This window comes from Microtus pennsylvanicus, chromosome 4 (assembly GCF_037038515.1).
Source record: "Microtus pennsylvanicus isolate mMicPen1 chromosome 4, mMicPen1.hap1, whole genome shotgun sequence".
Classification (NCBI taxonomy): Eukaryota; Metazoa; Chordata; class Mammalia; order Rodentia; family Cricetidae; genus Microtus; species Microtus pennsylvanicus.
This window is the reverse complement of record NC_134582.1, coordinates 31,983,476-32,055,564: the sequence shown is the minus strand read 5'-3', so window position 1 is coordinate 32,055,564 and position 72,089 is coordinate 31,983,476. Positions and strand designations below refer to the sequence as shown.

The 72,089-nt window shown below is 38.9% G+C and overlaps 1 protein-coding gene across 2 annotated transcripts; it reads left to right on the top strand.

The window, feature by feature from the left end:
- Positions 1 to 42,506: 42,506 nt before the first annotated feature.
- Positions 42,507 to 70,459, top strand: Srfbp1 (serum response factor binding protein 1). Of its 2 annotated transcripts, XM_075968675.1 has the most exons (9): positions 42,515 to 42,595; positions 43,504 to 43,590; positions 49,456 to 49,544; positions 50,370 to 50,442; positions 58,151 to 58,222; positions 61,834 to 61,915; positions 62,553 to 63,270; positions 64,398 to 64,435; positions 64,971 to 65,275. In XM_075968675.1, the coding sequence occupies exons 4-9, from the start codon at positions 50,437 to 50,439 to the stop codon at positions 65,153 to 65,155; spliced, it is 1,101 nt and encodes a 366-aa protein (XP_075824790.1). In that variant the 5' UTR covers positions 42,515 to 42,595; positions 43,504 to 43,590; positions 49,456 to 49,544; positions 50,370 to 50,436; the 3' UTR covers positions 65,156 to 65,275. The 2 variants fall into 2 exon arrangements, with proteins under 2 accessions (XP_075824789.1, XP_075824790.1); XM_075968674.1 differs by lacking the exon at positions 43,504 to 43,590 and having other exon boundaries at positions 42,507 to 42,595; positions 64,971 to 70,459.
- Positions 70,460 to 72,089: the final 1,630 nt, after the last annotated feature.

Here is a 72,089-nt window from a genome sequence, read left to right as displayed (position 1 = left end):
AAAACCTACATACATGTAACTTTATATGAACCTAGCAGATGATACTTAGGAGTGTGTGTGTGTGTGTGTGTGTGTGTGTGTGTGTGTGTGTGTGTGTGTGTATGTGTGAATGTATATGGTTAACGTTAATGCAACCTTGATGTGGGAGTGATTTCTTATTAATAAAGAAACTGCCTAGGCCCATTTGATAGGCCAACCCTTAGGTGGGTGGAGTAAACAGAACAGAATGCTGGGAGAAAGAAGCTGAGTCAGTCAGTCGCCATGATTCTCCCACTCCAGACAGAAGCAGGTTAAGATCTTTCCTGGTAAGCCACCTCGTGGGCTATACAGATTATTAAAAATGGGTTAGATCAATATGTAAGAGCTAGCCAATAAGAGGTTAAAACTAATGGGCCAAGCAATGTTTAAAAGAATACAGTTTCCGTATAATTATTTTGGGTAAAGCTAGCCGTGCAGGAGCCGGGTGGCGGGAAGCGGCCCGCTGCTCACCCTACAATAGAGTGGCATCCAACCGGCCGCCCTTATTACAACAGAGTGGCGCCCATGACCCTGAGATTAAGAGTCTCATGCTCTACTGACTGAGCTAGCCGGGCCCAACGTGGGGCGCCACTCTGTTGTAATAGGGGCGACGGGCTGCTTCCTGCCACCCAGCTAGCTTTACACGAAATAATTACTTCTACATACTGGGAAACAATAACAGTCCTGCTCTCATTGCTGGTGGCGTTTGGGGACTATTTTGAAAAGTAATTTATGTAAGAAGTAGGATACCAAAATCTCAGTGGTTTCTGCAAAATAAATTTATTTATGTTGGTAGCATAATTGCTTAGATTGAACGTTACTAAAGGTTGGTAGATTGAGGAGGAATGTGTGTGGACAACGTGATAACTGAGCCAAAGTGGATTCTCACAGATTTGTGTCTCAGCATCCTAGTGCTCTTTCCTTTAGTCTCTCCTGTCTACCTGCGCACACACATAATCACATTCTTGCCTCCTTTAGCATTAAAGCAAATCATAAACATCAACTTGCACACCCTTGATGTGAGCCTGTGAACGGTAAGAGCAATTGTTTGAGTAGATGAGTCTTATTCCATTATGACACCAGGAATGGCCCAGAGAACTTAAAAGGGGAAAAATATGGCAAGAGTAATCAATAGATTCTAAGGCCTTTAAAAAGTCATTATTGACTACCGGGAAGATTTCAACTGTATTCAAGAAGCAGAAAGCAATGAATGCACATGCTCATATCTCTCCTTCTAATGCAGTCCAAGATCCAAAGCCACCACAGTGCCACCACGAGAGACTTACCAATCAGTCAGCCTAGCCTACTGTAAGAACTCCATACAAATGAGAGGACCCTGTCTCAAAAAAAAAAAAAACAAAGTAATGGTTGTTTAGGAAGAGTGTACAAGATTGTCCTCTGCCCTACACACACACACACACACACAGAGAGAGAGAGAGAGAGAGAGAGAGAGAGAGAGAGAGAGAGAGAGAGAGAATACAGAGAATACACCTCTGGCCTTCGGGTCATAAGATGTAAATGGCGAGGGTAAATAAAAGGCTCTCAACCATGTTAACAGTACAAAGAATGGTCTCACAGATTTGGAGTTATATGATAACTTTTTTAATTTGCAAGTTTGTCATTATTGGCAAGATGCATGGCTATATTATGACTTTGCTTAAGAACTGGCAGTAATTTCACTTCTAAAACTGCCTGGTAAATATCAAACAAAATAACAGTAAATTATTGTTAAACTCACACCAGATTCTCAAAACCAAAAATCAACCACATCCTTTCTTCATCACATACTCCTTCACTGGCATTAGTTGTTGTCTTTGGTTTATCTATCTGGTTTTGAGTTTATAATCCTATATAGCAAATTTTAGCACAAAATAGAAAAGTACTTCAGACTCATAATGCATTAAGCAACTTTCAGTTAAGAAGATTCATATTAGACTTGACTTATGATGAATGAGGAGATCGTGGGGTCATAAATCAGCCGCCTTGTCTCCGAACCCTCTGTTAGGCATCAGGAGAGAGAGAGGACTGTGAATCCCACAGTTCCCTGTGAAGGATAAGCAAATATTTTCTCAGGGCGCCCCTCTGCTGAGAACCTGCCATACGCTCATGATGCTCTCAGGCATTCACAGAACAGCTCATTTTACGGCTCCACTTGACAAACACAACTTAAAGCAAGAATGAGTTTGCTCTGTGCTCACTTGTCTAATTCCCATTACTGCTAATTACACACACAGCAGGAACAGCATAGCTCTCCCGACTATGGCTTCGTTGTGAGAGAAAAAATATGAAAGTCAGTATGCTATCAAAGTAGTGAACAATTTTTTACACTTGTTAGAGATTATACACCGTCAGATATTTTATTTTTTCGACCCTTAGTTCTGATTCACTTGTATCAGAACCCCTATTTGAACCTTCAGAAAATAAAATCATTCTTTGTGTGTTGCGTGACGAGATTTAGAAGCAATTTGTCTTCATGGAGAGTCCTCAACATGCTACTTTTTGAATTATAAAGTAGAAAAAATGTCTGAAGACTGAGATGAACCAGTGGAAGGAATGAAATGCATAATAATTAGACCGTTTCTCTTTTATTTATTCATCTTTGCGATTGAGTTATAGTAAACTGGAGTCTTTTCTATTTTGATCTTGCCAATTAGACAAGGAGATGCTTGTAATGAGCTGTGAGGAGAGCCACTGCACAGATCATTACCATATGCAATACAGAAATGTATCTCTTAGTGTAATTTATCCCGGAATATTAATGATGCAGATGAAAATTAAAATCTAGCCAGTGTTTCACATTTTTATCCTGGGTTATGTATTTTAGACGATTAAGATTTCTAGACCACCAGAACGTATATTACTTCACTAACACAAGTAACTGTGATATTGACAATGGCGAAGAGGTTTACATGGATACAAAAACCAAACTAGGCACATATTTTTCCAAGATTTGCCTGTGTTTTTAGAAGGACATATTTTCTTATGGAATAGTTAATGTTAAAATGAAATTATTTACACACCTCAATAAAGATATCAAAATAAGCTAAAACCCATCACTTAAAGATGTTTGGTTGTTTCTTACATTATTTGTGTCTCCAATTGAGAAAGCATATAGTTTTATATTTTTCCAAGTCCCTGTTCACCTGGGTCTCTGAAGACTGCTCAATGTTGAACACCTCTTTCCACATTGTCGTTCCAGAGGTTTTCAGTGCAGGGGGCTTCAGAGTTAGAGTTGCTCCGCTTTTAAATTTATCATCTTAAGAGTCTGAGACATTTTTATGGAAATGAAATTCTATATCTGCCAAATGTTTGCTGTAAAGTAAATTTTTACAAAGGAATGTTCTCAGTCTGGTGAAGCGTGGTCATTACACTCGCACAAAAAGTAAATGGATGCCTACGGAAGAGAATGTAGACACAGGAATATGGTTGTGCATAGTAACACGGCCAATCCTCAGTTATACATGATTCATCTGCATCACCTTCAAAATGGCAAAACAACACAGACAAAACATAGGCCTTATTTAGCTGGCTAAGTCTTTTGACTGCTGTCGGTCCATGATTGCAAAACTCTCCCTTGCAAAGCAGGCTTATTCCAAATACCAACCTGACCCCAAAACTTCAGGGCACTGTAGTGGTTATATTGTCTTTTTCTACGCTTCAGAAGATGTACTGTAAGTGCCAGAGAATGCAGCTCTAACAATATGAGCCTCCAACATGCCCTGTCCAAATGAGGTGTAAAAGCTATTTAGGTGAAATCCAGAGTAACTTTATCCTTGTAGAGGATACAGAAAAATATCCCTGAAATGAGAACATAAAACTTCTTTCCATTTCCAACTACTTACTCTTACCATTTGTGGAAGGTCGGTGCCAAGTGTATTTTGTAGGCTGTTTTAGGATTGACCGAGAGTCTTCTTCTATGATTGTTCCCATCCCATAATTGAGAATGAATTGGTGGAGAAACTTCTACACCTGGAGATATGAACGGATGATGGTAGAGCGAACTGACTGGTTCCATACATATCAATGAGTAAACACAGTGAGACTTGCAAGAATAAACAATTTTTAAAAGCTGTTTTATTAGAGCTTTTATGGGTGCATTCTTTCTGAGCTGTACAAATACAACGTGATTTCTAAATGGCCTGGAGTTGGTACAACCAGCTGCCTCATCTGTGCAGTACTGGAACTTTTTAAATGAATTAGCTGAATATTTAGGAACCAATCAAGCTTTGGACACAGAAGAAACAAATAACTGTAAATATGGGTAAGGATGCCTTGCTAAAGGGATTCATAAGGTACTTGGCTCTAGCCTAGTCTCTGCCTCACAAGGCAAACCAAGTTCCAGGGTCTCTCTCCTTAAGGTAGCCAGTAGACTGTTGGCCAGGTAGCAGTGATTACAACATTTGCAGTTATTTTTCTGAAAATTTCTCTTCTGTCTCCTTAACAACCCTAGAATGTTAACAATACTGTGAAACAAGGAAAATAAATAAAAAGAAAAATATTATTTTAATGTAATTTCTAGACGCAGCTAACAGGATATTTAAATAATCCTACTTACTAGGGAAAAACTTATTTTACCTGCATTTCTTTTTTATAATGTATTTTATTTTACTTTAAAAATAAACAAGCCATCTTGTTTTTCATTTTACATACCAATTCAAATTCCCACTCCCTTCCCTTCTCCCATTCCCTTCACCCTACACACTACCCTACCCCCATCCACTCCTCAGAGAGGGTAAGGCACATTGCTTTGGGGAAGGTCCAAGGCCCTCCTTCCATTCCCACAGAAGTACTTCTCACTGAGATTCCTCTAAGATACAGCAGCTCCTTCTGCTGAGACATCCCTGACTCCAATCCTTTCCTCTGCAAACACATAATTCACATTCATGACAAAGTCATCTGTACATGCCCTGATTCCTTTTTTTCTTGTTTTTTTTCTTTTATTCATCTCCTTCCCCATCTACCTTCTCCTGTGACCCTCATGTTTTCAATATACTCATGAGATCTTGTCTTTTTCTTCTTCCTATATAGATCCACGTATATCTCTCTTAGGGTCCTCTTTGTTATCTAGGTTCTCTGGGGTCATGGACTATAGGTTAGTTTTTTTTTCTTTGTTTCGTGTCTAGGAGCCATTTATGATATATATAAATTTATGATATATATATAAAGATTTATATATTTATTTTTCTGGGTCTGGGTTACTTCAGTCAATATGGCTTTTGGTATATCCATCCATTTGCATGCAAATTTAAAGATGTATTTTTTACTGCTGTGTAGTACTCCATTGTGTAAATGTACCACATTTTGTTTCTCAGTTCTTCAGTTGAGGGGCATCTAGGTTGTTTCCAGGTTCTGGCTATTACAAATAATGCTGCTATAAACATAGTTGAGCGCATGTCCTTGTGCTATGATTGAGCATCCTTTTGTTATATACCCAACAGTGGTATTGCTAGGTCTCGAGGTAGATGATTTCCTAATTTTCTGAGAAATTGTCATATTGATATCCAAAGTGGCTGTACCTGTTTGCAGTCCCACCAGTAATTCAGGAGTGTTTCCTTTACCCCACATCCTCTCCAGCATAAGCTATCATCAGTGTTTTTGATCTGAGTCATTCTGAAAGGCATAAGATGGAATCTCAGAGTTGTTTTGAATTGCATTTCTCTGATGGATAAAGACGGTGAGCATTTCCTTAAGTGTCTTTCAGCCACTTGAGATTCATCTGTTGAGAGTCTTTGTTGTATCTTCTGTTGAAGCAGTTGCAATGATTCACAAGGCCACAAGGGGCAGTTCAAAAACTTTTCAAAGTAATCAAAGAAGACATCCATGCCTGCTCTCTGTTCATAATCAGCTTCTTCCATCCTCTTTACCAGCATTTCAATTCAGATCTAATGTTGAAAAAAAAAAAAAGATTAGATGCCGGGCGGTGGTGGCGCACGCCTTTAATCCCAGCACTCGAGAGGCAGAGGCGGGTGGATCTCTGTGAGTTTGAGGCCAGCCTGGTCTACAAGAGCTAGTTCCAGGACAGGCACAAAAGCTACAGAGAAACCCTGTATCGAAAAACAAAACCAAAAAAAAAGATTAGATTATTCCCTTAAAAGTCCTGTAAGCCCACGCTTGATGTAGCTACTGCTTGATGTGCTTCTTTGCAACAAGGGTCCTCATTGTGTAGTAAACTAATGAATTACTTACTGATTCTACTTTTCCTCTTTCTTAGCTCAGATTCCAGCTCCCTTGGAATGTTTTCATTGAACGTTCAGAATACTAAGTTTCATACTCTTCTAGAATCCATGTTTTGCCTTTACCATTGGTGACTAATTGCTAGTAGCATCATTGCCTGTCTCCTTTCCTGACACAAGGAAGAGAGCATCAAGAGGGCAAAAAGTAAAATTTTATTTCTGTCACCATTTGTTTGCTTTCCCCATATGCTTAGCACTCAGAAACATAATAATCATTTCTCTTCTTGCCCCCTGTGTGAATTCTTTTCAACCTATGGACGTGGTTGTGATATGTCACAGATGGGTAGTTATCCTTTCTGCCATCATGCATTTTCTCGCTGACACAAGCTTGCAAAAATATATACAAGGAATGTCTTTTGTTTGTTTTTCAGTTGAATAAAAAAATCATTGAGAATGGTGAAAACTGACATCTAAAAATGGATCTTTGGCTGATAGATTTTTTTGCCCTGACCTCAAAGAGGCTAAGAGAAATAACAAATTATGCTCACTTTCTACCCTTTCATCAGAATGGTCTCAAAAATTAAACTTTTCTATTGATTCTACACAAAGACACTTTGTTTACTGTGTTCATATTATAGTTTCTCATTTTATATCTCAAATTGCTCTCAACATCTATTAACTTATTTGTATATACATATGTTACATTACTTCAAAAGAAAATCTGTCACTATGCTCAAGGGTTAGGGGTTTTTTTGGCAACATGAAATATTTGCTAGGTTGTGAGTCTCCTCCTATGTCAAATTTATCCAACAAGCTTTTCCTGCGGGTTGACAATGTGCCAGCTGCTTCTGAATTTCCACAGTTATTTCAGAGTTTCTACATGAAAATACAGCAGTGCACTTGGATGTAATTCAAAGATTTGCCTACGTCTTTATAATGAATGCACTATTTTTACTTAATCTCTATGTCCGTATTGGCCAGAGGTTGAGTAAATTTTTAGGAGATCACACACTCTTGATTCAGGGGATGTCCTTGTTGACCAGGTTTAGAAAATCTAGTGTAATTGGACCATCACAGATCAGCTTTCCTTTTGCTCAAGAACCAAAATGTAGGCAGTCACATTTTTTTTTTTTAAATTCTTTAGTCAACAACCTTATAAAGAAGGTGGCATATTTCCTAATATGGTAACTGGATATTTTGTTACCTTGAGTCAAAAACTAATTTATAAGAAGTTCAAGCTTATAGATAATTTTATTTATAACATTTATTTGACTGTTATCCACTTTTGTGGAATAGAAACTATAGCAGGTAAAACTTCATAACTATCTTCAATTAGAAATGTAGAAAAATTCTATTAGTTCATATGAAAAAAAAAAACAACGCTCTGATCTAGATCGACACATAGTAAAGAGCAAACCACCTTACAAAGTGAGGGATTTTCTCAATCCTCTCCACTTAATAAAAGGCTTTGTGAGGGATAAGGAAACTTGATCCATTTTGTTTGCATTGAGTAGTCAGTACTAAAACAGATCTGTGTACGACAGAGAGAGGATGAGCAGAACAATGCCTCGTGTTTGCTTATAGCAGCTGTCTTTCTGCACCTTCCATCCTTCATCCTCTCTCTCTCTACTATCAGATCACCCAAATAAGTATTTTCTAATGAATATATATGAGCTGTAACCAAGATATTTTAAATTTTGATGTGTCCATTTTTATAGTCATCTAAAATTTTACACACAGGCAGAGTCTGTCTGTCTGCCTCATGCCCGAGCGTGGCTCACTAGCATCTGCTGCATTTGTCTTTTCTATCATGTTGAGACTCAATAGTTCACATTAATTGTGGAGGCTAATGACAAAAGCACAGATGTGGACCTAATTACACAAATAACGTTTTTGAGGCAAATGAAGGTTAGACAAGTATCTCTGAGAACTCTCAAAGCAATGGTTATGATGCTGGTTCCGTGAAGAACGTGGAGGGCAGTGTGCATTGTTCCTGAGCATATGGTAGAGTATGCATGCCAAACTTCTAAGGGCCTGGGTTGAAACAGTTGGGTTCGTCTTTTCATTTTGAGCAATGATCCAGATTCAGCAAACATCATCTGTCACAACGAGGCAATTTTTAAATAAAAATTTATATTCTCTTTTAGTTTGGCTTTCATTTTATTTATGAGATTATTTCCGAGCTCATAGAAGTGATGGGAATTAGAGGGAACTTCACCCTATCTCCAGCTACCATTGGATAGAAACACAATATCAATATACTACTATATACACTGCTATTTTAAACCAAGAAACGAAAAAATGAGTCGTTTTTTATAACTCTTCCACATTCAGAGACTTTATAAAATGGGTAGTTTACCAACAAGCGCAAAGCTCTTAACCATTTTATAATACTGATTAAAGAGAAGTGTTACTTGTTTTTTAATTACTAGAAGTTTCATATTTCTGAATATTGTCCTTATTTTGATAGCATTTCTTCCTGTATTTACTAATTGCATTTCATTCTTCCCACGGAAAACCACTTCTGTACCCCACGTGGTCCAAATAAAGCAGTCTACTGCTGCTTGCTTATGCAAAGTGGAGCCTTGTGACCCTGATCAAAGAAATCAGACTCTTGCAGAAAAGTGAACATTTACTGGAGAGACCAAAGAGTACAGAAAAATGGAACCAAAATATTGCCCCAAAAATGACTCTTATATTATCACTACCAGAGTCCCTGGAGCAAAAGTGGGTTTCTATTTTGATTGAATCCTTGTTTAGTTCATCCTTTTATATTTTAAGTAATACACTAGTGTCATTATCTTCCCACTTCCGTTAACCAAATTCAGTTTCTGTTTATTACTACAAAGAATTTCCAGTGCACTGCCACACACAAAATAGCCCAGACTCACAAACATCTAAATATCAAAAGTTACTCAAAGACATAGTGAGAATATGGAGTATGTCTTTTTTATAAAGCTTCTCTGATCACTTTTCATGGAACCTATGAATACCAAAACCTCTATAAATGAATGAATGAATGAGCAATCAATTCTATTATAATATTGGTGCTTATCATTATTTATTGCTAAGTTTGTTATCATTGAAAAATGTGGGCTGGGGAAATTGCTCAACAGCTATCTGCACAAGCACGAGGATCCGTGTTCAAATCTCTATCACCCACGTAAAATTTCAGTGCTGTGTCTGCTTGAAACTCCAACGAGGGAAGTCAGAAAGATATCTCCCAGGAACCCATTGGCAAACTACTTGACCAATGATGAGCTCTAGTTTCAGAAAGAGATACTATGTTGAAAAACTAAATAGGAGAAGCAACTGAGAAAAACATCGCAACCTCAACCTCTGGTCTCCACATATACCTGAACTACAAACACACAAATGCATATAGTGCCCCCTCATATACAAGAAAAATGTAAATAACGGGGAAGATACAATTGAATCTCTCCAAATAAGGTAGTACTTTATATAGGAACTTTTTTTTTACTGTGGTACTTAGATTAGTTTAATTACAATTCAGGTATATTTATAAGCATGTTTGTGCTATTTGTTGAGGATTTATTACTAATGTTCTCTTCCAATAATTGCAGAAGTTGAAGGAAAAGAGGAACATCATTATAATCACAGCAGCTATTTAAATAATAGATGATTTTTACGAGTACATTTTAAAGGAACTCCATTAGACATTTTATTTCCCTTGATACATATAAATTTTCTTTATTTTGTGACTAAAATATTGATGTCAAATTGTGACTAAATATGATGTCAAATATTACTTAACAGAAAATTTTCAGTGCTAGCATGTCACTTGAGATTTAGGACATATTTTAACTGGAGGTATTGGATAGATATCTGTGGGAGCCCACATGTGACTCAGTTTCTATCTGGAGTCATTTCTGACTTAAAGAAGTCATTCGAGTTCAAGCTTGCCTGCTCTGCTTTTTCCAGTAACCTTGAGGGCTATGAGCAACGTCTGTGTTAGCTCATAGAAAGAGTGTTTTTGTCCAGTTGAAAGAGCACATTTTTCTATTAAGATTTAGGCTGGTGTATGCCAGCCAAAGACACTCCTCATTAATGATTAGAAGCTGCTTTGCTGTAGAAGACAATGCACTCCACTTTCTTTTTCCCAGCATCCAGTTTAGTTTTCCCTGCCTAGCTCTACTCTTTTGTCCTGTCACAGTACAAGGCAGTTTCTTTATTCACTAACCAATGAAAGCAACACATGTACAGAAAAATTTCCCACATCAAGTACGGGTTACTTCCAGAAGCATGAACAAAGGCATCAATGAAAAGGACCATCACAGCCTGGGGAATCATTATTCACAAAAACTGTAAACTTGAAGCTGCCTTAACAACTTGCAGACAGATTGACAGATTTCTGTCTCCTCCCCTGGAAAGTTACCTCTTCTACAACTTTTAGAATGGAGGGGTCTTGTGAGTCTTGTTAGTTTTAGGGACTTCCTGACATTAGTGAATTTTTCACTTTTTGAATCTTAATGAGCCCACCTTCCCAGACAGAAATAGTTATATGGAAGGATTTTGCTATGCAACACAGAGAGACACGCATGCACAACGTGTACACATGTATGCATATGCTCCTGTACATAAATAAATTTTAATGAAATTTTATTGCCTATATTCACTATTCTGAACTACATTTCACTGAAATCAAGAATATGCTTTTTCAGCTATTAAAAGCACATGCTGCTCTTCAAAGAGCCACAGCTCACTTCTCAGTAATAATGCTGGATGCCTCACAGCTGCCTGTAACTCCAGTTACAGGGGATACAATGACCTCCTCCAGCTTCCAAGGACACTGAATTGCTGTGCTCAATCCCGCAAACATGCACACACATATACACAAGATCAAAAATAAAGCTAACATGTTTTTAAAGATCCCAGATGTTCAGGAAATATGGCCAACATTTGACAAAAGGGGCCGCATGCAATTAAGCTTCTGTATTGCAAATGAATCAATCAAGTGAAGAAACAGATGACAGAATGAGAGAAAAATCTTGCAAATTGTATCTGACAGATTAATGTCTAGAATATAAGAAACTAAACAATACGCAATTAAGCAGAAAGTAAGAGTGTTTACTGTGTGAGTAAAAGGATCTGAATTCAAAATGCAGCAATAATATAAAAATGTCACATGTAACCCCAGTCCTATACAGTACATGAGGAGAGTAGGGACACTGTCACTGTGGTTTTCTGGCTACAAAACTTATTGAAATATCAAGTATCAAGAAAATAAGGCAGATAGTGATTTATCAGGATACCCTATGTCCTGTTGTTTTCATGTACATGAAGGGTCATATACATCCACATCCAGGTAGACATACACCACATAGATAGGACACGGAGAGAAAGAGAGGGGAAGATCAAAAATTTATCCAATAAATGGACTAATGAAATGAAGAGATAGCTTTCAAATAATTAGTACAAACTGCCAGTAAACACAAAGAAAACAAGCTTAACTTCACTAGTCAACATATAAATGCAAATCAAAATTAAATTGAGATTTCACTCTAGCCCGATTAGCATTTAAGTTATTAAGAAAAAGAATGATAATAAGGATACAACCTGAGAGCTACCCTGCTCAAGGGATAGCCATAGCCTCTGGTCCCCTACTGTTTCCCCTGTCCTCCACCACTCCATCCCCTCTTTCCTCCCTTCTCACCCTCTCCTCAGAAGTCGACTCAAGGTTCCCACACTAGCAGCTGACTTTCTTTATGCGCCTGTTGCTAGAAAATAAAAGGAAAAATGATATATGTAAAAGAAACACCACTAAAGCTTAAATCACACATTAAATCCCACACACTAACAGTGGAAAACTTCAACACCCCACTCTCACTCCTGGACAAGTCTGCCAGACTGAAATTTTATAGCGAAATAAGGGAACTAACAGATGTCAAAACTCAGTTGGACTCAACAGACATCTATAGAACATTCCATCCAAACATAAAAGAAATCCGAGAAACATCAATCTTTACAAAGCCACAAATAACATAAAATATTTTGGAATAACTCTAACCAAACAAGTGGAAGACTTGCATGATAAGAACTTTAAATCTTTGAAGGAAGAAAGAAATTGAAGAAGATACCAGAAAATGGAATGATCTCTCATGTTCTTGGGTAGATAGAATTAACATAGTGAAAATGCAATCTTACCAAAAGTAATCTACAGATTCAATGCAATGCCCATCAAAATCCCAGCAAAATTCTTCACAGACCTTGAAAGAAGACTGTTCAACTTCATATGAAAAAGCAAAAAAAAAAAAAAAAAAACAGGATAGCCAAAACAATCCTGTACAATAAAAGAACTTCTGGAGGCATCGCAATCCCTGACTTCAAACTCTACTACAAAGCTACAATACTGAAAACAGCCTGGTATTGGCATAAAAACAGGCAAGAGAACCTATTAAATCTAATTGAAAACATGGTATCAATCCACTCAACTACAAACACCTAATTTTTGACAAAGAAGCAAAAAATATAAAATAGAAAAAAAGAATATTCAACAAATGGTGCTGACATCACTGGATATCAACATGTAGAAGAATTAAAAGAGTCATATCTATCACCATGCACAACACTCAAGTCCAAATGGATCAAAGACCTCACTGAACCCCATAGAAGAGAAAGTGGGAAGTACACTTGAACACATTGGCACAGAAGATCACTTCCTAAATATAACCCCAGCAGCACAGACACTGAGCGAAACAATAATAAATGAGATCTCCTAAAACTGAGAAGCTCAAAGCAAAGGACACAGTCAACAAGACAAAACAACAACCTACAGAGTGAGAAAAGATCTTCACTGACCCCACATCGGACAGAGGACTAATCTCTAAAATATACAAAGAACTCAAAAAATTGTTAATCAAAATAACAAATAACCCAATAAAAATGGAGTACAGACCTAAACAGAGAACTCTCAACAGATGAATCTAAAATGGAAATGCTCAGCATCCTTAGCCATCATAGAAATGAAAATCAAAACAACTCTGAGATTCCATCTTACACCTGTCAGAATGGCTAAGATCAAAAATACTGATGATGGGGAACACTCTTCAAATGTTTGTGGGAGTGAAAACTTGTACAGCACTTTGGAAATCAGTATGGCGATTTCTCAGAAAATTAGGAAACAACCTACCTCAAGACCCACCAATACTGCTGTTGGGTAAATACCCAAAGGATATCCTATCATACCTCAAAGACATGTGGTCAACTATGCTCATAACAGGATTATATGTAATAGCCAGAACCTGGAAACAACCTAAATGCCCCTCGACTGAAGAATAGATGAAGAAAATATGGTACATTTACGCAATAGAGTACTACACAATGGGAAAAAAACAATGACAACTTGAAATTTGCAGGCAAATGGATGGACCTAGAAAACATATTGAGTGAGGTAACCCAGATGCAGAAAGACAAATATTATATATACTCACTCATAAATGGCTTTTAGACATAAAGCACAGAAAACCAGCCTGCAATTCACAACCCCAGAGAAACTTGACAACAAAGAGTAAACTAAGAGAGACATACATTAATATAATCTCCATGGGAAGTAGAAAAAGGCAAGATCTCCCGAGTCAATCGGGAGCACCGGGATCATGGTAGAGTGTATAAGAGGAAGGGGAGGAAAGGAGGAAAACAGGGAAAAAATATAGCTAAATAAAAAAGTAGAAAAATGAACTAAAGAATAATATATTGTTATCTCATCTATAGATCCTGGCGTTATATAGGTTGTAGAGTCAAATTGTCTAGGGAAGGTTACGACCTATGTGTCATAACCCCTTTGGGAGTCAAACAACCCTTTCACAGGGGTCACTTAAGACCATCAGAAAACACAGATATTTACATTGCAATCCATAAGAGTAACAAAATTACAAAGTTATGAAGCGGCAATGAAAATAATTTTATAGTTGAAGGTCACCACAGCATAAGGAACTGTATTAAAGCATCACAGTATTAGGAAGGTTGAGGACCACTGGTCTAGGGAGACAAAGAGGATTATAAGAAGGGAAGGGAAAGAAAAAAAGAGGGCAGCAGGATATGAGAAAGAAATATGCTCAAAATAGATATATACATGTACCAAAGATTTAAAACAAATTAAACTAAACTAAAAACCTCAAGAAAACAATTTACCAGGAATGTTTTAAGTATATGCTGTGTTGTGCTGTAGCAAACACAGTAAACAGACATCACTATAGGAATACCATTCACACTGATGTTTATCCCTGGGTGCCTGGATATTATTTTATAACTTGAAGGCAATGTTTCATGATGTAATCCTGAAGGGCACTGGCTGCTGTCTCACCACAAAGCATATATCCAAAAACTCAGAGCTAAAAATGTGATTGGGTTTTGACAGTAGTTTTAAAATATAAGGAAAAGAAAAGCTTGGAAATTGAATGCACACATTTTTCTTTATCAAAGCAGTTAATTTCACAGATCCCTCTTGAACAGTAAAGTTTATAAACTCCTACTCCCAAAAGGCAGAGCTTACAGAGAAAGAAATACAAACAGCGAGTGTAGAAAGAAAAGTGTAAGACTTTTGCTTCTTATACTGTATATACTGTCATTTAATTTTACCATTTTATGGCACGTTAAGTTTATGAATTAAGTAGGTGTATGCTAAAAACTAAGCATCATTTTCTCTAATACGTAGAGTAATCTTAGAACAAATAAAATTTGAGGAAATCAGACTGAATTGTAGGCAGAAGTTTCTGTACCACGAGCTACCCCCAAATAATCACACAAAGACTTAATATTGATTATAAAGGCTCAGCCAATAGCTCAGGCTTGTTACTGTGCCTTTTCTCAGTACACATGTCTACCTTGCTTCTCTCTGTATCTGCTCTTTAGTAAACTAATCACAGCAACATATATTCACACAGTAAAAAGGAATATTCCACACTGAATGAGCTATGCAAAAAGAGTAATTCAAGAAGTAATAAGTAAGACCTAGTAAGTCACCACTGTGTGGCACAGACAGGTACCACTGAAAATAACACAGACTGTCACCTAAAGAAATTCATGATGTCAACATGAAAATAAAAGGTTCATTTCACTTCTGAAAAACAACCAAAGGAGCAAGTTGTAGAAATTATATCCTATTTATTTATTTATTTATTAAAAATGTCTGCCTCCTCCCCGCCACCGCCTCCCATTTCCCTCCCTCTCCCCTAGTCAACTCCCCCTCCCTCATCAGCCCCAAGAGCAGTCATGGTTCCCTGCCCTGTGGGAAGTCCAAGGACCTCCCACTTTCTTCCAGGTTTAGTAAGGTGAGCATCCAAACAGCCTAGGCTACCACAAAGCCAGTATGTGCAGTAGGATTAAAACCCAGTGCCATTGTTCTTGACTTCTCAGCAGTCCTCATTGTCCGCTATGTTCAGCTAGTCCGGTTTTATCCCATGCTTTTTCAGACCCAGTTCAGCTGGCCTTGGTATATTTTGCTTTTCCTGGTTGGACTGCAGCGCTGAGTAGTTCACTTGAAATAACTTCATACAGAAGAAGTTAGTAGAGAAACAACCACAAACCCTCCTATTGAAACATTTGCTGAATCTCATAGATGCTGGAACTCTATGTTTTTATTTTTATTTACTTCAAGACATTACAATTTTATCCCTTTTGATTTTTGTTCAACACATTAGCTGTCCATGAGTGTTAATTTCCATGTATTAATATGACATGTAACATATCTTTTATTAGTGAGTTCCAATTTTCTTTTATAGATGATGCATGCGATGGCTCTGATTAACGTTTAATGTGTTGAGATTTGTTTTGCAGACAAACATGCCAATATATTCCTTGTGCAAATGAGAAGACACTGTGTTCTGTAACCATCAGATAGTTTGTAAATATTTGTTAGGTTTATGACCTAATTCCAGGTTCTTTGTTGATTTTTTTCTGTGTGAACTGTCCACTAATAAATAGTGGAATGTTAATTGCTTGACAGCATATTAGAATCTCTGCCTTATCTTGAATATAGAAATGTTTGATTAATGTATTTCAGTGTTACAGTAAGGTGTATATAAATACTTACTTTATACATCTATTTATATTAAATATTTATTTAATCAACTGGTGATTGAATTGACCTTATTGGTCTCATATTATACTTTCTAACTTAATGTCTGTTTCAAATCAGTGCCATTGCCTTTGGCTTTAGAGTCCTGTTCCCGTGTTTTATATTCTATCACTTCTCTTGGTTTTTCCATCATTTCTCCTTAAGTGTATCTGTGACTTTGTCAATAGTGCGCCCCCCTGAGGATTTAAGTAGAACAGTTCATCCCGGCAGGGAAACATCAGCAGAGATGATGGTGTCTGGAGTGGTCCGGCATAAACTTTTCACATCTTGCCAGACCAGATGGGATAGGAAGCAGGACTAGCCTACAAAGCTCAGGACCTAATTCCAGAGTCTCAACACCTTAGTCACAGCTCCACTTCCCAGAGTATCAGCAACCTCCCAAAACAGTGTCACCAGGGAACAAATAGTCAAACACGTGGGCCTGTGAGAGACCTGGCACATTCAAACCCTAACAAGAGGGGACTGTGAGGCAGGAGGCAGGAAGAGGGACAAGAGAGGTAATATACGCAACAGGGCAAGCAGAAAGGAAGCTGCTGGAGGTGGGGGACAAGAAAGGTGTGGAAACCCGGACAGGGAAGACAGTGAACTGCCCAAAAGCAGAAAAATTGATAAATAAGTATGAAATTTCCATAATAAAACCTGCTACTTTATAGGTTACAAATTAATTTTAACAAATTAAATCTGTAAAAATGGGCTGTCATCGCTGTTATCTCTTGCTTCAGTATAAATTTACTAAGACTCCCAGTCAATCATTATAGATGCAAATATGTGTCGATAAATATTCTAATTTTTTTGGTTTTTTTTAAATGTTTAACTGAGTTGTTTGTTGTTTTCTTAACTTGGTTGTTTTTTGTTGCTGTTTTCTTAAGTTATTACACGAAAGAAATCTAAAGATACAAAATTATACTTTAGAAAGTTTTGCCATAAAACTTGTGACACATAATAGCTACCAGGCAAGTTAAAGAACTGAGCCATAAGCCTTCCAGCTGTCTGATGAGAAATCAAGCTGGGTCCAGTGAAACTAAAATGCATTCAGAAAACAGTTCTTGTTAGAGATGGGGACCACACACATCGCAGTGAAAAATTGTAGTTGAGCGCCTCACGACTGCCACCTTGAGGACGGAAAGAGAACTAGGTACAAAAGCCTTAGCAGCCTTGTAGAAGTAGAATTTGAATTAGTACTCACTCTTACCATTTCTATATTCTATTTACAAGGGTTTGTTCTTTCTCACATTGTTCTCTTAGATTGCCTTTTCCTCCCTATTATTCTTGTTTTTTTTCTCCTCAGGAAGTTCAAATGGCTTCTTTCCATGACGATCGAGATAGTACTCCTCCATGTTCTCTTCAGTTTCATATTTGTTCTATTTTACCTTCAGTAACTTGCCAAAGCCTCACACACTTATTCCTGTCAACCAGCTCTCAGGTGCTTAGTTGCATACAGAACTATCTATGAGACACAATAGTCGCCTGTGTCGTGATTTAGGAGCTCAGTAAATTTGCTTCTTATTCTTCCCACCCACATTACCGCAGTTTGCTCTTCTGCTCTCTACGCAGCACCCTGCATCGAGTGTGATGCTCTGGGTTGTCAATTTCACAAAAACGGGCGGTGGGAACCTCAGTTGAGTAATCGCCTCCATGAGACTAGGAATGTCTTTACGGCAATTTCTTCTTTATCCTGTTACTTCACCGAATATATTTTTAAACACACAAAATAAAATGAGATTGCAAAGAAAAGCAATCATGTTGAAACACAGCTGTGCTGGAGGGAAGCTGAATTGACAATGCACACATTTCAAAATACCGATTTCAGAAAAAAAGCAAGGTGAGAACTCGTCAACTAACACTTTAAATAAACTGCAATAAACTTTCTATGTGTGTATTTTTTTTTCTCAGTTCTTCTTAAGTCTGCAAATTTGGATGATATACTCTAATTACTGAACCAGGTTTGTTGATGTGCGAGAAAAAAAGAAAATGTTTTTAAAATGATTAGAGATACACAAATACATTAAATAATGAAACTAAATCCAGAAGAAGCATGTCTTGATTGGTAACTGATGCAGGAGAGCCAATGCCCTGGAAACAGTGCCATCTCTGGGCAGGTGGTCCTGGGCTGTATTATTAATCTAAGAGCAAACCAGGAAGCAGCAATTCTCCCTGTTCTCTGCTTCAGTTTCTCCTCCCAGCACCTGCCCTGGGTGCCCTCAAAGGCAGACTGTAACCTGTAATCTGCATCAAACCCTTTTTTCCCAGGATGCTTTACGTCATGGTGTTTATCAAAGCAACGGAAACCAAACTAGAGCAGTAAGTACATAATGTCTTTCTTATCTACCCCTAGCAGAAATACACATCTTTATATCAGCCTTGTCACATTCTGTGACGAGTACCTCAGGGACCTACATCCAACAGAGAAGTCGCAGTGCTCTGCCACACGCATGTTGATTCTCTCTGCCTAATGCTGTGCCACCTCACGTGACTTCGCAAATTTCAACTCACATGATGAAAAAGTGATATGCTCAGAAAGTCAACTTGGCACAAGCTAAAGTTATCTGAAAGGAGAGATCCTCAACTAAGAAAATGCCTCCTTAAGATCTGGCTGTAGGACATTTTTTAAATTAGTGATAGCTGAGAGACGACCCAGTTTATTGTGAATCATGACAACCCTGGACGGGTGGCCCCAGGTTCTATAAGAAAACACGTTGAGCAAGCTGTGAGGAGCAAGCCAGTATACAGCACCCCTCCATGGCCTGCCTCCAAGTTCCTGCTTTGCTGTAGGAAATCCTATAGGCAGTAGCCTTTAAGTTATCCGTCCACTGGGGGAGGGAGAGGCGCGTATACTATTTATGCCGGTGTAACATGTGCATCTGGCCTCTTTTCTGGCTACAGGATTCAGTTACTCTTCTCAGCTCCAGGAGAGGATATTGATTTGTGAGTCTACCCCTAGAAAAATAACCATCTATTAGTCTCAATTCTGAGCTAGCGTGGAATTTCTTTTAAGCGTCCATCTTCACGGCCTTGCTTGTGTTCCTGCCCTGAGTTCCTTTAGTGATGAACTAAAATGTGAAAGTGTAAGCCAAATAAACTTGATTTTTCTCTTCAACTTACCTTTGGAACATGGCTTTTTGGCACAGCCATAGAAACCCTAAACTCACCACGGATCACTATTTGGGAAAATGCCTTACATGGGGATTTCATGGAGTCATTTCCTCAACTGAGGCTACCTCATCTCCAATGACTCTAGCTTATGCCAATTTGACACATAAAACCTCTCAGTACAACTGATCCCTTGTCCACTTGACACACAAATACATTACCATCAATCCAAAACCCTTCCTTTCTTATTTATCCTCAAGATCTCATATCAAAATCATAATTTTGAAAGTCCCACAGTCTTTACAAAGTCAAACATTAAATTTTCAGTCTCTAAAATGTCCAATCTGTGGGCTCCTTTAAAATTCAAAATTAAATACCTTCTTCAAGAAGGAAGAACCAGGGCACCATCACAATCTGAACCAAGCAAAATCAAACTCCAACAGTATAAATAATTAATGTCCAATTATCTGGGATTCACTCAATGCTCTGGACTCCTCCAAAGGGCTTGGGTCACGTCACCAGCTCTGCCCTCTGCAGCACACACAGTTTGTCTTCTAGGCTCCAACTGTCTCTCCACAGCTGCTACTGTTCGTGGTGGTCTTCCCATGGTACTGGCATCTCCAAAACACTGGACCTTGTGCCTTCTACAGTCTTTGATTTTGTTTGACTAATTCTCATTGATCTGATAAGAGTTCAACAATGAAGTACCACATTTTAATTTGAATTTTCCTGTTACTGTTGGTGATGTGCTCATTTTTCTTTCATCAATAGTATATGTCTATCCTTTGCCCATTTTTAAATCAAATTTCTTGACCATATCAATGATAACTTATAATCCTTGGTATATATAATCAAGTATTTAGTTATAATGTTATTAATAATTATGGTAAATGAGATTGGAGATGTTCAGGGTTGCATGGCTGTAGATATGTCCCAGCCCTACTAAGGAGCTATCAGAAGTTGATAGTTATTGAGGAGAAAGTGTCTTTCTTCATTTGGAACATGGCTGTGAATAGGTTGCTCATTGTTATATATCCATGTGTATAAGGGCAGAAGTGATTTAGTGGATTATTAATAACAAGTTTTTAAAATGAGATAATAGGCATCCTGGGCCTCTGTTTTTTCCAATATTTCTGTCATTTTCCCTGAACCTTAGATTTAGAGATTGTATTACAGATATACAAGTTGTGTTTGGGCACCCCATGTTCAATTACTCTCCGCATTTTCACGCTGTGTATCTCTATGATAGCATCCATCTGCTGCAAAAATTTTTTTTCAGGATAAGTGAGAGCTACACTGACTTATGAATATACAATTTCTTTCCAAATAATATGGGTAATGAAATGTCAGGTCTATCAAGGTTAACCAAATGTGTTTTGTGTGTGAATATATATATATATATACAAATTCTAAATGATATTAATGATCTTATAAAGAACTATAAATAGTGATAAGAATTTTAGATTTGCAGACTTCTTTTTTCTCTATTTTAGCTATTTATAAGTTTTACATACAGTATGTATAGACAATATAACACCTCCATAAGTCTTTGGGGGTGTGCTACATACAACTCATAACAAAGCTTTCTATTTTCATAATAAATATTTATTGTGTCTTATTAGAAAAATGAGTGAGTTCTAGTGGATTTTTAGTGATTTAACTCAATTTTTGCCATGTATTACTTCTATGCTTTTTTATTTTAACTTCTATATCACAAATAAGGCATGATCTTATTAGTACAAAAGATTGCCAATTGTGTTTTTAATTGTCTTCTATTACTCAGACAAAATTTGGTAGGAAACTATATGGTTTTGGTTTATTTTGTTGTTTTTGTTCGATAGATAGATAGATAGATAGATAGATAGATAGATAGATAGATAGATAGATAGATAGAAAGATGGAGATTTTTAATGAATTGTCAAAGTGCTTCCTGGGCTCCTGTTTCTAAAACTATTGTGAATCTCTTCTTCCGTATGAGGTATCTCCTTTATATGGTAATTTTCAAAGTACATTTTAATTAAAGTATAATTACATAATGTTCATAATGCCCCCTTTTCTTTCCTTACTCTATCCCCTGCCATTATGGTCTGTGGTGGCTTAATGAGAATGGCCTCATAGCTCTTGTGATTTAGTGCATGGTTCACAGTTAGTGGGCTATTTAGGACGGATGAGGAAATGTGGCCTTGCTGGAGAAGGTATGGGGATTGAACTTTCAGGTAGACCACCATTCATGGTTAGCTCTTTCTCTCTCTGTCTTATGGTTGTTGCCTTAGAATGTAAATTCTCAGCTAAGCTAATGCTCTGAAAGATAAAAAAAAAACTTAACAATATGGTTTTTGTTGCTGGAGTTTAACCATATAACATGCTGACTCTGAAATTGTTCATTTTTTCTCATTCTCTGCTCTTGGAGGTGACATTAAATTAAAATCACCCATTTCCAATGTAAGAAAGAGACACACAATGAATAAATAAAGCAGATGATTAATCTTTCACAACTATCCTTTAACACAAAGGAGACTGTCAAATTATCTCTCGTGTAATTCATCACTGTCCTTTATTTTCTGAGAGGAGTGGAGTGGTGTCCTTGATCCTGGTAGCATGGCATGACACATTTGATTCATTTCCAGAGATACATAGGAAAATGCCAAAAATACTACTCCTAATTGGACTGCTTAATTGGACCCTTTATTCCTGTGTTTCCTCTTCTGTTGTTCTTCTACTATGAACTGCTGGGAGCTTTGGTAACAGCGGATGACAGTACTTATGGATACTGAATCTTTAGACTAGAATTTAAGTACCTTCGCAAATGATAGAAGATGTTTGATTTTTCTCCACTCTTTTGTTTTGAAGTCTAATAACTCTTTATTACAGATTCATTTACTACCTTGTTTAATCCCAACCAGTAATTCAATATTGAATGAATTTAATATTAATTTGTTACTGTTTCCTCTCTTAAAATTTTCCACTTTTTTTTGTCTTCTGTGACCTATATTTGGATCTTCTCCAACAGTCAAAAATCTTCATGTATTCTTTGGAGCCAACTCATATATCACCTGCTTAACTAATCCTCCTGAGGTTATTATTAAAAAATTTAGTCAGTTAGTTAGTTAGTTCATTAGTTAGTTAGTTCTTTAAGGATAGTAACATTATTTCCTATAAAAATTTATAAGAACAAGAATACAATGAGAGTTCAATTTTTAAAATAAATACTATCAAACTGGATGATGAGTTTGAATGTGAGGTCAGATGTGCTGGCAATATAAGACCCAATTTGTACTCAGTATAAGTCCAACTCACAGTATCTAAAGTCAACCAAAGGTCAGAGTGTGTAGTGTCACCTATCAATCCAGCATTTGGGAAGAAGGGACGGGAGGATGTTGAGTACAGACAAACTTGTGTTTAAAATAATATAGTTTCTTTGTGATTATTTCGGGGCTGAGCTGCCAGGAATGAACAAACAGCCTTCTGCCTACAAGGCACAATGGATTCTAGTTCAAATGGGAAGTGAAATCCATGTAGCAGTTAAAACAACCTGAAATGCATAAACTCAATGTACATTTGTTTTCATAACCTAAAGAAGACCATTTTCTTCACTGTGATGAAAAACTTTGACTGTCTCCTTTAGGGTTTCTATTGCTGCGATGACGCACCATGACCAAAAAGCAAGTTAAGGAGGAAAGGGTTTATTTGGTTTACACATAGTCCACCATTGGAGGAAATCAGGACAAAAACTCAAGCAGGGCAGGAACCTGGAGACAGGAGCTGATGCAGAAGCCATGGAGGGGAGCTGCTTACTGGCTTGCTTTCATGGCTTGTTCAGCCTGCTTTCTTATACAACCCAAGACCAGCCCAGGGATGACTCTGCCCACCATGGATTGAGCCCTCCTCAATTGATCACTAATTGAGAAAATGCCTTAAGCTGGATATTATGGAAGCATTTCCTCAACTGAGGCTCCTTCCTCTGATGACTCTTGTGTCAAGTTGACACACAAAATCAGCCAGTATAGTGACCAACCAGAAAGGAGTCCTTTCCAATTCCAGTATCAATATTGTTGGTACTACAATCTGATATCAGTGATATCAAACACTAAAAGTGTCTTCTCAACATAGGCTATTTTCTATCTCCAGTGCTCACCGATGCTGCATTAACTTACCATTCTAAGCCATCTTTACTCTTAAACTAGTGACATAGCACACACCACAGTTGAAGTAAAGATTCTAGTGCCGCTGCAGTTTCTTTAACAGATAGAAGTACTTGAGTGAGATTGGCCTGGGATGGGGGTAAGGGAAGATGGGGAGAGAAAAGTTACAAGGGAAGGAGGGGGGGACTTGGGGAAACAGGAGGATTGGGATAAAGGAAGGTTGGACAGGGGAGCAAGGAACCACAATTCTTAGTTAAGGGAGCCACTTGAGGGTTGGCAAGAGACTTGACCCTAGAGGGGCTCCCAGGAACCCATGGTGATGTCCCCTGTTAGTCCCTTGGGCAGCTGAGGATAGGCAACCTGAAATGACCCTATCCTATAGTAATACTGACAAATATCTTGCATACCACCATAGAACCTTCATCTGGTGATGGATGGAGATGGAGACAGGGACCCACACTGGAGCACTGGTCTGAGCTCCCAAGGTCCCAATGAGGAGCGGAAGGAGGGAGAAGATGAGCAAGGAAGTCAGGACCACGAGGGGCGCACCCACCCACTGAGACAGTGGAGCTGATCTACTGGGAGCTCACCAAGGCCAGCTGGACTGGGACTGAAAAAGCATGGGATAAAACCGGACTCTCTGAACATGGCGAACAATGAGGGCTGATGAGAAGCCAAGGACATTGGCACGGGGCTTTGACCCTACTTCATGTTCTGGCTTTGTGGGAGCCTAGCCAGTCTGGTTGTTCACCTTCCTAGACATGGACGGAGTCGTGCGGACCTTGGTCTTTCCACAGGGCAGGGAAACCTGACTGCTCTATGGACTGGAGAGGGAGGGGGAAAGGAGTTTGGGGGAGGGGGAGAGGGGTGGGAGGAGGGGGAGGGAAAGGGGAGGCTGGGAGGAAGTGGATACTTTTTTCCTTTTCTCAATAAAAAAAAGAAGTACTTGAGAAGGTATAAAATCATAACTAACTTACAAAACAAAATTGTAAAGCACCACTTACCTGTTCCTTCAAACATTTGTTTAATTAATATGATTTTAGTGGTAACAGTTACATGCTTACTGAGAAAGCTTAATTAAGAAATACAATGATGAAATTAGTAAAGATACTAACGGAAGCCATCTGGACGTTCAGGATCTCCACCCATAATGCCTGTGTTCATGTTATGTTTTTAAAGTGCATCTAGGAACAATTTAGAGAGCTGATAGAGCAAGACCAGATGCACTTTCTAAACTGATTATGAAGCAGATGGTTTTACGATCACATTTGTGTCGTAAAAGGTGCCATTCTATTATGTAAGATTCACATTTATGACACGTGCTCCTCGTTTAGCATAGTCCTCCTGTCAGATTATCTAAGACACCTCTTTCTACACATCTGTTCAGTGAGTGTGCAGACTGATTCTCTTAGGAGGACGGATAAATTTCCCAATTACGTTGTTTAAAGGATGTTGTATACACAGCTCTAATTTCCATACTGACATGATGACATCAGCACAATTCACAGTATGGGGAAGGATGCAAAATTAACACGGATGTTTGAAAACAAGGCTGGAATGTATCCATTTCACAAAATCTATAATCCTTGTAACCTAGTAAGATTGGAGATAGCCATTTTGTTCTTTTGCAAAAAAAAAAAAAATCACCACAAGCTTGTTTAAAGTCAAGGTACAGTACAATTTAGAAGTAAATCTAGATTAAGAACTATAATTTAGAGTATTTATCTGAAACTTCTAAATACTAAATAATATTTGCCATTACTTAACCATAATAGAAAAGAAGTGTTTCTGTTGAAATGGTCATACCTTTCTGAATAAACCAATTGGGTAGCTGTACCTGTTGTTTGTACAGTAAATTTTAATTTTTTACTATTTTTAGATGCAGTAAAACTGCTAGCATAAGCTTGCCTTTTCTATAAACTCAAGCTTATGTGTCTTCAAAACCTGGCACTTTTCCCTGACTAATCTGTGGAAGTAAATGAATTTCAGATTTGAGTGCTCTAGTGGGAGTAACACTGCAATCTGAATTTGCTGGATTAGTGCTGCTGGGAGAAGACCGTATTCATTCAATTAGCATCTCTTAACTACCTACAAATGTGCCTAGGATTGCCACTGGGAAGAAAAATATAAGTGGATCTTTGTACTTGCCTTCAAGCAAATCTTAGTCCAGCTCAGTAAAATATTCCCAGTGGGGTTAATAGTGGCACTATTACCTTGGGAGTAACCAATAACCATCTAATGGGACTTAAGAGTCACTCAGCAGGGGGTAATTTATGTCTGGAACTGAAAATCTAAACAAGTACCCACAGCTGATGAGGTCATAAATAAGGACAACCTATTACTGCCACTTTTCTTTTTCTTTCTTCTTCTTTTTTTTTTTTTGGAGGGGCGGGTTTTTTTGATATAAGGTTTCTCTGTAATTTTGGAGCCTGTCCTGGAACTAGCTCTTGTAGACCAGAGCTGGCCTCAAACTGAGGGATCCGCCTGCCTCTGCCTTCCGAGTGCTAGGATTAAAGACATGCTCCACCACCGCCCAGCTTTACTGCCGCTTTCCAAAACCAGTAAAATTCCTAAAGCAACCTAAATATTTGTCCCTAGATGAACAGATAAGTGTGGTTCTTTCCCTTCGTCAAAGAAGCTTCCTTTTGTAGTAGATGGAAACCATCACAGAAAGTTGCAGTTATCAATATCCAGGAAGAACAGACTGTGGGGTGTACAGCCCAAACTGACATACCCACAACACAACTCACACCTATGGCTCAGAGGACTGGAAGACAGGAGAAACCATAGGACCATGATGCTTATTGTGAGGTAGTGACTTCTAAGTATGAAAGGGAAGCTCCACCCTTAGAATATCAAAACTGTGGTCACCTAAACAAGACCCATACAGCGACAACACCAGTTGATAGGCCAATGTGGATGGGAAAAAATCCCACAAGGTCCTACCTCTGAATGAAGAGCTGCAAGCAATTAATGGCTGCTGAGAGAGAGAATCAGTCTTCTCCAGGGGTGATCTCTGATAGGTTACCCAATCTCAAGTGATCATCCCTAAATATAAATAAATATGAGCAGCAGCAAGTGAACTCAGCAGGCTATATGAAGTCATAAACTTGAGAGAGGGTGGGGTGACAGGAGAAATGGAGGGGTGGAGGGAAGGGTGGAAATGAAGTAAATATAGTATTCATATATGAAATTTTCAAAAACTGCTTTAAATTTTTTATTAAAAACATACATAATTAAATAAGGATAAGCCCCCCCCCAAAAAAAAGAAGAAAAGGAGAAACATGCCTGATGATAAATCAGGTTGAAATTTTTAACGTATGTTTTAATTATATATTATAAATTTTAATGAGATATATTACAAAGTAAAGTTTATTAATATTTCCTAAAACTCATTAACAATAGCAACTTTTGACACTTTGTGTTTCAGTGGTTGCCTTGAGATCAATTTTAGTTTTTAGAATAAGTGGAAAATTTTTATTAAGTAGCAAATAAAATCATTCATTGTTGCATAAAACTGAAAATAATTGTATGTGTATATAGATCTATATTGTAAGTCTTGGAGAGAATTACATATTATGTGTATTATATATAATATTTGTATATAAATATTATGTATAGCTACAAAGTTGTAATGCTATACTATAAAACAAAATTACACACATGATTATATGTATTGAGAGAATTTGCATTATTATAAACAAATATTAAAATGTAATTTAATGAAGGGCCTGAATGGCCACCAGAGTGGGAGCGTGGGAGAGCTAGTCCCCGCCCTCATTTGCCATTCAGCGGAGTGAGCAAGGGGGCGATGCCTAAACCATCCCCTCACTGCCTGTGGCAGGTGGGATAGTTGGCCTCAGGGACCTAAGGGCAGGAGAGCTGGCTCCGGCCCTCCCCAGCTGCAGCATTGCAGAGAGTGGGCCCTTCACCTCACCTGGGCAGCACAGTAGAAGTGGCCTTGGTGGTATGCTTGTGGGTCAGCCAACCCTGAGGGCATGAGAACAGAACTGGCACCAGCAACCCTTGCTACCTGTGGCATTAGGTGAGCTAGCTGCGGAAGTGCTGGGGCGCTCCCCCTGGTGGTGAGGATGAGGTAGAGCTGGCAGGCTGACCAACCCAGCTACTAACCGGGCCCAGAACCAGACCTTTGAGTTGGCCCATCAGGACAACCTCCACCCGGCCACCACATCACCTTGCGGGAGCATGTGAAGGGGTTGATCCTCCAGACCCAAAGCTACAGTATCTTCACAAAACAGAGCAACAACAGAATACTCAAGGAGAGTCCCAGGGAGGGCCCATCCTCGGTAGTGTAGCCGAAGCCAGAGGCCTCAAACCAGACCAAAGACTCATTGTGACAAACACTAGCAAGTAAAGATGTATAGAATAAAGGGTAAACTGTGTGACTCGCTGTGTCATGCTACCGCTTCCACAACGAAGTTTTTTTTTCTTTTAAATTTTATTTTATTTGCGGGCGGAGGTTGCAAGGGCAGAGGGCAGATATGAAGGGATGGGAAGAGGAATGGGATTAGGGTGCATGAAATGAAATCCACAAAAAAAATCAATAAAACATTTTTTGAAAAATGAAGGGCCTGAAGGTATAGGTGATGGAAGACAAATTGTAAGTTGCAGAAAGCATACCGGAGGAGTTTAGAAAATTCAACCATTTAAGGATAGAAAATGAAATCAGGTCAGGTAAGATATACAAATTATAGCAGTGCACCAGATTAAACTAACAGTTCACAGGAAACAGCCCTATGGGTTTCTCCCAATACCAGCTGGAGTGATATAACACTTTGAGTGATGGAAGGAATTAAGTATCTTCCAGAAGCATGCCCTAAAACTACACATTCATCAGGTAGGAAAACCAAGCAGTGGGACTAGCCTCCGCAAGGTTTCAGAGCTTTGGCTTTATAGGGATTACAGGTCATTCCTGAGAACTGGAATACTCAGTTGAAGACAGAGGGAGGGGTCAGAAAAGACCCTTATGTGTCCGTTACTTAGCTACAGTTAGACAGGAGGGGGGTGCTCTAAGGCTGTTACAGTGTATGACTACACCTGATAATGAGGCACATTTTTTATATGCCAGAAGAAAGAGGTTTTGGGGAGTTTTTTTGTTTGTTGGGAGCCAATGGAGAATATTTGATAGCTTGTAGACAAGAGTATCTTTTCCTTTTCAATCATGTTTCCTTTTGACAGTGCAAAAGTTGAGCCGAGTCATAAAGTCCAGTCAACAATGCAGACTTCAGGCCCCATACCCCTCCATCCCCATCACACTGCAGAACTGCAATTATATATTATCACAAAAATAGCAAAGTTGGTTACAAGTTTTCTACAGATAACGTAGCATCTGTGGCTTGGAGATTTCACTACTACAATATAACTCACTTTTTACTAACCCATACCAGAAATGGGCAATTTCTCTCTGTACACTTAGCTTTACTAGATAAATATTACCTTTTAGCAACTCTCCAGATGACCACTTTCTTGTGTTTCTCTATTTTTTCCTTCCCACTAAAATACATGTATTTTAGACATCCTTCCCCTCCCACCTCCAACTCCCCGTATGTCTCCACTACCTACCCCTATCTACATGTATTTAGAACTTGTCTGTGGAGAAGCATTCATCCTCCCTTTCCAGTTGATGGAGGAAGATCATTGGCTAATAAAGGAACTGCCTTGGCCCATTTTATTGGTTAGAACATAGGTAGGTGGAGTAAACAGAACGGAGTGCTGGGAGGAAGAGGAAGTGAGCTCAGACTCCACAGCTCTCCTCTCGGGAGCAGACGCGTCAGAGAGACACCATGCTCCCCGCTCCAGGGAAGATGCACGCATGAAGCTCCGACCCAGGATGGACTTAGGATAGAATCTTCCCGGTAAGCGCACCTAGCTGTGCTACATAGAATATTAGAAATGGGCTAGTCCAGGTGCGAGAGCTAGCCTAGAAGAGGCTAGATAGAAATGGGCCAAGCAATAATTAAAAGAATACAGTGTCCGTGTAATTATTTCGGGGCATAAGCTAGCCGAGCAGGCGGCCAGGGTGCTGGGAACGCAGCCCCGCTGCTCTTATTACTACATCCAGTCATTGACTGCCTATAGTTTTTTCACTTAGGGCTTGTAAAAGAAGACTTTTCTCTGTCTTGCCCGGTCCCAGTGGACCAGTTTCTCTCTGCCCGCTGGTACCTGTAGTCACTTATGAAATAATCACTCAGAGTCTAAATGTTAAATATAATTGTTTGGCCAATGGCTCAGGTCTCGTACTGGCTAGCTCTAACTATAAATTAATGCATTTTTATTGACCTGTGTATCACCACATGGCCGTGGTGTTAACTCTAACCTACAACTCTGTTCTTTGGTGGCTATGTGGTGTCACTTCTTCCTCATTCTCTATCTGTCTTGTCTGTCTGTCTGTGTTCAGATTTCCTGCCTAGGTGTATTCTATCCAGCCACTGACTGGGGAACAGCTTTATTCATCAACCAGTAAAAGCAACACATATACAGAAGGACATCCCACATCAAGGGCTGGTGCCCTATGGGATTCTTCCACATTCATGTAGAGAATTAGCTACTACCATCTTGCTAAGTTGCTAGTTTCCAACTATCTTCTTTTTTTTAATTTTAGTATTTTTTAATATTTATTATGTATACAATATTCTGTCTGCATGCATGCCTGAAGAGGGCACCAGACCTTATCACAGATGGTTGTGAGCCACCATGTGGTTGCTGGGAATTGAACTGGAAGAGCAGGCAATGCTCTTAACCACTGAGCCATCTCTCCAGCCCCCTCCAACTATCTTCTAAGTGCAGATCCTGATACCCAAAAGTAAGTGTAACTCTCACACCTCACCAAAGAAGCTCCTCTTTTTGCAGTGGACAGAAGCTATTATAGACATACTTAGTGGGTCAAAATGGAGAGAATCAGCAACAGGGGTTTTCTCAGTCCTATGTAGGCCCTCTATAACACAACATCAACAACAAAAAGGGATATTGAAAATTCTTAGCTTATAGCAATGATGAGGGAGGCTGTAAATTCATTCAAATCAATTTAAACACTATGCATATGCATCTATATCAAACTGTCCTGGCTAGCTTTATGTCAGGTTGATACAAGGCAGTGGTTCTCAGCCTGAGGGTCATAACCCTTTTGGGAGTCAAATGACCCTTTCACAGGTGCCACCTAAGACTATAGAAAACACAGATGCATTGTGATTCATAACAATAACAAAATTACAACTATGAAGTAGCAATGAAAACAATTTTATGGTTGGGGTCACCAAACATGAGGAACTGTATTAAAGGGTTGCAGAATTAGGAAAGTTGAGAACCAGTGAGCTAGAGTCATCAGAAATGAAGGAGTCTCGACAGAGAAATAATCCCACAAGATAGGGCTATAGGCAAGCCTGTAGGGCAATTTCTTAACCAGTGATTTATATGGAAGGGCTCAGCTCACTGTGGGTGAAGCCATTTCAGGGCTGATGGTGTTTCTGGACTCTACAATAAAGTAGGCTGAACATGCTGTGGAAAGCAAACCAGTACACAGCTTCTGCATCAATTCCTGCCTCCAGGTACCCACCCTGTTTGAGTTCCTGTCCTCACTGCTTTTGATGATGAACTCTTATATGGAAGTGTGAGGGAAACAAACCCTTTCCTCCCCAAATTGCTTTTGGTCATGGTGTTTCATCACAACAAAAGCAACCCTAACTAGGACACAAACATCATGTGGTGTTCTATTAATGTTAATTGCTATGTTTTATGCATCGGTTTAAAACACATTAAAAATGCCAAATTGGGAATATATGGAGCTGCAGAGAGTGTGCTCATTTTATGGTAAAAATATTTGGATTTTATCTTGTGATCAGTGAGGAAATACTGTCCAATGTTTGGAGAGAAGTGGTGTGGTTGCACATTCTATTCCTGATTACTCCTCTAGGCACAACATAGAATTTACAGCAAACACTGTCAATCAAGAGGAAGAAGGACCAGCCAGGAGTACTATTCTAAGGTCAAGTGAGAGATGATTAATGCCCCATACTGATGTGTGGCAGTAAAGGGCAAGTGAAAGATGACTGGTGCCCCAGACAGAGATGTAACAGGAGGGAGGAAAGGCCTGAAGAGAAGAAGACAGGGGAAAGGACCACGCCAGCAATTGATGCAAAAGGTTGAAAGGGGAAAAATTCATGATATTGGGCTTGTGGACTAAAGCTAGTCACGATATAAGTAATGGAAGGGTTTGTATAGGGAAAGTAATGTGAACATTTTTATGACATAGGAGGAACACCAGTGTGAACCAATCAAAAATCATTCGGGTTAGAGAAACGAGACAAGAATGAAAATTGTGAAATACCTCTTAACAGTTTTCAATACTGAGGTTTCAATGTTCAGTTTCCCATCAGTCATAGATAGACTAAATACTCGAATCTAATAATAAAAATTAGCAGGAGAAAAAATGGACATCAAAAGAAGTTTACAAGATTCTGACAAGAGTATATATTCTTGCTTGGATAAAAAGTGCATTTAAACATGATTGGCAAACTGCAAGCAGCCTTCACATTCTTAAAATAGCCAACAAGTTGAGTTAAATCACTCTGAATTGTCCCAATACCTTAAAACACATGAAACAAGGACCCACATCGCTCCTCTTTCCTGCTCGGCATTGATATTATTTTTTTTTATTTGATAACAGTTAGCTATGTCATCCTGAAAACCACAATATGAAGTCAGTGATAAAGTCAGGTACTCAGACCCTGGGAGATATGTTAAATAGTGGTGCATTACATAGCTTTTTTCTTTAAATGAAGCACTGAAGCAGAGAGAATTAAGACACTCAAGAAGCCCATGAAACTGACAAGGATCCCTATCTCCAAGATTATAAAAGCAGTGAACAATCTCTGCGGCGGGGGGGGGGGGGGGGAGAAGGAGGTTTTTTTGTGAAACTGCCTGCAAGTTGCGGGAACTTCAGTGGTACAGCTTTCCTTAGTTGTCAACATGCTGTGTAGTACTGCAGCTGCCTGGGTCACTCTCCTGCGAGTAATCCCAATACACGCAGTGTTTCACAAAGCAAGACTTGATGGAATTATCCCTTTGTTCCGCTGCTGTCTGGCCTGCCATAGCTGTTTGTTCTCTTGCACACATGGTAACAGCGGGGAGCTCTTTTATTGTTTCATGGTGGACTTTTATATTTGGTATAATATTCAAATACTCTTATGTCATTATATGTTTCTGTACAGAGGCTGAGGTTGTGCAGTGATACACCACCGCCATCAACCACTGCATCTCAAGGTATTAACCTTATGAAGCTCTCTCATGTTAAATGCAGTAAGGAAATTAAAAGCTATACTGCCTCTTGCCAGCCCTAAGGTGGCTCCCTTAACTAAGAATTGTGGTTCCGTGCTCCCCTATCCAGCCTTCCTTTATCCCAATCATCCTGTTTCCACAAGTTCCCCCCATCCTCCCCTTCTCACTTTTCTCTCCCCATCTCCCCTTACCCCCACCCCACCCCACCCCCAAGATCCCACTTTTCTCCCCGGCAATTTTGTCTACTTCCCATAGGCAAGAGGATAACTATATGTTTTTCCTTGGGTTCACCTTTTTATTTAGCTTCTTTAGGTTCACCAATTGTAGACTCTGTGACCCTTATTTATGGCTAGAAACCAATTATGAGTGAGTACATCCCATGTTCATCTTTTTGGGTCTGGGATACCTCACTCAGGATTGTGTTTTCTATTTCCATCCATTTGCATGCAAAATTCGAGAAGTCATTGTTTTTTACCGCAGCGTAGTACTCTAATGTGTATATATTCCACACTTTCTTCATCCGTTCTTCCATTGAAGGACATCTAGGTTGTTTCCAGGATCTGGCTATTACAAATAATACTGCTATGAACATAGTTGAACAAATGCTTTTGTCATATGATCGGGCATCTCTTGGGTATATTCCCAAGAGTGGTATTGCTGGGTCCAGGGGTAGGTTGATCCCGAATTTCCTGAGAAACCGAAACAATGATTTCCAAAGTGGTTACACAAGATTGCATTCCCACCAGCAATGGATGAGTGTACCCCTTCCTCCACAGCCTCTCCAGCAAAGGCGATGTCCCCAGTTAGTTCCTTGGGCAGATAAGGATCGGGAACCTGAAACGACCCTATCCTATAGCAATACTGACGAATATCATGCATATCACCATAAAACCTTCATCTGGTGATGGATGGAGATAGAGACAGAGACCCACACTGGAGCACTGGACTGAGCTCCCAAGGTCCCAATGAGGAGCAGAAGGAGGGAGAAGATGAGCAAGGAAGTCAGGACCACGAGGGGTACACCCACCCACTGAGACAGTGGGGCTGATCTATTGGGAGCTCACCAAGGCCAGCTGGACTAGGACTGAAAAAGCATGGGATAAAACCGGACTCTGAATATGGCGAACAATGAGGGCTGATGAGAAGCCAAGGACAATGGCACGGGGTTTTGATCCTACTTCATGTTCTGGCTTTGTGGGAGCCTAGCCAGTTTGGATGTTCACCTTCCTAGACATGGACGGAGGGGGGAGGACCTTGGACTTTCCACAGGGCAGGGAACCCTAACTGCTCTCTGGACTGGAGAGGGAGGGGGAGAGGAGTGTGGGGGAGGGGGAAAAGGGTGGAAGGAGGGGAGGGAAATGGGAGGCTGGGAGGAGGGGGAAACTTTTTTTCCCTTTTCTCAATAAAAATAAATAAATAAAATAAAAGGTATACTGCCTGGAAATTAGAAAATAATGTCACGTTCATTTCTATGGATAGACCTTTAATTTCACACTGTTGAAGAAGACATCAATGATCTTAACTATGAAGTAATATTAACATATAAAATTTTATATTTATAAAGCCAAGTAGCTTTGGCTTTCATTGTTTAAAGTAGAGCTATATGAATAATTCATTACTCAGCTAATTTTATGAGTTCATTTTCTTATTTCTGTTTAGATACAGAAATATATACTGAAAGTACACAAAATCATTTAATATTAAAATCTTATTAAATTCATAACCCAAACTGGCATTTGTCAAACTACGTCTCTCAGTACATAGATAGCATTCCATAAAACTGAGCATAGGTCACACATGGGGACTGATAGGATTGGAAAGCCATGATGTGGTAGTACTAAAACACACTGAATGGTCAGGGGGCTTGAAAGGCAGGCTAAACCACGTCAGACCTTATACAACACAAAATAGAAATGGAGAGATTAAAGGTTGTAAATTGGATAAGCAACATAATCTCCTCTTGAGGGAATGGCCTGGCAGCATATAAAACTAGACTTAGGAAGAATCATCAGTTTTCTAGCAATTTTTCCAACCCAGGCAAGATATGATGAGTATAGATAATAACACAGAGAGAATGAATGGATTTTAAAGACATTTCGCTGCCTTTTGAAGGCAGTCAACATAAGACAGATTGTCCCATCGCAGGCATTGGGAACGAACTGAGCTCATTCACAGCCATGACAACCTTACCACCGAACAGGTGCAGCTAAATTCATGAGAGAAAGCAGCCAACTGATTGGGAGCATTTTTCTAAATGGATTTTCATGCAAAGTACGTTTTTCAAAGACAAGCGCTGACATTTTTAAAGTGTACAAGTATATTACTAAAATTTAGCAGGAAAACTGAAGTAACTGTTTAGAACAAAGCCAAGTACCTGTTGGCTTTACAAACTATTACATCTATCAATCAATATAACTTTTAAGAAAGCAGAATTTCATCAATGGCCTTTGTCACAAGCTTATAACACATATTAATAATAAAATCAAGTTTAATTTAGTATATTTATTGATTTTGTACTCTCCACAGAAGTCTTCCCCTTCCTTGTTCCCACACACAGAGCTAGCCTCTGCATAACCCAGTCCTTGGTTACCCTATGCAGTTTGTTATTTCAGACATGATCAAGGAGTAGGTTTCAACACCGGCATTATTGACAATTGGGCTATGTAATTCTTTGTGGAATTAATAGTGACCATGTGGTTAAGGAAGAATGTGAAAATTCAGCTATGAAAAATCCTACTATTCAGCAATGATTCTAAATTAGACAATGATACATGTGGGAGACAAGAAAGGAAGCCATTAGCTCATCCCACACTTTCAAATGACCTAATCAGCAAATAACTGGACTGACAGTCTTTATGTAGACCACTGTGGCACAGTTTGGTGTCCAGATAACTGGTAATTGTGACTAGAGGGTGTTATGGCATTAAAGTAGGAAGCAATTGATGCAGCGATTATTTTCAACGAGATGAAATTGAAATAGTACTTGACGTCACAAAATGGATCAACAGCTATCAATTCTCTTCATGTCTACCCCTTGGTGGGTAAACAGCATCCCTCAGAGAAAAGCAAAGGACATGCGCACTAGCTCCTTATGCTAGTCATCATGATTCTATCCATTTTATCCAAAATTTGCTTTTAGGTTGCTTTATATTTCTTAATAAAATTACTTTAATGAATGCATATTAATTGTAAGCTTATATCATGTAAGATTGTCAACATAGTAAGCCTATGTAGAATATAGTAAGCTTTTACATTTTCATACATATATATACAGGAAGTACAATAGTGGAATTATATATTAACCATATTTTTAAGGTTTGGATTTGGGGATTTTTAAACCTCTATGCTTAATTCCATAGTGTCCAGATTAATATATGACACTATCAAAATTGTTCAAGTGTTCCTTTTCCTAAATTCAACATCTGTAGTTTGTTTTCATTTTCTCTTAGACTTTGGGGGCTCTATCATCCAACTCCCAAATAAATAAATACATGAAGACTTATTATTACTTATTAATGCCCGGCCTTAGCTTGGCTTATTTCTTGGCAGCTTTTCTTTTATTTTTTTAAAAAAAATATTTATTTTATATATATGAGGTTCTATCTGCATGTATGTCTGTGTGCCAGAAGAGGGCATAAATCCCACTATAGATGGCTGTGTGTTACCATATGGTTGCTGGGAATTCAATTCAGGACCTCTGGAAGAGCAGCCAGTGCTCTTGACAACTGAGCCATCTCTCTATCCCCATAGCCAGCTTTTCTTAACTTAAATTATCCCATCTATCTTTTACCTCTGGGCTTTTCCTTTTTTCTGTTTCTGTATACCTTTTCTTTCCTTCTTACTCCATGGCTTGCTGTGTGGCTGGCCCCCAGTGTCCTTCTCTTTCTTCCCTTGCTCCTCCATCTCTCTTCTCAGATTTCTCCTCCCATTTATTCTCTCTGCATGTCAGCCCCTCCTATCCTTTCTCCTGGTCAGCTGTTGGCTATTCAGTTCTTTATTAGATCAATCAGGTGTTTTAGACAGGCAAAGTAACACAGTTTCACAACGTTTAACAAATACAACACACCACTGCATCATTTAAAAAATATTCCATAGCATAAACAAACATAACACATCTTAAAATAATATTCTACAAAAACAGCCTCACCGCATTTATTGTTACTTACTAGATGACAGAAATTCTGCTAGGGGGTCTATCCTGGTTTGGATAGACAAGTGGTCCAACATATCTGCAACAAAATCCTTTTCTTTTAAATGATAACAAATTTAAATTTAAAATGTTTTCTCTGAATAGCATTTAACATAATTCAGTTTGGTCTCTCCCAAATTTCCATCTTTATGATTGAATAGAATCCAGCAAAAGTTCTAAAAACTGGCTATTATGTTACACATCCATATTCACAGATAACTCGAAACATGCTTCTACCAGTCTAGTAAGATTCACAAATTGGTGTTTTTTTCTGAAAAAAAAATGCTTTGCTTTGAATTTAAAAATTTTAAAAACAACAGTAGTCTTAATTTTAGTAGGAATGTAAGAAATATATTTAAGAAATTTTAACTTTTTAAATTTCTCCATCTAACAATGTTTGAGGCAACCTTTAAGAATTCATTAAAATTATAAAATCTGTTCTAATGATTAGACAGGGTCTTTTATTATTTGCTTTATTTAACTAATTTTCTCTGAATTTTTTATTTGGGCTTTTTATAGAAATATTAATTCTTTTTTTCAAATCTGAACTCAAAGACAACCTACTCCAGAAACCTTCTGTTCATGTTACCTTTGCTTTCCTACAGTGTCTGTTGCATGACTCTTCCTGGGACAATGTAAAGAAATATCTCTTCACTCCAAACAGAACCAGCACAGACAACCAAAGAAAGCCTTCCATCCAGGTCCAGCTTAGCTTGTTTGGTTTACATACTGAAGCATGAGAAACTTGAAGGCAGCTACATCACTAAAAAAGACCCACTCCAAGCATGTAGGAACCAAAGGCAATGACACCAGTGAAGAGCATCACTCCAATCAATTGTTTACATAACATCATATCAGGAAGGAGAAGGGCCTTGTGAAGCTATCAGGAGCCTTCTGAGTCACATGAGCCTCCTTCCTCCAGATGAGAGAATGTTAACAGGATTGGTTTCTACAATGTCTCCTTTGGGCGGCCACAAAGGCTTTGTTTCGGCACAAAACAAGCAGCTTCACGCTATTAGGACTCTATTGGACATTTATACTACTCTTTCATGTGATAAAAATCTTTCTTTCTACCACAATTTTTAAACAATATATTGACTAATGTTTAGTCTACTGAACATAGCAACTCGTTTTGCAAATAGATGATTAAAATGATTGTTAAATTGAATCAAAGCCCACTACTGTATTGAAAATGAATTGTAACTGGGCTTAAGTGTTTTCTAAGCATAAATTTCAATTACTATAGGTTTTGGTTCAATAATCTTGAGTTTTATAGTGAGGGAATGTGTAAATAATAAAACCTGCATGTCACATGTATGAAGGGACTTAGAGTTATTAAATGCATTAAAGCATTAATTGTTGAGTAATCGGTAGATAGCTGGATGAGAAAGAACAGCATGGGGCTCAGAAATTATTAAGATATCAATGACTGCATAAGAGAGGGTGTGGGAGGTCCTTCTGTCTATGTGTTGCTTTTATTGGTTAATGAATAAAGGAACTGTTTTGGGTCTATAGCAGAGTTATAGGGGAACAAAGCTAGGTGGAGAAAACTAAAAGGAATGCTGGGAGGAAGAAAGAGTTGGAGAGATGCCAAGGATCTGCTGCAGGATCTAGGCGTGCTAAAATTTGCTATGTAGGCCATGACCTTGTGGTGATACACAGATTAATGGAGATGGGTTAAATTAATATGTAAGAGATAGCCAATAAAAAGTTAGAGCTAATGGACCAACAGTGGTTTAATTAATACAGTTTCTGTGTAGTTATTTTGGGTCTAAGCTAGCCGGGCAGCCAGAAAACAAACAAGCAGCCTCCATACAACAAATTGGCGCCCAACTTCTTTCCACAATGATGAGTCTTGAACTGCCTCTGTTAGCACTATGCCATTTGTGTTATTTGCCATTCAAGAGACATAAATAATTCATATGCAATGATGAAAATAACAACCATTTAAACTATAGAGAAACAAATATTCTTCAACTGTATGTTGGGTTTCCACTTAAACTTCACAACCTGCCAGGTTATTACTCCCATTTTTTGCAAGTAAAAATCTTGGCATACACGATTTCAGGAGGGCAGACACCACAGCTGTTAATATGTAGAACTGAAGACTAGCCTTTTGCAATCTGACTCCAGAGCTCAAGTCCTTAGCTACAATTATGAGTTGCTAAGTAGGCGTTGGCACCCTCACTTTATATTTGGTAAAATGAAGTTTTGTAAAATGTTAATTAGCCTTTTCAGAATAGTGTGTTCTATAATTTCAGCAATAAGACTTTTAGATTATTAGTAAGTATAAAATCATAAATTTAATCAAATTATTCCATTAAAATTCAAATGAAACCTAAGCAAAAAAAAAACTTTTGGAAAATGTTGTTAGGAATATTTCTTAAGAAAGCCTCTCCGCTGACACAAATAATTCCAAACAAACATTCCCAGACTCCTTAGATATAGGGGTGTCAGGGGGCTGGGGTCTCACTTCCAACCAAACAGATGTTAAATTTGTAAAGATGTTATTGTAACTTGAATATTTCCTGTCTCCTACTAGTAGTGTTTTCTGTAGTATACTTATTAATTGACTCTTCAATAAATCTGATGGTTTACTGTAGTTTGTGAGTCATTTAAAATAAAAATCCAAGACTTCATCTTTTGCTAAATATAAATAGATTCAGAAGACCCATCAAGTTTCTTTTTAATTTGGAAAAGGTTCTCACACACCATTCATGTAACTTTCCTCAGCTTTCCAATTTAGCTTTGGTGCCCAATTTAGAAAGCAATACTGCCACCAAGAGGATAAGAGGTGGAAATGCACAGTCAAAAGAAGGAGCGTGTGACTTGGTTCCGGATTGCAGAAACAGTTGTGTTGTGACCTGTTTCTTGAGGAATTACTGAAACAGTCCAACTACTAAAGGCTGTAATTGGCATGTGTGAGAAAAATGCTGCAATTCTTGGTAACTTATGCTTTCACCCTCGATGAAAGTAAAACACGGTTGTGCGGATATAACTCTCTTCTTGGCAAAATCTATTAACTTCCCAACAGCTACATTGGGGTTCCAAAGTATATGAAAAATATTCTAGATAGAAAAATTTGGCTAAATCGGTCAGCATTGAAGAGAACAATGAGAACATCTAGCAACCAGTGCTAACCCCATCTAAAAAAAAGTGACTAAATCATGTCTCCCCAGAGTCCTGGGGGCTAAGAGTTCACACCACAAGGCCTGTGCTTACAGCAGAAGAAAGATAATGACTCATGAAGTCATTGTGTAATTTACAAAATTCTTCTCCCTCCATGTGCTTTCTTTCTTCTAATGTGAGCCCTGGAAAGCAGAAGGTGTGTCATTGATTCAGTGTAATTCATCAATATATTTCCAAGTGGGTTTTTTTTTTGGGGGGGGGGTTGTTTTGCATTTAAGAAATCATTGCATAATACAGAGTCATAGGGTTTATAACCTAAGTTATTTTCTGCAAGTCTGAGGTTTCTCGATTTGGTATATGCAACTTCTTTAGTTTTGGAGTGGTGTGATACAGTGCCTCATACAGATAAATAATTATTCACTCGCGTGTTGCTTAAAAGGCTGTCATTCTGCCTACTTATTTACCTTCATAATTTCGTTTAAAAAACTGTCCACATACATGTAAATGTAGTTTTTTATTCTTTCCTGATGCTAAACATCTAGGTTTAGATGGGTTTGCAAACACGGCTCCTAGTTACAAATTGAGAAAAAAGATAGAATTGGCAATACTGAGGCCTAAAGTCAAGATCGCTTTGAAACAATCTAAGAGTGTGCCCCCTGAACTAGATATTGATTTTGCCGACTCTTCATCCAGATATTCAATTCCTAATCCCTGGTGTGATGTAATTTAGGGATAAAACATTTGTGGGAGTAACTAAGGCTTTTTAAGATCATTACTGTGAGATCTTAATCCAAGAGGGTTGTGGCCGTTGAAAGAAACACTAGAGAGTTCTCCACATGTGCAGAGAATAAAAGTCATATGAGAATATGGCCAAAATTAGATGTCTGCAACTGAAGAGCCTGGAAATGAACCCTAATGGCAATGTTTAGGAACACAGACCTCTGCCGTGTAATCTTCCCAGCCTGTGGAATTTTGTTAGATCAGCCCAAGCACAGCAACACGGCGGGGGTTCGGGGCCTTTAAAGAACCTAAAACAGGGCTGGGCAGTGGTGGTCACGACTTTAATCCCAGCACTCGGGAGGCAGAGGCAGGCAGATCTCTTTGAGTTCGAGCCAGCCTGGTCTACAAGAGCTAGTTCAAGGACAGGCTCCAGAGCGACAGAGAAACCCTGTCTCGAACCCCCCTCCCCCAAAAAGAACCTAAGACAGGGAAAACTGATTCCCTGGTGATCGTGTTTGTGGACCCTCAGTTGCACTAGTCTTTAATGATATGCTGTCCTGCCCAATCCAATCTGACCCGATGAGTTCTCTAGCTTCCTCCACCAACACTCCCACTCAGCAACTGTTACCATCTTGTTCAAACGCATATTCTTGAGTCTTAAGCAGAAATCGCCACCTTTAGGAATCCATACTGGTATTTCTGTAACTTTGTATTGTAGTTGAGAAAACTGACAAGGCACCACAGCAGTTTCATGGGGTATTGTTGTTATTATTATTATTATTATTATTATTATTATTATTATTATTATTATGTGGAGACACAATGCAATAAACATTTTACTGCTTTTTAAATGAGGGGGGGTCTTGCATTTCCGTTTTGCAGTGGACCCCATATTCTATGCAGTGGTACCTGAAGTCGTGTGTGTGGCCAGCCCCCGCTAGCAACTTTGAACAAGGCAATTAATTTCGATGTCAGGTTTTGTTTTTTGTTTATTTTTTTTATGAAGATAAGATTCTGGACTTAATTCGTGTAAAGAGTTTGGCCCAGGACATCCTCCTTTATAATGGTCCCTACTAGAATGTGTAACTAGTAGCTGATCTAGTTCAGAGTCTCGTTTTATATTTCTTATGCCCACAGATCCAGCTCTTCAAACACAGTTCTCACAGGGAGTAACAAGTGTTCCTCTTCTATTTCAGATATCCGTTTTACCAAAACTCAGCCTTTCCACATATTCGCGCTTCGGCCGGTAAGAAGCAAAAGACACCAAGGAAGGCTCTTAAAAAGATGTCCTTGAAAGAGCAAAAATCTTCACAAGCGCTAGACTTTAGAACTGAGCAAAATCGGCAACTCAAGCAACTTGAACTGTTCAGGAAAACGTTCTCCGCTCCTCCTCAGTACCGACCGTCCAGCTATAACGGAACACAGTGGAACAATCTCCGGGAAAATTTCCCTTCTCTGCAAACATCAGCTAATACCACGCCCACTGGAGCGCTCGCTTGCCTGGTTTCCACGGAAACGCTCCATTCCGGCCCTTCCCATTTCCGGTACCGCCGAAAAGTCCCGACTCTTTTTTTTTTAGGCGTTTGCGCGCAGGACGGTGAGTTTTGGGCGGAAGAGGCCGCCGTCGGTGGGCGTGCCTGCGCAGCCGCGGTGTAACCTCCGGCGTTCCCGTGCGGAGATGGCGGTCGATCCTCTTCCTCCGGCTGCAAAGCCTCAGCCGGGAACTCTGAACCTCAATAACGAGGTGAGCGTCGCGGGCCGGGACTGTGGGGTGTAGGGTGCCCTCTCCGCCTTCGAGGTCTCCCACCACGTGGGTGGGGAGCGCGGCCGCCGAGGACCCGTCGGGTCGGGAGACGGGAGCCACGCGCCGCGGGTCGTCTCCCTGGTCTCAGGCTCCGCACACTTCCGTCCCTGCGACGAAGGGGAGGTCACTCGGTGTACGGTCACTTTTAATTGTTCTCTGTAGAATGTAGCTCCACGATTGTCCCTTCCTCATAACCGGGTAAGGTTTAAATTTGCTGAGCTCAGTGCCTGGCCCTGAGTAAGCTCTCAGTAAACCTGCGTTTTCTTGATTGTCAGAATTGAAGGGAAGAAAATTCAAACTGCAGCACGGTTTGTGTTACAAGTTACAGATCTTGAATGACCCTGTACGCACTCCGGACACCTCTTTTTTTTTTTTCCCTGATAGTGTCGGTCCCATTGATGTTTCCTTTCCAGCTGAACTCTAAGAGCCATTTGCACTTGCTTATCCCCTGTATATCTCTTCCTGGTTTCGTGCTTAATTCTCTCTCGTCTCACACCCTCCTCCACTGGAGTGCTAGTCTTTCCAGGCCCACCAAGAGTTTTCAGTACATGCTTTTACCAACGTTCACATGGCATCCCAAACAACGTAAGCTTGGAGGAACGAGAATCGAACGGACACCTCACAGCTGCGTATCGTGAAAGAGTGCCTTACCCTGCTTGTCGTTTCTATGCGGTTCACTGCCCCAATTACAAAGCTGTGTAGGACTTCTTTGTTGTTGCTTTTCGCTTTCCAGTAACCTGTGATAGAGAATAAAGGAGGATTCTACCACACACCCCCCCCCCCAATAATTGTGCAGAAGTTTTTGCAGAAGCAAAGTCAGGTGTGTGATAGAGTCCTTAATCTTCTAGGGGAGCCCTCTACAGGAATTGCAGACAATAATTGAGTGATGTATTGGAAGACATTGCAGGCATAGGGACTCTTCTAAGCAGAAAAAGGTTGGTGGTAGGAAACTCTGAATAATAAACGGCTAGAAAGCTTTCACTGGTGAGAATTAACAAATATGTCACCGTCTTATGCCCGATTGAGTCTTTTTTTTTTTTTGGTTATTGTTTTTTGTTTTTCGAGACAGGTTTTCTCTGTAGCTTTTTGGAGCCTGTCCTGGAACTAGCTCTTTAGACCAGGCTGGCCTCGAACTCACAGAGATCCGCCTGTCTCTGCCTCCTGAGTGCTGAGATTAAAGATGTGCGCCACCACCCCCCGGCCATATTGAGTCTTCATTTCACTAGGTAATGAGTTACAAGGTATCAAAGAGGGAGAAACAAGGTGTTTAGAATTTCCTGATGTTTTTCACCCATTTAAACTTGTATTTTGTGCAAGAAAATTGTTGGTGGGTGTTTCTCATTAAGTTATGTATGAACTGTGAAAGATCTTAATTGTCCTTGGAAGTTCAGGGAAAGGGATAGTAACATTTAGGTCGGGTTTTGATTTCAAGGGTCACGATGTCAGGTAATCAGTCCGGCAAGGTTCCTTTCCACTTCTGCAACTTGTAGGCTTTTTCAGAATAACTAAGTAAGATCATTAGAAAGAATTCACTAATTGATTTTAACTAGATTGCTTTCAGTGATGTGACCACCTGTTTCTGTCATGTGTGCATGTAAGGATGTTCCCCTGACACATACATGCTCTAAAAATGTTTCCTGGGTGATTGGATGAAGTTACCAAATGAGAAATCATACATATCCCAAATTTAAATTGAATATGTCCTCACAGATACCGAATAAAGAATGACAGAAAATAGTGGAAATGTTGATGTCATCATTCAGATCAAAATAAGAATACAAATGGAGTCGTGAGTCACTTAGTGGAAACAGGTTCAAAAATACATGGCACTAGGTAATTATGTCGTTGAGCCACAAAACCCTTAATGATTGTGACATCACTATCACTTGGTGATAAATTATTATGGGACCACTGTCCTGTGTATGTCACAGCTTCAGAATTTTTGTGCGCATGACTATGGCTTGACCTACCTACAGGTTGAGAAGCATGACGAAAGAAAGAACAAAGATGACTGCCTAGAAAAAGCTCGTCAGACCTAACATTTTTTTCATAGAAATTTGGCAAGGGCTTACCCTCAAAAGGAAGCAGATGTGAAAAGTTGAGACTCAGTGTGTCACACTCTGCTGCTGTGGCCATCCAGAATATTCCCCGACAGAGCTGTTCTGCTCTCCTCCTAGCTACTGGGGTTGACACTGTTGATCATCTTACCTGCTGCTCAGTTTTTAATTCAGCTCGGATTTAAAAGGTCATTTCTGTGTTTTAAACCCACTGGCTTGCTTATGGATAAAATTGAACAACATAGGGACACCTGTCCGCCTTGTTTTCTCCTGTCCCTATTAACCCATGTTCTCAGCTGCATTGGCTCCTTCTAGCCCTGCTCTAGGTCCTTGACACATGGTACTCCAGGATCTAGAATTTCCTCTCACCAGTCCCACTTACAACTTTCTCAGGAAACCTGTTGCTAGCTTTTATCCTTTGCATGTATATATGACATTACAAAATGTTTGTATCATAGGTGCTTAGTATTTGAAAATATTAAAGTGGTAAACATGCTCATCTTAAAAACACACCATCTTATTTGCTTGTTAACTGTTCCATGAGTTTTGCTAGATGGCAGCATAAGCTCAGTAGTGGCTAAATTACAGGCAATCATGCATCATTTTAGATTTTTTTTAATTCTTGTTGATCAAAAAATAATTCAACAGTAAGTTATAATCTAGATGACTAACTTAAAGTTTCCTTATAAAGGCATAATAAGGTTCATAACTGTGAAAGTGAAAGAACATATGTCTTTGTAACCTACTTTTATTTAAGATTTCTCAGATTTTTCTGCATCGTACTTAAAACACCAGCTTCTCTTTTCTATGTTGGAGGTAATTATTACTCTTCTGGTGTAGTTTCTCACCTATATGTCTCATTCTTTTGTACTATTTCTATAGCTAGTGTATAGTATTGATAAATATTTTTAAACTTTGCATGTGTGATGCTATACTGTAGAAATATGTATGTCCTTTTTGTGTGCTCTTTATATAATCCTCAGAAACATTTTCTAATAAGTGGAGCATGGAAAACATTGTGCGATTCTTTACTGTTGAAACATGGCTTCTAATAGACTCTCAGATGTAGAATTTTTATTAAAGATGGCAAAAATTTCCTCCATAAAGACTATAGAAGTTGCCTTTTCTACCAGCAGTTTCTGAGCATGCCTGTTTTCCCCTAGCCCTGTGATCTAAGGTTTATGATTTCTGTATATCCAAGAGTGAATAAGCAGACGTTACAATGTATTCTAAAGTACCACAGATGTGCTCAGCTTTTCCTAATAACTATCAGTTTTGTTAAAGATTGCTCGAATTCAAGAACATGACAAAGTAATGCATTACTTAGGAATTAGCGAATTTACTAGATAGCAGATAGTCAGCAAGAGTCAGTTCAAACTGCTGAATTTTGTCTATGGTCCGTAGTATTAAAAATTTGTCACCATGAATCCTGGAATATAGCTCTTTTTCTCACAAGTGGATTATCAGTAATCATTAGCTTATAAGAGATGCATAGCTTATATAAGTAAACATGGGTAAAGTGGTTCATTAAGGAATGTTTGGAATGTAGAGAGGGTGTTCACATTGCAAAACACTGCTCCTTGTCTGTGATCATTACCAGCGGTGGAATGTTGGACTGCAGAAAGAATTTAGTGCATAGCTAGAGAACTCTTTGGACAGAACGTCCTTCCTTTCATGATAGCTTTTGTTTGTTTGTGGTTCCTTCTCTTCTTTGAGTTGACTTTCCATTTGGTTTTAACTTTATTATATTATTTTGTTATTTATCCAAGAAGTGATGTAGATTATAGATTACTTCAATTCTAGTCATATCTCACTGCCAGCACAGAAACACTCTCACTGTGAATTTTCAATCTTTTAATGGGTTATTTTAAATGCTTTCTTTTGCTGCTTGGAACATCAGCCTGAGTAAAGATGAGTTAATAGAGTTTTACTTCAGTTTCTCTCTTCGAACTCTGCATACTTGTTATTCATCTTGTTTCCACTATTATCTCCTTACCTATTTTACCTAATTTCTTCTTTCTCACACCTAAACAGCATTATAGTCTAACTATCTCAGGTGGGGGTTGGTTGGAGTAGTTTGTTCATTCTTACTCTCTTTGTCTTTCTGTCTCTCTCTTGTGGGTGCAGTAAACTTTATTGATGGTATTCAAGAAAGTGGGGCTCTCTAAGCTTCTCCCCTTCTTCTGGGGCTCTGAGATGGAAACTGTGAGTGAGGAAGATGCTTCAGGGCCTGAGTTGGGACAGGGACTTTGCAGCAACTATGTTGCTGTTATGTTCTTGCTGGGGTGGGTGGGCTAATGTTCCTTACTCCTTGGAGGCCATGAGGTCTTTTGCTATATGTACTTATTATCATACCAGGAAATGAGCTTTGCAAAGCTGTCATTGAGAAAAATGCCAGTCCCAGCATCAAAGATGGAAGAGTGGGCGTCACTATTGAGGTCACAGGAGACAACCTGGTCCTCACTGTCGCCCAGGATGCCCTTTAGTGGGCCCTAGTATGCCTGCCTTCTCCATGTCATCATACTTGGTAGCTTTCTCCAAGTGGTATGTCAGATCCAAGGCGGACACGTTGTGGGTAGGAACACAGAAGGCCATACCAATGAGCTTCCCATTCAGCTCTAGGATGACTTTCCCTACAATCTTGGTACACCATTGGATACAGGGATGATGTTCTGGGCAGCCCATAGCCATCATGCCATAGCCTCCTAGAGAGACCATCCACAACTTCTGGGTCGCAGTGATGGCGTGGACTGTGGTCATGAATAACCTTGGCCAAGGGGGTTAAGCTGTTGGTGGTGCAAGAAGCATTGCTGGCAATCTTAAGTGAACTGTCATACTTCTCATGGTTCACACGCATGACAACCTCCTCCCTCCCTCCCTCCCTCCCTCCCTCCCTCCTTCCGTGTGTGTGTGTGTGTGTGTGTGTGTGTGTGTGTGTGTGCGCGCGCGCGCGCGCGTGTGTGCACATACGTGTTCATTCTTTAGTTTTTGAGAAAGTCCTTGCTAGGTAGTCCGGTCTAGCCCTCAAAGTCCAAATTCTGCAGCCCTGGCCTCTGAGTGCCAGAGTCATAGGTATGTCCCACTATAGATACCTGCTTGCTTTTGGTTAGAGAATTTGCTGAACTGTGACGGCCTTCTGCCACACACATGCCAGCTTAGCCCTATAATTCCTGGATGACAAATGAATTGATAGCCTTTAATGGCCTCACAAAAATGGCACTGGTAATGTTTTACAAAAGTAAAGCTAAGTTTTTAGAGTAATAAGTAGGGAGAAAATCAAAAATTTCTTTTTTTATATATAGTGAATGCTTATTATGTGCTATACTTAAATTTGTCTGTTGCCTATACATGGATACTGAGAAAGTTAAACAAGAAAAACATGTTTGGTTTGGTGTGAAATGTGACTATGGAAAAAAGCATTCTCTTTGTTCCAGAATTTCTTACCAAGTAATATCGAGCATACCCCTTTTGAAATCAGAGTTTTGAAGTTGGAGACTAGCTTTCCTGTGATTGGAATGTAACCAGGGACCAGCTCTGCTGAGATATATTAGTTAAGTTTGCTATTAATAGTAAGTGTTATATTATCATTTCATAAGCCTGCAAGGTTAAGCACTGAAGAATATCTTTTAATGTTTTAAATTGACATGTGGTAGTACTTTTTTTCATAAATGACTTAATTTTGCAATGTATCATAACCTATTATGATTCTGTTTCTCAATTTTTAGTTTGTTGTTTTGTTTTTTGAAATAATCTCATTCTGTAGTCCTGGCTTATTTCAGACCAGGCATGCAGTACAGGCTGTCCTCAGGTTTGTGGTATTTTCATTCACTTCATCCCAAGCAATGGGATTGCAGATGTAGCCCCAATGCCTAGCTTCTGCTCGTGAGAAAGGGCAGTAAAAGACTTGGTGTTCATGGTTAGTGGTTTTTGTGGGGTTCTTTTATTCCTTGAAGAAAATCTATAGTGAAAACAAAAAGAAAATTTCAAAGATGTTGCTGTATTCTAGTGGGAAAGATTGTGATTATGTTCTTTTAATATAGCAGACATCTGAAGCAGAAAATGAACAAAAGGTGTGCTCTATTCTGGTTTTCAGCAAGTTTTGTTGAACATGGTCTGTATGCCGTGTACTAATTTAAATGTTTAGAAATAATGTTGAGTAAAATAAGATTTTTAACTTTCATGGAAGTATCTGGGGGGAGACACATTAAACATAATTAGATTAAAAGTAAGACATTAATATTCTTGTAGTAAGTTGTAGAGGTGCCCTTAATTGCAATAAGAGGAAATTTGTGACCTTCATAAATGATGTTGAGCCAGTCAGGAAGAATAGATGGTAACAGGCTCATGGGAAGACTTTCCTATCTCAAGAAGACTGGGGTAACAGCTGTGATGGTCAGTAAGAGCACACTGAGGCCAGTTCCATGAAACTGTTGAAGACAGGTGAAGGTGTGATATCAAAAATGATAAAGATGAGTCTTTGATCTCAGAGGTGAAAGGTATTTCTCATAGAAAAATCGTAATTTAGTATGTTCCAATCCTAACTGAGTATAACAGTAAAATGCTAATTGCTGGAAATGTTGTGTCTTTAAAAATAGAATCCTAGTGGTTCTCCTTCGATCCCTGGCACGTACAGATTTTACCTTTGTGTCCTAGACTGTTTATGGAAGAAGAGCTTGTAGGATTCTGTGTAATAATATTCAAAATGTCTTTTTTCCCATTAATTTTGTGTTTTTTTCCTCCAAGGTTGTGAAGCTGAGAAAGGAAGTGAAGCGAGTTCGAGTTTTGGTTATCCGAAAACTTGTCAGGAGTGTTGGCAGACTGAAGTCCAAAAAGTTAGTTGTGTGAAGTAATAATCCTGTAACTAATAAAATGTCAAAAGTATTTTAGAGGAAAATGAGTATACACTCAGCTCTGAAGTTTTCTATGATATGATCTAGGGTGGAGTGAGCTGTTCAGCATGCCCTTATATGTATGTTTTGAACCTTTCTTGCTTAAGATACAGAATAATATCTTCCATTTTTAAGAAAGTTCTCCCTTTCCTCCTTCCAAATTGAAATTGCTTGAAGGGTTCCTTATGTGCTTTATGTAACTAGAAGTTATTTCTGAGTATTAGTAAGTCTAAGATATATCAGTTATGTATCAGTTATGACTTTATTTCATTCACCTTTCTTTGTCATAGTATTTTGAAATTTTTTGGTATCTTGTGGAAATATTTATCAGTTTATTATATGCTGTGATGTTTTCGAATAAAAGAATATTTTTTTATTTCCAGCATCAGTAGTGTCAATGAAAAGCTGTTTGCAGTTCTTAGGATTTAAGCACAAGAATTTAGATAGCCATTAAACGTGTGGTTTGTGGTTTTCTGTTTGTCCTGCCTTTAGTTGTGTCTTAGGAGGCTTTTATTACTTTACACAGAGTTTTTGTAACTGACATTGTCATTAAAAGACTAGAGAAATCGAGCAGCCAGTGAAATGATTCCAGTATAGCGTGTGTCTCCTCCCATTCCCAACACAGTGACAGCAGGTGTGTGTGGCAGGGGGTTGAGAACAGCAGTACAGGGTGCATGCTTGTCACATAGCTTTCTCAAAACTTAAAACACTGTTTATGACGTGTCTCTAAAGCTCATGTTTTCCTTGGTAATAATTGTCTCTTTGCAGGGGCACTGAAGATGCACTGTTGAAAAATCAGAGACGAGCCCAAAGGTTGCTTGAAGAAATTCACGCCATGAAGGTAAGGGCGTGCGAGTGGGTGTTGTGTGCTGTTTCTCCTGGCAGCCCATGTCTTGTGTGCATGTTGCCTCTTTAAGGACTCCTGGGTTGCTCAAGGCTTATTTGTGTGGCTGAACTTGGTGATGAGTAGCACGTTTGCAAAACTGTGATATGTGTAAGCTTGCATCGTTCCCTGTTTTTTAAGTACTAGACTAACTTGAGTTGAAACTGCCAAACTAAACTCATTTGTGTTTTATGATGCCTCATGTCTAAGGCTTTTATTTTTACGGTTACTGAGGCGTGTATTCTAAACTAAGGTCAATAGTTAAAGGGTTTGTGCTATTTGGAAGCAGGGATAGTGATGCTGGTTGCTGACATCATGCTTCTCCTGTTGCCAACTCAATAAATTTCTGTGTAGTGGTGTCAGCGTTTTATGAGGTTCTGTAGAACTTAAAATAAATGTAGTGTTGAACCAACATGGTTCATATTGTCGTCTTTTCGGCGAGACTCTTCACTAGCATAATTTTTAGGTCTTCTTGCTGCCCTTTTTTTGTGGAAACTTTCATTTACAAAATGACATACCATTAAATGTCTGGAAGACTTTTTTTTATTGCTGAACTTAAAAACAACATTTGGTACCAGCAATTATCTTAATTGCAGGGTAATTTTCTGTGTAAGTTTTAACTTTTATAATTTAGTGTAACTTTCAAGTTTGGTTTAGATAAAAGAGCAAAAGAATTCTTTAACAATATTTTAATTGAGTTGAATTATCAGTGCTATTCACTGCCCTTTTTAAGGAATGAGAAAGTGTTGAGTAGGATGCAGTTATCCCTGTTACTACAGGGGTGGGCAATGACTCTTGGGGATGAAGAGCCCCATATTTATTAGGAGTTGTCACTCCTATAGGATTGTCAGATATAAAATCCTTTTGGTAGATCCTTTCCTGTGATTTCTTCTAAGTATTCGTCTTTGTAATTTTAGTTGTTCACAGATTTTGAACCACTAGATAATTGCTGATTTCTCTGAAAGAAGAATTCAGTACACTTAACAGACTTGCAGTCTGTAAGGAGTTTGGTGACAAGTGACTCCTTTAGGTCTTTAGAATCTTTAGAACACCTGCATTTTGTAACTCTCGATAATATGCTTTTGTTAGTTAGCGAGTTGTCGTATCTGATCTGTACATGAAGCTTGTTTTCTCTTCTTTAGTTTCATCAACAGGGAAGTCAGGCCCTAGAGATGTTTGCAACGTTACTACATATGTCTTTCCCGCTATGTGAGAACACTTGCCGTTACCACATAGAGCCACAGTTTACTGGCTGTGGATTGAATTCATATACTTTATAGTATACGTATTTGAATTCCTGGTGGGGATTAAGCTATTCTGGGTTGGCCAGTCTGACTTTTATCTTGTTTCTTTTGTTTTTAATCTCTTTTTATATTGATTTAAATATGGCAGTAATTGAATTAAATATAAAAATCCAGACTAGGAATGCTAGATCAACTATTTGTTTACTTAGCTAAAGTGTTTAATTTCATTTCTGATTTGTGGTACTTTTAAGAACCTGTCTTTTCTGAAAGGGGTAAATATACTTATCATTTTTTCAGTTAAAAGGTCTTTCATAATTTTGTAAGGAAGTGTTTTTCATACATATGTGGTTATCAGAGAAATAACCACAAAACAGTAGATTCATGGTCACACAATTAAATTTGGAGGAGAACCTCTACTTACTATTTTTTCTAGAGGAGTTGTTTCTTTAGCTCATATACCCCTAGACTTTAATAGTTGTGCTCATGACATACTCTTTTATACTTGCTTGGTATGATAATAGGGTATTTTGTTGCAAGATGTCATCCTCATGGAGAAAACCCCATATATTTTTAGAAGTGGGAGTAGTTTCTTTTTGGCCACAGTGTAGGATACAGGGACCAGATCTTTATGATTCTGTAAAATGATAGGTTCTAATTTTATATAGTGTTAAGGATGCTTCTCTGATGTTGTTTCTGATAGTATTCATACTCTTAAGGTGTTAATGTACATACTGGCTTCTAAAACAAGTTTTTTCTCATTGAGAGACAGCTTATCAACTTAAAGATCCCCAAGTTACTAATCTGGAGACCAAGCAAGATAGTACAACAAACTTAGTTGGCTTTTTGTGTGAATGCTGGGGATTAACTCAAATCTTCCTACTTACATGGCAGCAACATTGTCTACTAAACCACCTCCCTGGTCCCTAACACCTTACTCTTCATGTTACCAGTCCTAAGAAACCTTTCCCAGCACTACCGTTGATTCCAGAACTATTGACCCCCTTAAGTATAGCTCATTACATTTCTGCTGTGGTCTGTTTTCACAGCATTCCTATTCAGGGAAGGTGTCTTAAACTAGTGAGTCGGCTTCCTCAGTTAATTCTCCTAACAGGTAGTGATGTGCTTGGCATATGGATGGTTAAGTGGCTTTTAATACAGCATTTTTTGATGCTAAACTATTATTACTAAAAGGATATGAAATTGAGAGTTTTTATTACTTATTAGTAAGTAATAAAGTTAAGTGTCAGAAATATAAAGATTAAAAAAAGCTAGTTTTCATTATATAAAAGTCACCTTAGTCAGTGTCCTAAGGCCATATAACTTTGTGTTTTTGCAGTGTTATTTGTTTTTGCATGTGTGAGTACGCAGCAGATGCATAGAGGTCAGAGACAACTTAAAGTTGTTGGATCTCATGTTTCTCTGTGATGTAGGTCAAGGGGATCAAACTAGAGTCTCTGCACTTGGTGTCTTTACCCACTGACTCATCTCACCATCCCCTATTTCATTTGTTAAAACATAGAACTTTTCTTCTTAAAGTGGACAAGACCCTAAAGTCTTGTGACTTTTGAAATGATCAACAGGAAATGTTGGCGATGTTACAGAGATCAATATATACTGCCCCACTCATACTCCGGAAACACCATTTAAAAAGTAGTTTTTAAATGGAAATCCCACTTTGCTTCCTGGAATGCAGTTTCTTCAACTAGAAGTCTGAGCTTTGAATAGGCCATATTCCTGACCCCTTAATATTGTTTCATTGTAGGTCCTGTAATGAGGACATTATGTCAAGCATATGGTGGCCTCACCTTACTCTTCTAAATACAAGCAGATGTTTCAAATGTAAGTGGTGTCTGTCCTCTGAAACTTCCCTGTCCCTGGGGGAAGCAGGCCAGGCTGCAGGATGAGTTAGTAAACATGAAATGCTCAGATGAGGTTACAGTACACACCAAGATTTTGAGTAAAGAACTGATTCTGGAATTGATACATCCAAATAAACCTTCTCATCTGAGTAGGTATAAAAGATTTAGAAGTAGAAAGTGCTCGGTGCGGAATGGGGGGGAAGGGTGTTGTTTTTATTTGATTTTGATTTTTCAAGTTTTGTAATTCTGGAAACATGAACTTTTCACCTTGTCAGGATGTTTCCTAATAACCATGAAAGTATCCAAAGCACTTTCCACCATTAATGTAAAAAAATTTGAACAAGAAATACTATTGTAACTCCAGTAAGATATAATGGGTACTAGAAAAAGAAGAAACTATTACCAGCATATTTTGTAGGAAATAGCAATAAAAAAAAAGCAGCAGTAAATTCAGTTCCTATAAATGGGTATGAACTCAGTTTGGGGGTGAATTGGAAACAGATTTTTAATTGTTTCTGCTTAAGGTTTAACACTTTAAGCTTAGGGTTTTTTTGTTTTGTTTTTTTAAAGATTTGTTTACTCATGTTTTTCCTGTCTGTGGGTGTTTTGCCTGCATGTCTGTGTGCCTGGTACTCAACGCTAGGAGATGGCAGCAGAGCCCAGAAGCTGAGTTGTGAGCGATCAGATGTATGGTGGGAACCAACCTCATGTCCTTCTCAAGAGCAATAACTGTTGCTGACCACTGAACCCTCTCTCCATTCCCCTAAATTGATCTTTTAAAATTATATATTGTAACATAAGACTTTTTTCATGCAAGTACACAATGTACTCATTCCCTGTGAGTCGCTTAAAATCCCTCTTGTCAGCTTTCCCTGTGGTTCCAGGACAATTCTGCTTCTGCCCTAAAGTCATCCGTACACTATCTCTGGCAGGGCTACATGGCTTCTCCTTGCTCTGCCCTTCTTTCTCCCAGGATCCAGTTTAGTTTTCCCCGCCTAGCTAAGTTCTGCCCTAGGTCCAAAGTAGTTTCTATATTCATTAACGGTAATCACAGCATACAGAAGGAAATCCCACATCAGTACATATGTGATTTTATGTATCTATAAATTTTAGGATTCACAAGTAAGAAAAAGCATGCAACACTGAGACAAATTAGTTTCAAATATTTATACATATCAACTTGAACATATAACAATAATTTTTATGATGAAAATCATGTACTTCGGGTTTTTCTGTATGTTATAGCACACCAGTACTATGCACATGAAGTTAATATGTTGTGATAACAAGAGAAGCTCATTGATGTGTGTTTTTCTTGAATATAAAAATTTATAGAGTTTGGGGAGATGGCTTCACATTTAAGAACACTGGCCGCTCTTCACAAGACATTGGTTCAAATCCCAGCACCAATGTGGCAGCTTTGAATCTAACTCCAGTTCTACGGGCTCCAGCACCCTCTACTGGTCTCAGTGGGCACTGCATGCACATGATTTCAAGTTTTGTAATTCTGGAAATCTGAACTTTTCCCTGTATCCTAATAACCATGAAAGCATCCAAAGCACTGTCAATTGTTAATGTAAAAATTTTGCATCCAGCCAAAACACTCATACATATATAAAATTAAATTAATCTTTAAGAATAAAATAAAAATTATTTCAAGCAAGGAAAATTGCTCCAATTTTTAATTCTGGCGATTTCTAGTAAAGTCATAGACATCTCCTTTCCATGCTCTCCCTTCTCCTCTCTAAAGCAGCCAAGTCTTTAATCTATCATTTTCATGTGGGATGAATTAGGGAGTGAAATTTGCTTTTTTAAACCCTCATAATTGTTGAAGTATATTATAATAGAAGTTGCAGGTTTGGGGAGCATCGGTTCTTATATTCATCATGGTCTAAGAAAGCATCTTAGTTTTTAAGGATCATATATCTGATTAGTCATAAAACTGTCATAAACTTTAAAGAAACTTTAAAATGTAAAGGATGTTTCTAAAAAAGTTGTTAGAATTTCATGTTGTATATGCAGGTTTTATACATCTTAGTTTGAAACTGTGTGTTCTGTAGATTTCTGACGTCTCTGCAGGTGTGCTGTTCTGTTGGGAACAGACATAAGTTAAAAGGTGCTTACATCTAGGGGAATGATTGATTAGTTTAGTGTCTAACATGATTTTAGGGAGATGCCACAGAGTGAAGACACTAGAGACACTTAGAACTAAAAGCATAAATATGAGGTACCTAGACCTCGGTGCTCTGGTAAGGAGAATGCACTGCAGACGGCACGCAGATAAGTCTTCTCAGCTCTCTCTAGCTCTGGTACACTGAACTGTGCTTGCACTGTTTGAGCATCATTTTTATTTTTTACTTATCTTGGTGTTTTTCAGAATGGATGTTATTATGTCTCATTGTTTAGTTTCCATCTCAGTTCCCTGGTTGCAGCATCACACAGATGGTTAGTGTATGTCTTTAGTAAAGTAACCAGCATTACTGGTTACGGAATGAGTAGAGATGTAAAGGTCTAACAGGTGCTTAAATTGCAGGAGTCATTCCATTTTAAAGACTTTTGAAAGTTTTTTGAGCAATTGTGTTTTCTCAAATGATGAAACTGAAAGGAGAATAGAGGAGTAACTGGCTAAAAGAGAGTAAGTTGGATTAGTAATTGTGTATAAGAGACAGTGGTTTATAGATTATCGTACCTGTGCAAAACCGATATCTTTTAAGCCTTTGTTTTTGCACGTATGTTTCATGACCGCTTCAGTTATCTACTAACTTAGTTACGGTTTCTGTTGCTATCATAAAAACACCATGACCAAAAGCAACTTTGGAAGAAAGGTTTATTTCACTTCCTCTTCCACATCCCAGTCTGTCATCAAAGGAAGTCAGGGCAGGAACCTGGAGACAGGAGCTAATGAAAAGGGCATAGAGGGAGGGCCATTGCTTACTGGCATGGTCCCTATGGATTGCTCAGCCCACCTTCTTATAGCACCTAGGACTATCAGCCCAAGTATGGTACTGCCCACAGACCAGTCTAGTGGGAGCATTTTCTCTATTGAGATTTCCTTCAAAATAGTGCTAGCTTGTGTTGACTTGATGTGAAACTAGCCTTGCCAATTTCACATGCAAATACATCACTATTTAAATAGAAACCTTTCTTTTTCATTTATCTCTAAAATGTCAAATTAATAGGCAACTCAAATAACTTTAAAAGCCCCGTAGCCTTCAAAAGTCTCTGTAAAACACCCAAGTTTCTTTAAAATTTCAGTCTCTGGGCTTCTGTAAAATCAAAAATGCTTTCTTATTTCAAGAGGAAGGAAGCTAGGGTACACATTTTTCTCTTAACAAAGTAAAATCAAACTCCCAACAGTGAAAATAACCTGCAGTCCAATGTCTGGGATCGTTTTGACTACTTCAAAGGTCTTGGGTTACTTCCCCAGCTCCTTTCTCTGCCGCACACACAACTTGTCTCCTAGGCTCAGACTGGCTCCACTCCACAGCTACTGCTGCTGCTGCTGTGTGGCTACCCCATGGTACGGGCGTCTCTAAACTGCTGGGGTCTTTCTTCTGCTGCAAGTGGGCTGCACTTTGACCAGTAGCTTCTCCTGGTCTCTTTTCGGGAACTCTGGCCCTGCTTCATGGTTTATTAGTTCTAATCATGGTGGCATGTGCATATGAGTGTAGTTTCCTAAACTGGCCAGAAGTATCAATCAGATCCCCTGCAGCTGGAGGTACAGACAGTTGTGAGCCTTGTTACGGGTTGTTAAGAATCAAATTCTGCTCTTCAGGGAGAGGAGAATGTGCTCTTAACCTCTAAGCATTCTCTGATGAGTATGAGTGTTATGGATACATTCTGTCCTGGTACCCGTAGAGGATGGAAGAGGGTTCTATATTGCTGGAACAGTTGTGGGAGGCAGTGCGGATGCTGGGACTTGAACCCAGGTACTCTGGGTAATCTCTCTTTATAGTCTGTCCATTTTAATGGCCTCCTTTGGCTCCTCCACTTTTCCATATGTATAAAGTAATGACCTCTACAAACCTCCTTCTGTTCCTCTGCTGTTTTTCCAGTTGCAATTTTTCTTTGTAGTCAAAGTAATGGGTTCATCTGTTGTGCTTTTCTTCTGTATCAGTACAGTTACTCCTAACCTGCAAATCCATACTCACTACAAGTATTGCTAATAAAGTTACTTCTCCCAGGCTGATGTTCATCTTTTAGAGTACCCTTCTACAGAGGATTATGTATATAGTATTCCTTGCATTTCTACAAGTTCAAAATTGTTTATTTATTGTTTTTGTAGGCTTGACATTTAAAGACTTTCTGACTGCATATGAATCTTTGGGTTACTATAGTCCTTGAAAATGTACTGAACTTGTGTCTTGATGTGATCAGAATCGACACAACATTTAAAGGCATTTGTCATAGCTTTTCTAGTGTGTGGTAATTTCTTAACTGTGATAGATATTATACTCCTTTTCTAGAAGTTAACATTTTAAATACCAGGTTTCTTAAATCAAGATACAAAAGGAATTTTAATCACAATGATCATAGATTAACTAAAATTGGTTTCTTTCACAGGAATTGAAACCTGATGTCATAACTAAATCTGCTCTTGGTGATGATATCAACTTTGAAAAAACTTGCAAAAAGGTATGTGTGTGGTAGAGACACAGTACCAGTGTGGAGCGCCTCATCTGCTGCTTAGTGTTCTCTCATTGTCTTCCGGATTCACCTCTTTCTCATCTCCATTGCCAAATTTTCATAGCTAAATGAAGTAGTGGAAAGTATTATAAGAAACTAACTTAAACCACTACCAAAAGTTAAAGTATCTTTTCTTCTAGTTCTTGATACTCAGGTCTTTCCCCCAGAATTCATCTTTTTCTGTCATTAATGTCCAGTGGCTTGGCAGTGTTAAAGGAGTGTGTTGTTGTTTTGTTGAAAGATTCATCTTGCCCTCTGCCTACTTAAACTATATGTCAACTATGCGATGTTAAACATCAATTTCTACCTCTTATTTTTCCATTTTTTATTGTTTTATTTTGTTTTTGTTTATTTTTGTTTTTTGAGACAGGGTTTCTCTGTAGCCTTGGAGCCTGTCCTGGAATTAGCTCTTATAGATCAGGCTAGCCTTGAACTCACAGAGATTCACCTGCCTCTGCTTCCCAAGTACTGGGATTAAAGGCATGCACCACCAACACCCAACCCATTTATTTATTTTTAAGAGACTTATTATTGTACTTACTCTTATTTTATGTGCATTGTTGTTTCTGCCTGCATGTCCCTGGAATTGGAACCACAGACAGTTGTGAGTTGCCATGTGGGTTCTAGGAATTGAACTGGGATCCTCTGCAAGCATAGCCAGTGCTCTTAACTGCTGAGCCATTTCTCCAGTCCCTCCATTTTTTTATCATTGTTTTTCATATGCTATATTGTATGTTTAACAAAGACATAAAAACATTCTGTGTTTGGAATGTATCCATTTCTTTTCTCATCTCTATAAAGTACTACAGAAACAGAGAATATATTTTGGCTCAAACAGTTAAGGAGCTATTGTTCACTGAGATGGATTGTTGGAGGTATAGAGTTTATTACTAGAGTATCAGTAGCATAGACAGGCAGATGTACAGCAACAGCGTGGTGGAGTCTCGGGGAGAATGCAGAACCTAGCATCAGAGAGGACAGCTTGCAGGCTCTCTTAGAAGGATTGAGAGCCCCTGAGGGCAGGAGTAGGAGTCTCTTACACTTTCTGAGGATGAGAGTGATTGGCATCTGAGAGCCAGGTGCTCAAGTGTTTCCCAGAGTCAGGGTAGGTGTGAGGAGCTGGATATCTGGTCTCTAACACCTCCTTTGATAGGTATTTGTCTGGTACAGCATCTGTCAGAGAGCAGTCTGTTAGCCAGGGTCTCACAGTCAGTGCCTCAGTAGCACTTATATGTCTAAAAGGATAACTCTAACATTACATCTGTCCATCATGATGTAGAAGGCATGGTAGCTAAGGTTTATCCATCCATGGCAGTGGCTTCCTGTGAGGCATGGTTACATTTTGATGGGTCCAGAAACAAACAGTATGGATACAGGCAGCATTGTACATCCAGGCTCACTAGTGGTGCCAGTCAGTAGACCTTGCTTCTCAAAGGGTCCTTAACCCCCTAAAACAGCTCCTAACTGTGACTGCCTTTTTGATGTGCCCCAGTGTGTTTTTACGCACCCTGATTCACTAATGTCTTTGTTCTTTGAAACTATAGAATGGCATGAAACTGCTTTCATGCTGGGGTTCCCTAAGTCTGTGTACTTGGGCCATGGCTCCAGAGTAAACTGCCTCTTATGCTCTCTACGGTGAGAGCTGTGCATTGACAATATAACTTGTTGATTTATTTCTTTAGATAAAGTGGAGTGGAACTTAGTACCAGTTTATTATTACAAGCATTAATATTCATACTCTTCCAGCTTATTTAGGTGACCTTTCCGAAATTAGTGCAGCGCATAAGTGAACTTTCTCTCTTAGACACTTGTTTTCATCCAGAGGCTATTTGAAGAATTCTTTTCAAAATTGAATAACAAATGCCTTTGTGTTGATAATAAATACCCAATTGCCAAAATAAAATTTTTCCATTAAAAGATGAGGGTGTTTTCCACTTTTTTGTTTAATTTATTTGAAATGGAAGAAACTGGAGGTGTGTGAAAAACCACAGTTTCCTGAGAATTTTCCATGGCAAACATTGTGTCAGTTTTAAATAAGGAAAAGCTGTGGTTTCCTTCATCCAGCCTAACCCTGTGAAGGCTTCATGCAGCCCTGAATTACTGCACAGGGTCTGCTCCTTTTATGTGTCCCTGTGGCATTGCCTCTCGGATGAAGTTTATCACCTTCTGGTTTGGATTAGTCATTTGTGGAGAAGTTTTAGCGTTTTAAACTAGAGTCACAACAGTTAGTCTGTAAATGGATAGAGGGACTCGAGCAAGGAGGGTGGGTCTTCAGGGTTCCTTGCCCCTTAGTTTCTGCACTGCACACATGCAAGTGCAGACGGCAGAGCAGCCGAGAGATGGGCCTGTGCCCACTACTACTTGCAAGCCTTTAGGCTGGGTTTGGTTTTTTTCACTAATGTTTTTATTCCTTTTTTTTTCTAAGAAGACTTTAGTGGACTTTAAACAATAATTTGTAGTTGTCACTAATAATTTGTGAATTAGAGGAAACTTATGGGGCATATTAGACCAAATACACAAACCTGAATTTGAGATCCAGTTTGTTTCTACATAGCTAAATTAAATGATCTTGAAGTCAAGATTGTTGGTTGGTTTTGTTGAGAAAAAAAAAAAAAGCCCTTGGCCTATAGTCTTTTGTTAATATTTGAATTCTAAAATTGAAATAAATATTGTCAAAGAAAAATCTTAATAAAAGTTTGAGATGTTAAGTTTGCTTTCTTGGGAATAAAATTAAAGAAATGCTTGAAATATTAAATTTTGCCTTCTTAGGAATCCAGATTAAACTTTAAGGTGTCCTGTGCTATGTGAAGGTGGGAAAACTGATGGCAGAATCTTTATCTGAGCACCTAGAAGGGAAAATATATTCGGGAAATGGAAAGCATTGTAGGAGGAACTTTAAAGATCTCTGTTTAGATCATGCCAATGGAGATCAGCCTGATCCCGGGATGGAGCTAGAGCTGGGAATGTGGATGAGGTCGGTCCCAGTGGCCATGTAAAAAAGTGACATGTGTCATGAATGTCTTAATTTGTGAACACAATAAATCCTACATGCTTCTATGTTCCTATCCAGTAATCAAATATTTGTGAAGTGTTAGTGATGTACCAGGTTGTGTTCTGGGCATACATTAAAGAAAGAAGACATTCAAAACAGGAAGAGAGAACACCATATTATTCTAGGTTACATTTTGAGACTTACTTATTGTCCTCATGACTTAACACTAATACAGTAATTGAATCTTTTCTTATTAACTTCATTTTCTTAGACATTTAAACTCTTTAAAAGTAAAAGCTATGATTTTTTTTTTCAGAACCCATGATGTCTGGCACAGTTTTTAGTTTTTATAGACTTAAATTATAACATTTTAATTATTAAAGATGAGTTATGTTTTTATCAATGTGATCTTTGTCTTTAGAGTAGATTCCATGGGTAACTTATCTAGAGAGAATATTTGCAAAGTCTGTGACCTAAGACATACAAAGATTGATGGATAACAATTCAGTCATTTCCAGTAGTGACAGGTTAATTTTGATGCTGTATATTAATTGCTTTCAATTTTCAGCCAGATTCTACTGCAACTGAAAGAGCAATTGCCAGATTAGCAGTTCACCCTCTTCTAAAGAAAAAAGTAGATGTGCTAAAAGGTAGGAGTAAAATTACAATAGTGTGCCTAATGCATTTCGATATATGACTTTGGATAGATGATAAATATCTTTAATGTATAAAGCTATGGATATGCGTCTATAAGTATAAAAGATTTTGATATAAAAAAGATTAAATCTGTATTTTCCCAAATTTTAATATGTGTTTATATGTAAAAATTATAGAAAATATATATACAGGCATGTTGAATAGTTTTAAATATTGATAGTCATATTATGTCACATAATTTTTATGCATCTTTTATAAAATATGTTTATGAAATTAAGTGCTTTGTCAAAGATTAAATGCCACTTATTTTTAGGCCTGAAACTAATTCAGTGGCATTAACATAAATTAATGTCATTTTATTGCTTTCAGTGATATTTTTACTTCATAATTCAAAGCCATGAAGAAAGTAATTTTTTCATTTTTCAATTCAAGATGGATATTGTCTAGTGTTCCTTTTATGAATTTGGTATTTAAGTAATGAAAAGATTTCTTTGTGACCTCAAACTCCTGTTCCATACATACTGTAGATTCCAGTTCTCAAATATTTCCACATAGCTAAAGCAGTACTGTGTGGGGACAGTGACACTTTGTGCCAATGCTGAAACAGAGTCATGTACTATATTCTTGCAGCTGCTGTGCAAGCCTTCAAAGATGCAAGGCAGAATGCTCCTGAAGCTCAGTCATCAAAGAATACTTCAGAAGAAAGCCAGTGTAAGGACACTCGGTGTTCAAAGGATGATGCAGGCGAGTCACAGCATCATGAGAGAACTGTTGGCAGGGAACAGAGAGCAAAAGAAGCTAAAACAGTAACAAAGAAAGCAAAAAGTGATTCAAAAGAAAAAACGGCCATGATAGAACATGGACCCAAAGCAGTGGCCACTCCATGTTCTCCAGGGATGCCTTCGGGAAAGGATGCCGTGGCTACTTCTGCACACCAGAAGGTGTCATCCACTGACTTAAAACGGCAAGCCTCAACCAAAACCACGAAGACAGAGAGTGAAGGCACCCTTGGTGAGAATAGTGGCAGCGAGGAAGAGGTAAGTGAGAGTGAGGAGGAGTACTTCGACGACAGCACTGAAGAGAGGTTCTACAAACAGTCTTCTGCGTCCGAGGACAGTGACAGTGGTGACGACTTCTTCATTGGAAAAGTCCGAAGGACACGAAAGAAGGAAAATAGTGTCCGGTCCTCAGCTAAGGAACAGAAACCCCTCCCAAAGGTCTCGCCCAAAGCTAATACCCTTGAAACCCATTGGGATACACGAAATGATAAACATAAGCTTATCCCAGAAGCCCGGAAGTTAGAATCCGTGTTTTTCCACTCTTTATCTGGACCTAAGAGCTCCAGAAGGTAAGGGCATTTTTTATTCTGAATTGATGTAATTCATTTGTTTACTATATGGAGTGGCTGCGTATCCTCACAGCCTGGGAGAAAAACTCCTCATGAACCTGCTTTGTGTTAGCCTTGCTGGGTTTTGGGCTGGTACTCTTTCTTCGTCGTCATAATTGGGAGCATGTAGAGATACACATAGAGCAGTGGTACACTGCCCAGCATCATGAGAAAGGGTCCATTAACCCCAGAGACATGCCTGGGTAATTGTGATTTTGTTCTTTCTATGTATCAGACTTTCAAAATTTGGGATTTTTTTTTTAATGTAAAGCTTTAAAAATCTTCATGTCTGTCTTGATAAACAGAATTTTCTGATAAATGTGTGATAACCTGCTGCCATTCCAAACATGGCTCCTTCCCATGTTTTAGTACATGCGACTGCCTTTCTCCACCCAATTTATATTGGGATATTGCCTTTCATCTCTGCTGATAGCCACTTTTCACAGCTGTTCCCCTAGAGAGTTTCATTTATCACTCTTAACTGATAGAGAATACTGGCGCATTTTTAACTAGAGGCTGTGACTAGCTGATATCATCAGTAATGACCCTTTTTCTGTATATTTATTGGCCAGAGATACTCTTTAATAAAATAATACAATGTAAATACTTTTTCTAAACCTAGCATAGAAAAGAACTTCAAACAATGTTAAAAAGCCTTGAGAGTAAATAAAATATTTACCTACCTAACTCAGTTGTGCCCAAAAGATTTCTAGATTTTTCTTGGTTCTGCACTAAAAGTGTGGATGCTAATTTTCATTATCAATCATTCTCCTCTTTAAAAAATTTTTGAAGTTCTTTATATAGACAGTATTCAAGAGCAAGATAGACAAAATGGATTGTTTTCCATTGAACAGAAGTTCCTGTGTGGGTGTAAAGGAAAGGGTGTGTGTGTGTGTGTGTGTGTGTGTGTGTGTGTGTGTGTGTGTGTGTGTGTGTGTGTGTAGGTATTTTATTTTATTGGCTGATGGTGGAGTGCACAAGTGGATGCTAAGGGTGAATTTTATCATTCATTCTGTCATCAGAGAATTTGTTTTGTCTTTTAGCTCCTAATGTTGTGTTTTGTTTTTGTTTTCTTTTTCTTTTTTTAGGGATCCCAGAGAACAGGCCCCGAAGAGTAAAGCTTCAGGTGTGTATTCATGACTGCTCAAGCCGATAAGCAGTACTGTGCCACAGGGAAAGGATGAAAGTTGTCGTCTCCTAATAGTTACTGAATTGTGTACCCACACAAGTGGAGATGGGGTGTCTTAGCATTAGCAATATCATTTTGTATTGGCTCCTTTTGGCTGTAGCAAAACTGCATGCTCTCTTGATGCTACTGTAAGAATAGACTCACTAAGTAAGGATTTCTGCTGGGTGTCTGCTTTATTGTTTTGTTTTGTTTTTTTGTTTTTCGAGACAAGGTTTCTTTGTGGCTTTGGAGCCTGTCCTGGAACTAGCTCTGTAGACCAGGCTGGTCTCGAACTCACAGAGATCCGCCTGCCTCTGCCTCCCGAGTGCTGGGATTAAAGGCGTGCACCACCATCGCCCGGCCTGGGTGTCTGCTTTAAATTGTGAGATATTTTGTCTAAGTAAAATAAGATTCTTCTTTAGTAATTGGTGTGAAGAGATGAAGTCTGTCCTTTTCAGGTATATTTAGTTCCAATTTTTCTTTTTCTTCTCAGATTTTCCAGAAGATGAACTTCCAGTCAAGAATGAGTTTGCAAAGAGTGCACGCAGAGGGTTTGAGCGTGTGAGGCAGCAGGTGCAGGCTCCTCTGCATCCTTCTTGGGAAGCGAGCAGGAGACGGAAAGAGCAGCAGTCCAGAATTGCCGTGTTTCAGGGGAAAAAAATCACATTTGATGATTGATTGATTGATTGATGCCTTTTCTACCAAAATTTTTGTTTTTATTTTTAACTAGCCTATTTAAATAAGTCCTTTTGAAAGTTAAAAAATATATTGCTTGTCTTTCCTTTTATGTGTGAGTTTGGGGAGTGTTTATATAATCTTTTACAGCTCTCTAAATTTGATTTATAAGAGTGTTTGCCCCAAATTATTTCTTATATAATTTAGAAGTTACAAAATTTTAGGTCCTATCATCCATGATTATGAAATATATTTCACTAGTTAAACTTTACCTATTGTCTTAAAAAATAAGGCAAAACGGGGCTGATGAGGTGGTTCGCTCCTGCAAAGCTCATGACCCCTGAAGTTCTCATAGTGTAAGGACAGAGCCAACTCGCAAAAGTTGTTCTCTGCACGTACACAGTGTGGCACATGCTTGTGAATACACTCACACACAATGGTATCATAAAAATGTTAAGATATGATAAAAATGTAGTGTTTAAGCAGCTTGCTTATGTGTAGTAATCAAAAACTGAGTTCTTTATACCCCTGCAATAAGTATCTCCACTTAATGAAGAAGAACGTATATCTAGAAATTTTAATTTCTTCTGTCCACCTTGTATATGTTAACAGTAGAGCAAGTACTGGATAGGAAATGTTCGTGATACAGGAAAGAAGAACATGGTGTCTAGTTATTCTAGCTGTATATTAGTTTTGAGGGCACAGTACTGGGAATTGAACTAGGACCTTAGACATACTAGGTCTTCTTCATGTGTTATCACTGAGGAGCTTGCTGTGTGGCTCAGGTTAGCCTAGTTTTTTACTTTCCCAGTGCTGGGAAGCAGGTATGTTCCACCACACCTTGCATTGAAATGTTTGTAGAAGAGGCCTCAAGGGTTAACCTAAGTACAAGTTCTTAGTAGAGGACATGGGACCCCTAAAGAGCCACCTACTTTATGGATAACTGGGGGCAAAGAATTTTTTTAAAGGTCTTCATTTTACTGGTGAATAAGACATGAAAGATCATTGGTTAGTTAAGGGATGCTGACTGAATTCCATGTTGCCTGCAAATTTAGTGCTCTTAGAAGAAGGTTAGGCCTTCCACTCAGCCCGCAAGCAAGAGCTACCAAGTCCAGGTTATGTTTTACGAACTTAGGAATGTCAGTAGCTAGAACAATGGAATTCAGATTGTGGTATAGCTGTGAGGTTTTTTTTCTTCAATCTGTACATCATTCCATGCACGTATGCACACATGCGCACACATACACAAAGTGTAAGGAAAACCCAAACTAAAGTTGGGAGTGCTCTTAAAAAATTGCAAGTCTGCCTGAGAATATTAACTCCAGCTGGGAGTCAGAGATGCCCACCTAAGAGTTAGAAGCCAGCAATTTCATTTCCTGCTGCAGTTGTGCCATGGAGGCTTTACAGTGGCAGTGGACTTCTCTTAGCACCTGGCTTGCTTCTGCTTTGCAGCAGTGACTCCAGGTGGAACAGCTGCTAGTGTAGGGTAGGGCTGCTCAGTGTCTGGTGACTTTGCCCTAATGTCTGGAGATGCTTGAGTTACATGAGAGGTACTACGGCTAACAGATAGTGTAGGTGCACTGCTGAGCTCTCTACTGTAAACATGTCTGGGTTTTGAGCCTAAAATGTTATGATTCAAAGGTTGAAACCCCCAGGTTTATGGCTCTGATTGTCATACTTGAATATTGTTCTAGTACCACAAATTGCCTGGGCCTGTGTGAGCTCCTACACATTGCATAGGAGGGACCCCATCTGCAGATCTCTGTCCTTCCTCTTCGATATTTAGCCTCACAAGTTCTGCCAAGATCATCACACTCACACTTTTGAGTGGGGAGGCATGTCTCTATTCTGCAGTACTGCAGCCCAAGAGTGGTCTGTGTTAGCTGACACCTTTGCAGACAGCAGAGTCAGCCACTTAGTACTTGTTTTCTTGTTTCTCTCTAAGCTGATGACATGTGGTCTCAAAACTCCTGGGACCAACTGAGTTCTGTGAACTCAGGAGTTAATCAGTCTTGCAGTAATTCAAGGAGTGTTTGTGTCAGAAACTGCCAGTTTCTTGATAAAACAATGATGGTTGTCACAACTTAATTTGCCCATCCCCTACTATAGACCCATGGTAGCCTTGAAAACCAGCAGTGCATTATCACAGCGAAGAGTAGCTTGGCACCCGCAGAAAATAAACAATCTCACATATTTACATCTACAGGGACATTCCTAAGAATTGCCGGAGTGGATGGTTACTCATTGGAAGTCACCCACGTGTGTAGTTAGTGGGAGTAAGAGCTTTCTTAGCTTCAAAAATACAGATAGTTTGACATGGCTGCCATAGGAAGAAGAAATCTGTTGAGGTAAGCAGTACTTTAACCAAAAAGCCTAGAGGGAAATCTGAAGAAGTTAATGTCTGTTCATAGGGCTTTGGAAGTTTCTGACATTTTCTAGGAGTTATCATGCACAAGCACAGGCTGTGAGTGCCTGCTCAGGACCAAACTGGAGCACCTTCAACTCTCCCCAGGCAGGGAGATCACACCCCAATGGATAAGTGATGAAAACATATCCGTGCAGACACTCAACAGTACTGCTTCCAGCATTTAAGGGAATCTGTTGAGTTAGCACAACACTAACTGCTAACAACAGACTGCTGTGGCCTTACACATCAAAAGAACCCAAAAATAACTCAGAAACCATCACCAGCCTTAAACAGGCATAGCGGACTGATTTTACAAGTATTTAATGTATCATATTTTCAACAAAATGAGATATGCACAAGGAAGCAGCCATAAGCAGAACTTGAGGAGGGGCATGTGTTGCAGCTAAAAATGGTCCACATTGTATTGTAGCACTCAAGACTGAAGTGGGCAGATTGAAAATGAGATTAAGCTAACTCAAGAAAGAAAATTTTCAAGTTAGAAAGTGCAGTTTCCAACCTGAAAAGTTGAGAAGAGCTCCTGTGTTCATTGAGATTATGCGCTTTGAAGAACAGGAAATAAGATTAAGGGGCTGGAAAGATAGCTCAAAGATGGTAGCATTTGCTGTGTGGTTTTTATGAGGGACAAAAATCTCAGTACCCAAGGGAAGGATGGTGTCCTGCAAAAGACCTGTAACTCTAGCTCCAAGGAGTCTGACGCTTCTGGTCTCTGCATGGGCACACACAGTCGTGTACATACATTCATGTATCATACATTAAAAAGCAAACCAAACAATCGGATTTTTTTATGAAACCAGAGTTCATAGTTGGCTGTATTATTCAAAGACCAGGAAATCATTCACATCAAAACTTCAACATGAATATTCATAGTACAAATAATAGCTACACTACCAAAATACCTAAACAAAAGGTGATCCTCATATGCAGTGATATATTCATCCATAAAGAAAAATGAGGTATTGTTTTTATAGTATGGGTGAGCCATGAGAACACACTAATTGAAAGAAACCTTGGGTCGGTTATCTGTCCCTCTGTCACAGTCTGCTTTGGTGTAGTAGACAATGCCCACCAAACAGCTCTTGGCTCTTTGGAAATTATGGGCAGCCAGTCTAACCAACATTTGGTACCAGTTTTGAAAAGCACAATTCTTCCAGCCTCCTTGGTTTTCAACATGGCTCAGGTTAGCCACAAAATCATATGTTTTCCATTTTGTGTCACTTCTTGGCCTGCTTAGTCAAAACACCAGGTCATAAGACCAAGTGCAAGAACATGAAAGGAGTTTGTCATATGTAGGGCTCTTCATCTAGACAAAGCTTTGTGTAATTTGGAAAACAATGTTAGCAGGTTGATTTCATTTCCCGTGTTGTCAACCAATACGATGCTTTGTTGCATAAGAGCCCATGAACAGATTGAAATTTGTTCAATGGAAATTCAATCTGAAGATTGTCTCTTGTCATGTATGTGTGTCTTCTCGTGTATGTCCAGTGTAGGCTCATCTCCACAAGTCCAGAGGTGTATTTGAGCTCCCTTACTCTGATGGAACATTGTCTAAATGCTCTAGAGTTAGTCCACATTCAGCTGTAACAATTCAGAAGTTGAACTGAATACTCGAGCTCTGGTTCCCAACCTTCCTGATGCTGCGGCCCTTTAATACAGTTCCTCATGTTGTGGTGACCCCACGCCATAAAGTTATTTTCGTTGCTTCCTCATAACTGTAATTTTCCTACTTTGCTAGGGGATCGTGACCCATAGGTTGAGAATTACCGCTCTAGAGCAACTGCATTTTCTGTTCTCTATTAAAAGTCAGCCAGACCATAGCCTGTGGCTTCTGGAAGATGGCTGTACTCGATCTGACTTTTTTTCACCACCTGCCTCAATTCTCTGATGGAGTCAAGAAAGGTTCGTTTTCTAATTTATCCAGTTCATATTTTTCTAACAATCTCAGCTTCCTGTATTCTATGTCCCAGTTCCATTGCTGCCACATCATTTATGCTATAGGCATAACTTGCTACATAACCAAGTTCATAAGTCATTACAACCTTCCCGTCTGTGCTTTATGTCTTGTTTAAGAAAGCCTTTAGCATCCCTGCTATCTTGTTCGACATGCCAAGAATTCCAGTACCTGTTGACTTTTCACCATGTTCACTTCTCAGGCTGTATTTATGCTGACCAATCACGAAGGATGGGTACTACCTTCCTAGCACAAAATGTTCCCCTCCCCCAGTACAACCCACTACATCTGCAAGAGTCTACAATGGTTCATTGTGTTTCCTCTGCAGGACTTTGAACAATATAGGCATGTAGGAAAGGTCACCATATGGCTCGGGTTACTCAAACTTTGCACATTCCCAAGATTTGCCTGTCTTCCAGACTGGTCCTTTGGGGAAACAAGCTCTGAACTAACATTCCTGACTGAAAAGAATTGTTTGTATGTGTAAGAACTTGGGCCAATCAAATACTTGTTTGATCAGATAGTGTGTTTAGCAAAGTGATTTATGAGTATTGTGTACCCTGGGGAAACAGAGGCTAAGTAGCAAAGATCAATCATGAAAGTGTGTGTGTGTGTGTGCGCGCGTGTGTGTAAATTGACCCAGTATAAACCTAAGACACCAAGGTTCAGGTGAGCATGCTTGCTTGGAAACACATCCAAAGGATGGTAATATATCATTACAAGAAGTAAGCACAATCTGGAAAAATCCTTTAATTAGGACCTCACTCTTGTCTGCTTCCTAGGAGATTAACGAGGTTGACGATGTGATCAATGAGTAACTGCTAGAAAAGGGATTTATGTTCAGCATTTCTTTGCTCTAGGAGACTGAAGCATGAAGTGCTAAAATTAGTCAGGTTGACAGTTTGCACCTTTGTGACAGATTCCTCATTTTAAAAGAAGAAAGAAAAAAGAAAGCCCTCATTACTAGGATTCAGGTGAACTTCTCAGACTGACATTTCATATTTGTGATGTCATTACATGGAATGTGTTCATGACTCCACTGAGAGGACGCCTAGACACCTGCTGTCTCTTGAAAGACAAGTCATGTCCCTTTTCCCTGTGCTAATTTTAATCTGTATCCTATCATAATGATGATGGTGGTGGTGGTGGTGGTGATGATGATGAAGAAGCACAAAGCATTCAACAGGTACAACAGCTTTTTCTGAGTCCTTTGAGTCTTTCTGGTGAAATATTAAGGCTTGGGGCTGGCATGGGCATCATATCCATGCTGTGACTTGTTTTTACTGTGAGTAATAAAAATTGCTTGGTTCTGATCCAGCATCTCATTCCTCCACTCAGCTATGAAAGTTCTCATGCCCTGTAAAGTTTATGATATCCCCAAATAACCCTGCTAGTCTTCTAGAACTTTAATAGCTCATGTTGAAATGTGTATTCCTAATCCATCTGGAATTTATCCCCTGCATTCTGGCAGATTAGCAAACTACTTAATCAAACTAATTATTATAGTACTCAACTAATCTACATTTCTTAGTTCATTCTCTGTGTGTGTGAGAGAGAGACAGAGACAGTGAGATTTCGCATGTCTTATTGGTTTTTGTTTGTGTCAGTTTGGCTAGGTTCAGTTTTGCTTGGTTTGGTTTGGTTTTTTGAGACTGGGTCTCATTAGCCCAAGCTATCCTCAAAAGCCTAACAAATTGTCTGCCTCAGCCTCCTTACTGTGAAATAACCTCTCTTGAATTAGGTTTAAGTCATGTAACTTTAGGATTATGTAAATCATAAACAGAATGAGGAAGAAAATCATGTCAATCACCTTTAGTTGTTGCCCACAGGAATTCTTTATTTTGTTTGATCCCATAGTTGGGTGCTTCCTCACCATCTTTAAGATGAAGGAGCACCTGTCGTCTGAAAGAACTGTGAGGGACTTTTCTCTTTGTAAGTCATTCAGACTTGAGTGTTCAGATACTATTGTGTTAAGCTAAAGAGAAGTTGGATTAAAAGATAGTGCAGGTAGCCTATTCTGGTGCAGAATTTGGTGCTGGAAGGAGGATGGGCAGACTTCAAAACAAATAGCACAGCCAGGATGAGATTTACTATTCAGGTGTGAAGAATGGGAAATTTGTGTTATATGACAATTATTAAAGAGGTCATTTGTGAGTATTTGGAAATTGGACTTCATGCCTACTGACCCCTTTTCTCGGGGTGAAGGTAAGAACTTATACTGTTTAGTGAATGTTATTTTTGTTTGTTTTTATCAAAGGAATGGATTTTAAAAGGCAAAAGATAAACAGTTTGCAGTTTGCAGATAAAATAGGCACAAAAAGGAAGGAAAATTCAATGGTTTTAGTTCCAAACAATAAGTTAAATTGAGACTTCTGGCTCCAGCATAGGCATAAGGAAATGTATAGTATTACCTCCTAAATATGTCAGCCTTGAAATATGGAGGCAAAGAGGAAAACAGAAGACTTGAGAGCTACCATAGGAAAGATCCTTGGGAGGGTACTACTTGCATAGATAATCAACCACATATCTTTATACTAAATTATTCGTAATGTCAGAAACAT

Bases quoted from the DNA above. Each gene is read 5' to 3' on its own strand.
- Srfbp1 (XM_075968674.1), top strand. From the start codon at position 42,530: ATGGCGGTCGATCCTCTTCCTCCGGCTGCAAAGCCTCAGCCGGGAACT. The intron at 49,545-50,369 runs GTTAGTTGTGTG...GTCTCTTTGCAG, and splicing joins GGCAGACTGAAGTCCAAAAA to GGGCACTGAAGATGCACTGT. The intron at 50,443-58,150 runs GTAAGGGCGTGC...TTTCTTTCACAG, and splicing joins AAGAAATTCACGCCATGAAG to GAATTGAAACCTGATGTCAT.